Source organism: Manis javanica, chromosome 9 (assembly GCF_040802235.1).
Source record: "Manis javanica isolate MJ-LG chromosome 9, MJ_LKY, whole genome shotgun sequence".
NCBI lineage: Eukaryota > Metazoa > Chordata > Mammalia > Pholidota > Manidae > Manis > Manis javanica.
The window spans coordinates 85,289,941-85,362,029 of NC_133164.1; the positions used below are offsets into that span (position 1 = coordinate 85,289,941).

The 72,089-nt window shown below is 37.1% G+C and overlaps 1 long non-coding RNA gene across 1 annotated transcript; it reads left to right on the top strand.

Annotated features, from left to right (window-relative positions):
• The first annotated feature begins 9,967 nt into the window (after positions 1-9,967).
• Positions 9,968-53,084, top strand: LOC140843537 (uncharacterized). Its single transcript, XR_012121383.1, has 3 exons — positions 9,968-10,088; positions 21,669-21,732; positions 52,923-53,084. It is a non-coding gene; the product is annotated as an uncharacterized lncRNA (long non-coding RNA).
• The last annotated feature ends 19,005 nt before the right edge of the window (positions 53,085-72,089 follow it).

Below are 72,089 nucleotides of genomic sequence, written 5' to 3' on the forward strand. Positions count from 1 at the left end.
ATTCATTTCAGTTTTTGGTAATTCTATTCTATATAAAGCTAAAATTAAACATTCTTTTCTGGAAATAGGTAAAAAGATCATTACAACTGGAAAGGCATTAGAGTTGGGAATTAAACAAACTAAATCTCAAGCCAAAAATATTGTATAAATTAGTAGCCTGTTGAAATACAGCTTGTGAGCAGTATTCTCTGAGTTTTGGGGGTGAATGTATCTATGCCTGAAAACCGTGGTTGTCATTTTTAAGTTGAATGTCAATCCAGGGGGCTGCTCCTCTTGGTGACATGCAGAAGCTTGATATGACCTCAAGGCTGCGGCAGCCATTGATAGGTGGGATGGAGGTGGGGGATGAGCTAACAGGTCTAATTTAACTAAAGCAAAGAATTGAAAGAATGAAGTAGTCTTTGTTCTGTATAGTTCCTACTCTATGGTGAGGATTTTTTCATATTTACAACTTCAGGGTATGCTTTAATTAGAGGACTGATGGAGATAGTCTGACAGCATCCCAAAGAGAAAGGGTAAATTGTAACTGGGTGTCATTACTATGAATTACTGAAGGTGTAAAAGATGGAGAGAGGTCATTTTATAAGGAAGAAGCACAGTCCTGACTGTGACCACGGCGGCTGCCTGCTCATAAATCCTGTCTGTCCATCCTCCGCAGATGGGGGTACACGTGTTGGTGTGTGGTGAGGATCTCCAGTTCTGTTCAGATGTGTGGAACAATCAGGCAATGATATCACATGAGCAGAGGGCTGAGAAAACAGTGGGGTTAATATCTGATCACTAGTTAATATTGTCTTTAAAAAAAACAAACTTCGTCAAAAACCCTTGTGACTCATGTTTGTAGCTTGGAGTTTTGAACCTTTTAAAAATGCACTGCTTTTTAAAATTAACCAATTAGTCAATTTAGGGCAGGGAAGGAGGAGAACAAACCCCTTCCCTGATTTTTGGCCAAGAATTTCCCTTAAATGATGTTCAATAATAAAACTGTAGTCATTTCTATAATGTTGCTCATTCTTTCATTTTCCCTATCCAATTTGCTGAGAACTTACTTAGGGAAAACATTTCATGTGGATTATTTTATGCATGTTGAAAATCCATTTGAAATAATGTACATGAAATACGGTGTGCTATACATCAGGAAAACTGAATGATAAGATTTCTAGAAATCTTGTTTTTGGGAAAAGCAATCTGCAGATATTTTGAAAATAATGGAAAGCAAAAATATGAAGCAAGGCAGAACGTATTTTAAAATATTGTATCATGCAAATGATGTGACGAATTTGCTTGCACCCAGCTCAAGGCACAGTAAAAACCATGAGACAGAATGGATTACAAATAAAGAAACCATGAAAAAATAAAAACTACATTCTAAAATAGTACCTTGTTCTTAAAAATAAAGATTGGTGTGCTAGTCAAGGTTCTTCAGAGAAACGGAACCAGCAGAACATATATACATAGTATGTATATATGAGAGGAGATTTATTATAGGAATTGGCTCACATGGCTATTATGGAGGCCAAGAAGTCCCATGATCTGCTGTCTGCACACTGGAGAACGAGTAAAGTGGTTGGTGTAATTCATCCTGAGCTTGAAGGTCTGAGAATGAGGGTGTGCAGTGGGGAGCTGACAGCGTAAGTCCTGGTCTGCGTCCTAAAGCCTGAGAACCAGCAGTGCCCTTGTCTGAGGGCAGGAGAAGGTGGATGTCCCCACTCAAGCAAGAGAGAATTCTTCCTTCCTGTACCTTTCTGTTCTATTCAGACCCTCAGTGGGTTGCATGATGCCCTCCCACTTTGGTGAGGACAATCTTCTTTACTCAGTCTGTTCATTTAAATGCTAATCTCTTTTGGAAACACCCATAGAGACAGACCACAAAATAATGTTTTCCCAGCTATCCAGGCATCCTTTAACCCAGTCAAGTGGACCCATAACATTAACCATCACATGTGGGAGAGTATTCTGAGATTAGCATTGTAAAATACTGGACATAGACAGATAGTAAAAGTTACTTTGGGAATCTTATATTCATGCCCTGTACTGAAAACAGAAATAGCAACTCAAAAGCATACACAAGAACTTGCCTATTGTTATGACATTATTGGATGGAAGTGTGAGGAAGCAGGTCATACAGTGGCACACATGAGGTGGAGGTGGAGGCTTTAGGAGGACAAATTGTCATTAGAGGATGAAGGGAGTCAGCCCCGGGTCGGACAGGTTTGTTTCTCCAGGAGCCATTACTCTAATTTAAGATGTGATTCATTAGAATAATTTAGAGGCTACTCTGTCACTAGAGCAAGAGCTCACACAGAATTCCCAACACTCCTCAGTACGTGGTTTCACAGGAACTCACAGGTTCCTTATCTTTCACCTGGACGTGGGGACATGCCACCATTGTAGTGACTGGAGTGGGGCTTAGCCATGCAGATATTTGATTCTCCCCCCAGGGAGAGGAGACAATTCTGTCCATAGACTCCCCCCAGGATAATGTTTCTTACTTTGACTTTTGATCTCGTGGGCTCTCGTCTTCTTGGAGCCACTTCTAAACTGAATTTGGGTCTCCAGGTCCCTGGCATCTTTTATTGCCCCTGGAAACCTGCATGAGGGTTCTACACTTGATATGGACAACTCACAGGCTATAGGCTCCTTGTCTTGCCAATAGGTTTCAGTCCCGGGCAAGTTCACTATGGATTCAATGTGACCAAAGGAATGACAGTAGAATGGTCTTGGGGTGAAAGGGTTATACCCAACTTTATTTCCATGGTGGCAGGTCAATCACTAAGATCTTGTTTACTCAGAGCGGATCTCCACACAGCAAGCCGGTCTCTGCCTCTGGACCTCTGTCTTCAGCGCTACCACCACTCCAGCCTCTGCTCTGCTCTCCTGCAGCCTTGCAGCCATGCCACCATGTCGCCCAGAACACTGGGCAGAGCTCTTTATATAGAGTCAATAGTAACGTATTGCCTGCATGTGTGCAGTGAGCTAGCCAACCAGGGCCAGGTGAGAATCCTGGCCACAGGAACTCTCATTTTATCCACACTCCTCAAGGGTAGTGGAATGTCCACCCCAAAATACGCTTCCTCTACACCTGAAACAGGTATGCTGGCATGGTTAGGATACTTGGAGACTGCAGGAAAGTAAGAATTCTCTAAAACCTCCAATCATTTCAAGATTACTTAGTATTTTTTGTTTGCCAGTAATAGAAATCCAAGTCAGCTGAGCTAAAAAACAACAAAAGAAGGAGGCTTTTTTTTGCTTTTTTTTTTTGTAGTGATGATTGTCTTCTGTAATCCAGGTTCCAGGAGGGCCCTGGAGCAGTGTGCAGACCCAGGAACAGCTATTGCTTTCTACAGCTTTTGCCTTAACATCTCCTTGTATATCAATTCGGTATAACAACTTCAACCAATACATATACTTAATAAGCATTTCAAATGCAAAGGAGTTAGAGGAAATTCTATGTAAGACAACTATATACTCATCTGCATAATTTAGCTTATATTAATATTTTGTGGTATTTTTCTAAAGCCCTTCTGCATCTTTATGTTGAATAATCACTATTGCAATTTCTTTCCCTTTTTTTTTGAGAACTGTCCCAGGCTATTTATTCAGAGCTTACTCGAGAGTCAAACTCTACCACCTGTGTTTTGGCACAGGCTTAAAGGCAGGCAGAGGAATAGGAAAGGTTTAAAGTTGGAAAAAGGGGAAAACAATCAGGTTTGACCTGATTGGAGGCTGTTGGCATAGGGAAGCTACATGTGGGCAGGCTATCCAGAAGTGTGGGTTTCTGTGTGAGTAGTGAGGAGTGTAGGATCAGCAATCTCTGGGTGGTTCTGAGTTGCAATTGGGGGCTGAACTTTTTTTGAATATCATTCTAACATACATATTTGTATTTTTCTACATAGACTGATACTAAACATTTGGGGGACTTAAATAATCCATTAATTTATAGGATAAACATCCCTTTTAATCATCTTTTTTCTCTCCACTTTTCATTACTTAATTTCATTTCATTATTGAATTCTGTTTATGTAGACATGTATAGCTATAGTTTATTCATTTGAAATAATTTGTAGTATCTGTTGCATGAACCAGCTGTAGCCCATATTCAATTATGTGCTATTTTTTTGTGTTTACAAAGATTGCTGTGGGAAACCTCTTTGTGAATTTGTGTGTGTTCCCTAGGGAACATTCCAGAATTGGAACTGCAGACTCATAGGTTTTGTGTCTCTTATATTTGGCTTTACTAGGTAATTCTAAATTGTTATCTGAAATAGTTGTATCAGTTTACCTTTCTACCAACAATGTATGAATTTCTCCATCTCCACATCCCCATCCAACCTATTTTCTATCCATTAGAAGGAAATTAGATGATATCTCTCATTTTTATTTCTTGCTGTGGGGATGTTGGGGTTCCTATGGCCAGGATCCTCATTGAACTTAAACCACCTGATGATGTAACTGGCTTGTTGCTAGGCTACCACTTCCACACCTTTAGGCAATAAGCTATTACTGTGTTATACAGAGAGCTTGGCCCTGTGCTCTGGGTGGAGGCAGAGATGCTAGGGCTCTACCTACCGCTGGAGAACAAGCTGGGTAATAAACCCTTTCATCCCAAAGAGTGTTCTACTGTCAATTTCTTTGGTCACATTGAATCCATAGCAAACTTGCCCGGGCTGAAACCCATTAGCAAGACATTGCTTTATGGCTTTGAGTGACGTTGAACATCTTCATATGTTTATGAAGTCATTCATGAGTGAAAGAATATTGGAAACTGGATGATGTTAGAACTGATCAAGAATGAAAATACTACATATTAAACATGTGAACGTCAAAGTACCAAAGAAAGGTGCCTGCTTTGCTCTTGCTTGCTTTGCTCTTGAACGGAGAGATTCTCTCCTGAGAATTCAGTTTGCAGGCCTGTGACTTGCATAGGTTCCAGGTCCAGGAAGTCTGGTGCCAAATGTGGGGGTGGTGGTGGGAGAGTTTCCAGGAGAGTTTGGGATGTTTTTTCTCTCCTTCTTGTCTTTTTTGTTGTTGTTGTGTTCCAGCTTTATTGGGATATCATTGATGAATTATATTGTGTAAGTTTAAGGTGTACAAGGTATTACTTGGCACACTTGTATATTGCAAAATGATTATACCTTAGCCTTGGCAAACATCTATAAGTCACATAATGACAATTGCATTTTCCTAGTAGGAAATCTCGAATATTATAAATCCCATTGCCCTTATTTTGGCCAAGAGTCAAACATAACACCTCCAGGTGCCCCATCTAGCTCCTTCTTCGTCTGCCCCATGATGGTGAGTGGGAGGCCTGGGAGTGTGTGGGGAACTTGACAGGTGTTTCCCAGAAGAGAAAGAGCTTCCAGGCACATACAATAGGTGACTGGCCTCCCATACTTAAGTTTATTCTTTGGGCACCTACACCCAGTCTTTTAAGAAGAGTGGAATGTAAGGGCCAGAAAAGAATTCCATATATATGTAATCAGAAGACATTCTTACCACCCTCTTTTTCTGTACCAGAAAGACTAGGTACTTCAAAAGGTACCTTATCTTCCTCTCCCTCTGTGCGTATATCCTATGTGAAAGACTGATGGAATCTGAGTCTGTGTGAAGGAGCCCTAAGGCTTACAAAAAATTATAAAAGGAGGACCATATTCCTGTGATGTCATGAAATCCCCTAGGCTCCGAGTCCAGGACCTAATTCTATACCTCTAGTTTGCTCTCTAGCTCCTGGAAATAGCTTGTTTACCTTACCCTGACCTCACAGACTATTTCTGCTGAGGCTTTTTTTACCATCTCAGGCTCATTTTTGAATCAGAACAAAACTCTTGGAACACTGGTTATATCCTGCTGTGTCCTTTGAGCTCGTCAAAGCTTTTAAACATAGCTAAAAAGGCAAGAAAACAAACTGCGTGAAACAAGAAGGAAGAGGTGTAGAATTTTGAATAGTTCCCAAAAAGGCAAAGATTAGGATCAATACATGGGTTTTAACTTGAGTACCAGTGTAGATCAATTGATAGAGGCACATGTAGCAGTGGAAAGAGCACAATTATTGATTAGCAGAGTGCAATAATTAATTGTTGGAGATGACACTAGCAACAATTGCTGTCATCCATTATTGATTTAGTAAGGATTAGGCATGACATTAAGTGTTTTGATAATTCATTTTATACGATCTTATGATGTAGATACTATTACAGGATGAGAAAACAGACTTAGTTGAAGTTAAATAATATGTTCAACATCATACAGAAATGTTCATAAATATGGAAGGGAGGGATGGTAGTACAAATGCCAGGCATTTGAGTTGATCTTTGGGTTTTAAATTCATTGCAAAATGAGATATACCTACCACAGGGGTTGGCAAACCATAGTCTGTGGGCCATATCGGCATATCTTTTGTTTTTGTAAATAAAATTTTGCTGGAACACAATTTTGTTGGCAATTTTGTGGTGGACATGAGTAGTTGCAGTAGAGCCCATAGGACTTGCAAAGCCTAAGTCTTTACTGCTGAGGCCTTACAGAAAACGTTTGCCTGCCCCTGCCCCGTGGTCCACTTCCCTTAGAGCCTTACAGAGATACTCTGTTTTCATTTCTTCCTTTTCATTCTGTCATGTTGGATTCTGATATCCATCCTATTGTTGGTGGTTGAGAATTCTTTCTAGATGATTCTTTAGCCAATTTTGGGATCTCTACTCTGCTCAAAATAGTTCAAGTGTTGCAGTTGCCCTCTTTCAGTCGGCTTGGTCAAGTCCTTTGTATAGTCCAGTGCTTTTTCCTAAGGCTTCAGTCAGGAGTTAATTATTCTCTGCAGCCTTCCAGTTTGGGGTTCTTGTGTGATTTCAGGGTCTCTGAAGGAGAATGCTTTTTAAAAATATTAGTGTCCATATTATTTTTCTCTTTACTCACATCATTTTTAAAATTCTTCTTCCTTTTCTTGTGGCCAGGATTATAGAAATCAGTACTCAGGTCATAAAATTCTGCTTTTATCTCTGTAGTTAATCTGCCTTGCTTAAGTGCATATTTGGTGTCTATAGGCACCTCTGTTTTGCTGTTTTAGCATGTGTAGACAATTCCCAATAAGAAAAATGTGTGGAGAATGTTCCTCCTGGAGAAGGGTGTCACACTAGCTCTATGGAGCTTACTCCCAGCTCCTTGAGGTCATGAACCTTAGCCATCTTATTCTTAGCTCTGACCCAGCATTTAGCAGCCTGGCTCACTACATGTTTTTTGAATGAATGAATAAGTGATGGTAAAGGAACACCTCAACTAGTAAAAGTTGATTCTTTGTCTATAGTTCTATTCATTTCAAAAGTCTGGATCGGCATCTCTCTGGGTTCTGGGACCAATCAAAACTCTTGGCAGAGAATCACATGGAGCCCTGGTTCTAGAGTTCTGTGGCTTAGCACCATCTCAGTTTTGCTATTGGTCCACTTTAAAATTTCTAGAATTTTACATTGCAACCAGCCATCACCTTGAACCCTGACATATGACATGATGCCTACCTGCCTCTTTGCCTGGAGTTTTCCATGTTGCTGCTGCTGAGCCTGACATCAAGTCTGCAGTGGACCACTTATGGTAAACTCCTGGCTCTCCCCACTTTTGACCCCAAATAAGAGTCCTGACAGTAGAGACAGTCAGGGAACAATGTTCCTGGGACAAAACTCTACAAAAGTGCTTGGGTCAATCAGATTAGTTAGGAATAGAGATCACAGAAAACAGTAGAAATTCTATCTGATGTAGCGCATGCCTCCACCTCCTTCCTGGTTTTCTCCTCGGTGATGTCTGGATAGCCTCATCGCTTCCAGCTTGGCTTTATCTCTGGATGTTGGATTTCTGGCTTTCCTTCCACCCACAGTGCAGTCTCTAGGGTCCCAGGTAAAGCATGGCTCTGAATGTACACATCATTACCAAGTTGGCTTGGCCGCAACTCCACTTACCTCTATCCAGCCTGTCTCTTCTCCTTCCATTCAAACATAGGTGTGGAAAGGAGCTGGGGAAATTCATGTAAGGATTCCTGGGATCTCAAGCGGCTATAGTTATTGCAATTCTCTTGTCTGAAAATGTTAAAAAGATGGAAAACAAAAAAAACAGACAATACTGAAACTTAACTGAAAATCTTTGCTACATTTCATTTTGAAGAAAATTCTCAGGAAGGTCTTTAACAAGAAGAGGTAACAAGTGAGATTAGTTCATCACTAAGAGATAAATGGAGTTTTTCACAGCTGAGAAACAAAGACTTGAAGACAGGAACTTATGTGCTCTGCTGATTCCTTCACCAGTTGGTTCAAGGTTTGACCCATTGCTAATTATTTTCTTGCTATCCTTTTTTTTTTTACTTTATGTCACTATCAAAAAATATTTCAAAATTCTCAGAACTAATTAAAACTTAGATGGTTTTATTGAGAAAACTGACACTAATCACCCAAAGGCACACATCAAGCTTTCTGAAAGAGTTTATTAGGAGAAACTCATGGGAAAGAATTATATTCTCCCCACACTGCATTCTAGACAGGACAGCATAACATATTCTCAGAAGTGCACAGCAATCTGGCAGTGTCAGAAAGACTTTGGGAGAGGGCTCTGGTGAGGGGCTGGATGATTGGAGAAGGACCAGCTCCTCCCTGCTCTGATCAGGAGCTGGGGGCCAGGTCTCGTGGTCATAACCTCAGCAAGCTGCCTAGACTGCTTGCCTTTAGCACTTGGCTGGAACAGATTTGTCTGGAGCTCTGTAGGAGGCCAGCTCCTTCTCTGGGATGTCCATGTTCAGGAAATTAAAGAATCAGTTGGAACAAGTTAACCTTTACCTGTCAGTGCATGGTCCAGGCTGGGAAATGTCAGGTCTGGGCATGGGGTGTGCCAGGCAGTGGCTAAGAAAAGAGTGGTGTGGACAAGGCTGGTATCTGCAGCTGCAGCATGAGGTCAGGAAAAAATGAAACAGGGCAGAAATGTATAGGACAGAGGGGAAGTATTTTCAGCTCTGGTCTTTTTGTACCACCAAGTTCTGGCCAGAGAGAGAAGTGCCTGCAGATTGGAGTCCACCTACAGTGTGACAGAGGATGTGTTAAGATTTCCAAACTGCTGAAAACATCATAGTAGAGGAAATAAAAAGAAGCATGGAAGGGATGTCTAGAGTGAAGGACATTTCATTGGTTGACTGGCTGATAAGTGGATATCCCAATAGTGAGTTTCATCATCCCTCTAATGCTTGAGTTGTGGAGGGGGCAGGTGGAGGACTAGAAGAAGAGGGAGGATGTTGATTTTGAATCCAAATGTCTTCCTTAGCTTCCAACCTGGTGGGAAGTCACCCGGCACTGACTACTTTGTGGCCCTGGTATCATAAGAAGGGTGGACAGTTGTGAAGTCTGGGTCCTCATCTCATTGTTTGGGTATCTTTTGTCTTACACACTATGAAGTTAGATTTTTCTGTCCCCTCAGTGGTCATGGGGAGTATCTCCCATATCCCCTCCTTTTTATATTCTTTAATAAAACTAGGTTGAGAACATCATCAATCACATTACATCTGGCTTTTCACTTTGAAACCAGTGATTGCAGAGCTCACAAGAGACGATTCACTGCATCCTTCCCATCCTGGGATACTCTGTGAAGGCAGTGGCGCCAGCCATGGACTTTACGTGATCATCACCCAGCGGCAGGTGCATCCAGCAGTCAGCAATGACCAAGGAAGGAAGAGAGGAAGGTTAAGTAAAAGCTATTTTATTTAAGAACAGAAAAAGGAAACAACAAATGAACTTGCTTTCCAATTGCCTAGAATTCTCCTCCAAAGAACCAGTCACATATCATACCTTCTTCACTGAAAATGGTTTTGAAATGAAAGGACAGGGAAGAATGACTGCTCCAATGAGCCTCACACCTCACTTCCAGGACTTGCCAGATGGAAGCGCACATCCACGGCTGAGCGGGCACGTGCATCCGCCAGCCAACAACGAACTTCGCCGCTTGTTGGTGATGATCACGTAAAGTCCATGGCTGGCGCCACTGCCTTCACAGAGTATCCCAGGATGGGAAGGACGCAATGAATCGTCTCTTGTGAGCTCTGCAGTCACTGGTTTCAAAGTGAAAAGCCAGATGTAATGCTATTGATGATGTTCTCAACCTAGTTTATTAACCTAGTTCCTCCTTCCTCCCTCCCTCCCTTCCTCCCTCCCTTCCTTCCTTCCTCCCTCCCTCGCTTCCCTAAAACTGAACCTGGTGTCTAGGGAGATCAAATGACATTCCTAAGAACACATACCTCCTTAGAAATGTAACTGAAACTAAGATCCAGATCTCTGACCTGCGATCTACTCTGACCTGACAGCGCCCCAGGTGGTGATCGCAGAGCTCCAGCCCTGGCCCCGCAAAGAGTTGGGTGGAAAGAGGCCTGTGTGGAAATCAGAGCTCCTTTCTCATGCTAGCTGTGCAAGTTAGGACTGGGCAAGCCACTTAGCTTTTCTAGATTTCAACTTTTCACCAGTAAAACCTATATAATAATACCTCCTTTATATATAAAATATGAAAATATTTGTGGAATGTTCTACATTGATGGGCACTGTAAGTTTAAGTTGTTATTCAGTGGGATAACCAGAACCCACAAGATACTTCTGTTGTCATAATTGGAGTTCCAGGCTAAATTCATTTGAAAATATAAATTTAAGAAGATCTTAGAAACTTCATCCAAGGGCCTTATGGAGTCATTGTTGTCGCTTCTGAGATGTTTGTTTTGTGTAACTTTCCTGATAATGGCTTTCAAAAATGCAAATAATACTCTAATGATTTGCCTCAGGCTAATGTGCCTCAGGGAAGGTGGCAGGTCATTACCAAGCTGGAACTAATTTCCTCATGCTAATAAAGCCCTAACACATGGGTTTACACATTTGTATGCAGGAGAGAAAACAGTCAATGGGACCCCAGGGTTCCTATGGCCTTCAGTGGGATACCCCCAAGTACCGCAGCAGCTCTATTTGTGAAGATTTAAAACACAGGTGAGGTGTCTAACATAAGCCCTAACAAATGATGTAGATGAAATTCCTGGAATTAGATGAAACATACAAAGTTGACCTCTAAACAGAAAGAATAAGTTCTGTCACATGCCTGGTTATCTACACCCAAATCCTCAGAGTCTTTCCCCAAAGCCTGAGGATTTTGCCCAAAAGTTTCATTCAGGGACTGAGAATCAGTTTTACTCAGTTCCTCTATGCCCTGCCTGCTCTTAAGCTACCGTCACAGAAAGAGAGCTGCTTCCTCTCTGGAGGGCAATTTTGTTTACACTATCATGGTATGTTTTCTTGAGTCAAACACTTCATTTTTGGCAAAAACAAAACCACAGCATGGGAATAAAAAAGTAAAAACACAAAAGAAGACAGAGTGACAACAGTCATGCCGATTAAAGTGCAAATACAAGGGGGGCAAGTTGCGTGTCTGGAAGAATTACAAGAATCAGAAGCAGAATGAACCTGTGTTGTCTGTGTCCCAGGTCAGAGGCACCATTTTGTTTTCTATTTCTCGGCTGTAAAGTGCTGCAGGGTGAAGCCACAATACATCTCGGGCTGTATCCTCTGAAATCCTGGCTACCTTCACCTCCTTTTATTCACCACACATCCCTTCTGTTTCTTTGTATTTGCCGTTCACCTCAAGCCAGCAATCCCACCCCACCTCTTAATAATCTTAGCAGAAGATGTAAAATCCACTTTCATTTAGAAGAATAAGGTGGCCTGAACTTCTTGTCTCTCAGATTCAAAAATTTTATTCCCATCCATCTTCCCCACTAAGAACATTTTGGGTGGTAGTTTTCTGCCTATTACATGCTTCTTCCTTTTCAAGTTTTATCCTGCTCTCTGTGTTAGATCACATCCATTGTTTTTTGTTTGTTTGTTTTTACCTCATCTAAATATTGTTTCATAAATTAATTTCCTCTCTTGTGTGCTGCTATGATAGTTTCCTTTCAACTGGAGTTTCTTTTACACAGTAAAATCATACTAAGAATACTGCTTTAAAAATTTCCTGGCCTTTGGAAATCATTTGTTCTTTCCCTTCCTTCACTCTAAAACTTCACAACTGTAATCTTACGTGCTCCTTATGCTCCCTCACCCCCCACCCTAGTCTCAGAGCAAACACATCTTCCAGAAGGAAGGAGCCCAGCCACATGCAAGGGAATACTTGCAGTAGAAATCAGAATTTTGCAAAATTGATTTCTATCAACATCTTCCTTGGTGTCTGCGAGTCATGCCTCTAGTCTCAGTGGCCAATTTCCATGTTGGGGCCTGTGCTCAGCTACGTTTTAGGCTCTGAAATCCCACTTCTCTTCAGCATATGACCTTGTCAGGCTACCTATTTCATGATCGCTTTCCAGTTTCAGAATCCACTACCGAAGTTCTGGACTTTACCCTTCTCCCCAAGCACCACTCAGACAACCTTCTTTATTCAACAGTTGGCAGTAATCTAATGGCTAACAAGGAAAGCCAATGTTTATTTTCTTTATTCATCCCTGTCTTCTGTGCATTATTGATATCACTGCCTTCCTCCTTCTTTACTCTGTCTTCTCCCAAACTCCATGCCCACAAACTTCTCCTTCACTGATTTGGCCTCTGCCTTCCTAACTTCCCCCAAAGGTTTCCCTCAAGTTCCTTTCTCTGTCTTTCCACGTTTTCTCTCAGGGTTGTCATTTCTCTGACATGACACAGTCAGCATATGATCTATGCCTACCCAAGTCTAGTTCACACTCTCCTTGACTCCTCTTTGCAATGTTGCAATAGCTTCCTATGAGGTCACATTATTCTGATTGCTCTGCCCTTTGATTCATCGTGATTCTGCTGCTAAATTTAATTTCCTAGAGCACCATTTTGATTCCAGACTCTTTTCCTTAAAAATAAAAATGACTCACTGTTTTACACCAAACGCTTTAAACTTCCATTCAAAATTCTTCATACTGTAGTAAATATCTTCCTGTCATTTGTTACTGCATAAATCCTTTATCAGTGGCTCTGGTCACTCTCACTGTGTACCTTCCTGCAATATTGCCTAAATTAGTTTCTCCTCATTTCTTGCTGGTGAAGTGCTATGTACTGTTTAAGACCTAGGCCCAGAGCCACCTCTTTCCGAATATCATTCTTAAATGCTTTGACTAAAAGTAGTGACTTCCCTCTTTGAATTCCTATACTTGTCTAAATTATAAAAGGATCATTTATAATAATCTTGAATTACAACTTTTATGCACATAGGAAGTCTTTTTTATTCCTCCAAATCTCCCACAACATCTATCAAACTAACGTGGAAATTGTAGGGAATAATAAATGTTTCTTAAATGAACCTTTACTCCTTATTTTGGAACATTTGGGTCATGTCTTCCCCAGAGGTCAGATGCAGAAGGGAGAAAAAATAAGTTTTATTATTAAATTTTAAATCTCCATTGCTGCGAGTTAGCATTGCTTTGTGCTGATTACTACACTTGCTTTGCATCTGGTTGCAATTCAGGATGACAATTAAAACCTGAAATGCCCACATGTCTCTGTTACTGTTTACTTTCTGCCTGGCAGTTCTACTTACACACTTGTTTCCCTTGGTCCTGACTTAGGACGCTTTATTCCTTCCTTCTTTTCATCTGGCACACTTGGAGTTGGTGAGGCGCTTTCCTCCTTGAAGTATGTTTAACTATAATTCATTTACATTCTGAGAAACATCCTGGATGTGCTTTGGCTTTATGTTGGTTATGAACTCAGAGTCTTGCTGTCTGCTCACACACTATGTCCTTCAGTTCTGGTTCTGAACGGTGTTGCAATGCACCTGAAAAAAGCATCCACGAAGCATTTTCTAATCAACTCAGGGTTTGTCTGGAAAGTTTATTATTGCCATATTCTTTCAATATAAACATAAGAAGCAAAATAAACCTAAACTCTCCTGTTCAAAAATTCAAGTGTTAGAAGTTTAATAATGGTGACCACATTGGGAATATGTTGATCTGTGTAAGAGTTTCCATTTATTTCCTTTTTGAATTCTACTTTATTCATTTGTACTGTTCTATAATTTGCTGCCCAGTATAAATTCAGAACTGGTCTTGAGGGATTATCATTTAAAAAGAGAGAAATTATTTTGGGGTAATAATGTCTATAATCCTCATGTAGACTCCTGCACAGGCAGAACTCTAAGTGTAACTTAGTTACTAACAGTCCCTTCCTGTTTTGTGTTCTAATTACATTTTTAAATATACACAAGAGCAGTGGACTCAAAGTCGGTCGTTAGTAAGCTACTGCATACCCATCACTGCAAGTAGGTATATGGGAAGGAGTAAGACAATGCATTTGGGTGTGGGCAATGACATCTCAGTGGTTTTTTTTTTGTATCATTGGTCTACAGTTACATGAGGAACATTATGTTTACTAGACTCCCCCCATCACCAAGTCCTCCCCACATTCCCCATTACAGTCACTGTCTATCAGTGTAGTAAGATGCTGTAGAATCACTACTTGTCTTCTCTGTGTTGCACAGCACTCCCCATGAGCCCCACTACATTATGTATGCTACTCGTAATGCCCCTTTTATTTTTCCCCTTATCCCTCCCTTACCACCCATCCCCTGTCCCTTTCCTTTTGGTAACTGTTAGTCCGTTCTTGGGTTTTGTGTTTCTGCTGCTGTTTTATTCCTTTAGTTTTTGCTTTGTCCTTATACTCCACAAATGAGTGAAATCATTTGATACTTGTCTTTTTCCGCCTGGCTTATTTCCCTGAGCATAATACCCTCCAGCTACATCCATGTTGCTGCAAACAGTAGGATTTGTTTTCTTCTTATGGCTGAATAATATTCCATTGTGTATATGTACCACATCTTCTTTATCCGTTCATCTACTAATGGACACTTAGGTTGCTTCCATTTCTTGGCAATTGTAAATAGTGCTGCGATAAATATAGAGGAGCATATGTCTTTTTGGAATTGGGCTCCTGCATTCTTAGGGTAAATTCCTAGGAGTGGAATTCCTGGGTCAAATGGTATTTCTATTTTTACTTTTTTGAGGAACCTCCATACTGCTTACCACAATGATTGAAGTAATTTGCATTCCTACCAGCAGTGTAGGAGGGTTCTCCTTTCTCCACAACCTCGCCAACATTTGTTGTTGTTTTTCTTTTGGATGGTGGTGATCCTTACGGGTGTGAGGTGATATCTCATTGTGGTTTTAATTTGCATTTCCCTGATGATTAGCAATGTGGAGCATCTTTTCATGTGCCTGTTGGCCATCTGAATTTCTTCTTTGGAGAAGTGTCTGTTCAGATCCTGTGCCCATTTTTTAATTGGATTATTTGCTTTTTGTTTGTTGAGGTGTGTGAGCTCTTTATATATTTTAGATGTCAACCCATTCATAAATGAGATCAGATATCCATTTATCAATATATTCTCCCATACTACAGGATGCCTTTTTGTTCTATTGATGGTGTCCTTTGCTGTACAGGAGTTTTTCAGCTTGATAGAGTCCCATTTGTTCATTTTTGCTTTTGTTTCCCTTGCCCAGGGGGATATGTTCATGAAGAAGTTGCTCATGTTTATGTCCAAGAGGTTTTTGCCTATGTTTTTTTCAAAGAGTTTTATGGTTTCATGATATTCAGGTCTTTGATCCATTTTGAATTTACTTCTCTGTGTTTGGTTAGACAATGATCCAGTTTCATTCTCTTACATGTAGCTGTCCAGTTTTGCCAACACCAGCTGTTCAAGAGGCTGTCATTTCCCCATTGTATGTCTATGGTTCCTTTATCATTTATTAATTGACCATATATATTTGGGTTTATATCTGGACTCTCTATCCTGTTCCACTGGTCTGTGGGTCTGTTCTTGTACCAGTACCAAATTGTCTTGATTATTGTGGCTTTGTAGTGCAGCTTGAAGTTGGGGAAGCGAGATCCCCCCACTTTATTCTTCCTTTTCAGGATTGCTTTGGCTATTCAGGGTCTTTTGTGGTTCCATATGAATTTTAAAACTATTTGTTCCAGTTCGTTGAAGAATACTGTTGTTATTTTGATAGGGATTGCATTGAATCTGTAGATTGCTTTAGGCAAGATGGTCATTTTGACAATATTAATTCTTCCTAGCCAAAAGCATGGGATGAGTTTCTATTTGTTAGTGTCCTCTCTAATTGCTCTTAAGAGTGTCTTTTAGTTTTCAGGGTATAGGTATTTCATTGCCCTGGTTAGGTTTATTCCTAGGTATTTTATTCTTTTTGATGCAATTGTGAAAGGAATTATTTTCCTAATTTCTTTTTCTGCTAGTTCATCATTAGTGTATAGGAAAGCAACAGATTTCTGTGTATTAATTTTGTATCTAGCAACTTGGGTGAATTCAGACATTAGTTCTAGTAGTTTTGGAGTGAAGTCTTTAGGGTTTTTAATGTACAATATCATGTCATCTGCAAATAGTGACAGTTTGACGTCTTCTTTACCAATCTGGATGCCTTGTATTTCTTTGTTTTGTCTAATTGCTATGGCAAGGACGTCCAGTACTATGTTGAATAACAGTGGGGAGAGTGGGCATCCCTGTCTTGTTCCTGACCTTAGAGTAAAAGCTTTCAGCCTCTCGCTGTTAAGTATGATGTTGGCTGTAGGTTTGTCATATATGGCCTTTATTATGTTGAGGTACTTGTCCTCTATACCCATTTTGTTGAGAGTTTTTATCATGAATGGATGTTGAATTTTGTCAAATGCTTTTTCAGCATCTATGGAGATGATCATGTGGTTTTTGTCCTTCTTTTTGTTGATGTGGTAGATGATGTTGATGGATTTTTGAATGTACTACCATCCTTGGATCCCTGAGATGAGTCCCACTTGACCATGGTTTATGATCCTTTTGATGTATTTTTCAATTCATTTGCTAATCTTTTGTTGAGTATTTTTGCATCTATGTTCATCAGGGACATTGGTCTGTAATTTCCTTTTTTGATGGGGTCTTTACCTGGTTTTGGTATTACAGTGATGCTGGCTACATAAAATGAGTTTGGAAGTATTCCCTCCTCTTCTATTTTTTGGAAAACTTTAAGGAGAATGAGCATTATGTCTTCTCTGTATGTCTGATAAAATTCAGTGGTGAATCCATCTGGCCTGGGCATTTTCTTCTTGGATAGTTTTTTGATTACCAGTTCAATTTCATTGCTGGAATTGATCTGTTTAGATTTTATGTTTCTTCCTTGGTCAGTCTTGGAAGGTTGTATTTTTCTAGGAAGTTGTCCATTTCTCCTAGGTTTTCCAGCTTGTTAGCATATAGATTTTCATAGTATTCTCTAATAATTCTTTGAATTTATGTAGGATGCATCATAATTTTTCCTTTTGCATTTCTGATTCTGTTTATGTGTGTAAATTCTCTTTTTCTTTTAATATGTGTGGCTAGGGGTTTATCTATTTTGTTTATTTTCTCAAAGAACCAGCTTTTGGTTTCATTGATTTTTTTCTATCTTTTTATTCTTCTCAATTTTATTTATTTCTTCTCTGATTTTTATTATGTCCTTCCTTCTGCTGACTTTTGGCCTCATTTGTTCTACTTTTTCCAGTTTCGATAATTGTGACTTTAGACTATTCATTTGGGATTGTTCTTCCTTCTTTAAATATGCCTGGTTTGCTATATACTTTCCTCTTAGAACTGCCTTCACTCAGTCCCACAGAAGTTGGGGCTTTGTGCTCTTGTTGTCATTTGTCTCCATATAAATGCTTGATCTCAGTTTTAATTTGATCATTGATCCATTGATTCTTTAGGAGCATGTTGTTAAGCCTCCAGGTGTTTATGAGTCTTTTTGTTTTCTTTGTACAATTTATTTCTAGTTTTATATCTTTGTGTTCTGAGAAGTTGGTTGGTAGAATTTCAATCTTTTTGAATTTACTGAGGCTATTTTTGTGGCCTAGTATATGATCTATTCTTAAAAATATTCCATGTGCACTTGAGAAGAATGTGTATCTGCCTGCTTTTTGGTCTAGAGTTCTGTATATATCTGTTAGGTTCATCTGTTCTAGTGTGTTGTTCAGTGCCTCTGTGTCCTTACCTATTTTCTGTCTGGTTGATCTGTCCTTTGGAGTGAGTGGTGTGTTGAAGTCTCCTAGAATGAATGCATTGCATTCTATTTCCTCCTTTAATTCTGTTAGTATTTGTTTTACATATGTGAGTGCTCCTGTATTGTGTGCGTATATATTTATAATGGTTATATCCTCTTGTTGGACTGCTGCCTTTATCATTATGTAATGTCCTTCTTTATCTCTTGTTACTTTCTTTGTTTTGAAGTATATTTTGTCTGATACAAGTACTGCAACACCTGCTTTTTCTCTCCCTGTTGTTTGAATGAACTACCTTTTTCCATCCCTTGACTTTTAGTCTGTGTATGTCTTTGGGTTTGAGGTGAGTCTCTTGTAAGCAGCATATAGATGGGTCTTGCTTTTTTATCCATTCTATTACTCTGTGTCTTTTGATTGGTGCATTCAATCCATTTACATTTAGGGTGATTATTGAAAGATATATACTTATTGCCATTGCAGGCTTTGGATTTGTGGTTACCAAAGATTCAAGGGTAGCCTCTTTACTATCTAACTGTCTAACCTAACTCTCTTATTAAGCTATTATAAACACAGTCTGATGATTCCTTATTTCTCTCTCTTCTTCTTCTTCCTCCTTCATTCTTTTATATGTTAGGTGTTTTATTCTGTATTCTTTTGTGTTTCCTTTGACTGCTTTTGTGCATAGTTGGTTTTATTTTTTGCTTTTAGTTAGTATTTGGTTGGTCTGCTTTCTTTGCTGTGATTTTATTTTCTCTGGTGACATCTGTTTAGCCTTAGGAGTGCTTCCATCTAGAGCAGTCCCTTTAAAATATCCTGTAGAGATAGTTTGTGGGAGGCAAATTCCCTCAACTTTTGCTTGTCTGGGAATTGTTTAGTCCCTCCTTCATTTTGAAATGATAGTTGTTGTGCTGGATACAGTATTCTTGGCTCAAGGCCCTTCTGTTTCATTGTATTAAGTATATCATGCCATTCTCTTCTGGCCTGTAAGGTTTCTGTTGAGAAGTCTGATGATAGCCTGTTGCATTTTCCTTTATAGATGATCTTTTTTCTGTCTTTGGCTGCCTTTAATACTCTGTCATTGTTTTTGATCTTTGCCATTTTAATTATTATGTGTTTTGGTGTTGTCCTCCTTGGGTCGCTTGTGTTGGGAAATCTGTGGGCTTCCATGGTCTGCAAGTCTATTTCCTCCCTCAGTTTGGGGAATTTTTCAACAATTATTTCTTCAATGGCACTTTCTATTCCTTTTCTCTCTCTTCTTCTTCTGGTATCCCTTTAATGCCAATAGTATTCTGTTTGGATTGGTCACACAGTTCTCTTAATATTCTTTCATTCCTGGAGATACTTTTATCTCTCTCTGCCTCAGCTTCTTTGTATTCCTGTTCTCTGATTTCTATTCCATTAACAGTCTCTTGCACCTCATCCAGTCTGCTCTTTAGTCCTTCCAGAGATTGTTTCATTTCTGTAATCTCCTTCCTGACTTCATCCCTTAGCTCTTGCATATTTCTCTGCAGGTCCATCAGCATGGTTATGATGTTTATTTTGAATTATTTTTCAGGAAGATTGGTTATATCTATTTCTCCAGGCCCTCTCTCTGGGGTTGTCTGGGTGATTCTTGACTGGACCAGATTCTTCTGCCTTTTCATGGTGATAGAGTTGGTTGTAGGCAGGTGGCATATGTGTCAGCTGGGGCAACAAAGTCCCTTCCTGCTTACAGTTCACCTTGCCCTTCTCCGCTGCCTGTGTCAGCAGGGAGCAGCCTTTGGGTTAATCCCCTGAGCTGCTGTGGGCGTGGCAGCCCTCTGGGTAGCCCAGAGACCTGCGGGGAGTGGCAGGCATGCCAGGTGTGTTCTCTTGCATGCTAGGTGTGTTCACACAGGGCACCCCTTTCTGCCTTTCTCCGGCTTTCTCTGTCTGTGCCGGGCACCTGTGTGCTGGTGGCAGCCTCTGAGTCTGTCCAGGTTAGCTGTGCACTGGGAGGAGACTGTGTGTGGTTGCTGTGAGTGGGGCCGCTCTCCAGCTGCTCTGCCGCTGTGCTGGGTCAGCCAGTCTGCTTGCAGGTCAGCCAGGGGGAATGAATGGCAGGCTGCTTATCACCATGAAGGGCTTCAGAGCTGTGTTGCCACCCAGGGGGTTAGGGCTCCTGAAGTTCCTTGGAATTCCCAGCCTGCTGAGCTGAGTGTCCTGAAATGATTCCATGCAGCTGTGAAGCCCCTGTTCCTTTAAGACCTTTCTAAAAGCACCAAGTTTTCTTTTGTTCCAGAGGAGCTGGCTGTGGGGACCCACTCACAGATTTTACTTTTCCATTTCTCTAATATCCAGTACACCATGCAATGTGTGTCTATGCTCCTGGTGCAGATTACTAGGGCTGGTTATTTAGCAGTCCTGTGCTTCCACTACCTCCCCACTCTGAGTCCTTTCCTCTCGCCAGTGAGGTGGGGTGGGGGGAGTGCTCTGGTCCCGCCAGGTCGTGGCTTTGTATCTTACCCTTTTCATGAGATGCTGAGTTCTTGCAGATGTAGATGTAGCCTGGCTGTTGTACTGCATCTTCTGGTCTCTCTGTTAGGCATAGTTGCATTTGTTGTATTTCAGAAATATGTATGGTTTTGGGAGGAGATTTCCTCTGCCCTACTCATGCTGCCTTCTTGGCCCCTCCCCCCTCAGTGTTTTTATTAGTTGCTGCTTGTTACTGTTATTGTTGATATTGTTCTAAAATAATACACTTATTTCCCACTTCGTTTCAAAAGGTTGTTCTTTTGTATGGAAGGGAGTTTTCAAGATTAAACCATTCTGTCTATTGGATAGGCAGATGGATAATGAAGCATGAAATAATGAAGCATGTGGAAATTACACCATATTTTTGTGAATCATATATTTACTTTTATGATCATTTTCAATGATTAAAAAATCTTCCTCATTATAGGAAATTAAAAAATAGCATAGAGAATCGATACATGAAATAATACAACTCTTTATTCACAATCGCAATGCCTATAAATATCCTTAGTCATAATCATTGTTAGAATTTTGGTTAATTACATATATATATATATCCCTAAACTTGGTTATATTACATATGTATATATCCCCAAACTTTCCCAAACCTTCCCAAACCAAGATGTACACATAAGTCCTATTATTAGTTAAGCTCAGTGTTTATATAGCTGCAAGGACTGGGCCCTCCGTCTAGCAGGTCTGCCCTTTCTAGTTTTTTGGGAAGTTTCTAGAGCAGATTTCATGTGCTCTGAGAGCAAGAGTGAGTCAGTGCTCTCACTGCTTCAGATTAAAGCTGGCGACCCCAAGTTATTATGCTCAATAGCTTCAACAGTTGAAGGTCTGCCATTCTGGAGGGGTCTGACAGTGGAGTTCATTGGGGTTTAATATAGTACGCAGGTGGTTCAACATGCTTTATTTGGGAAGGAGGGCAGATTTGATAAATGACCTCCTCCTCCCCATGACAGTGAGGCCAGTTGCTCCATTGAAAAGGGAATCAGTTAATATCCATCACTCGAAACTCAAATTCTCTTCAGTCTGGTCTTTAATCTTCTTGGCTAATTCTGATTTTTATTGATTTCACCAATTAACTATTTGATATACTATCTTAGTGGTCATAACCTTTATTTCCTTATATTTAGTTGCTTAGATGTGCCTCTGTTTTCACAGGCCAGATGCTAATTTCTTTGGTCAAACATTATGAATTCCTATGGGAAGATGCTGCTATCATGAAGTAAGTATGAGAAAATGGTTACAAAAAAGGCATGAGACAGTGATGGTTGAATACAAAATTAACAAAATTGTATATGCAGAGAAACTGGATAGAGCATTCCACACTTTTCTTAATTGCCACAATCCTTTATGGACAAGATATGTATGTGTGGATTGGATAATAGTACTTGAATAGGATTCAGTATTGGTTGAATGATTATGATGCTGTTGTGAGACCATTATCAACTTAGTGTGTTGTGCTGAAGGACTCTGTCACCAGTTGGGTCCTGACTTTGTTCTCACTGAGAAGAAAGGCACTAGGGAACACAGGCCACATCATGTATACTGTGAAGCTTTGAGTAGTGCTTGATTCATATCCAAAAGGAGGCTGTCAATAATTAAACAAAGAAGTGTAAAGAATTGATAACACTGAAGAGGGATAAAGTTCTTACCATAGGCTCCAAGGACAATTTTGTGGGCATGGGTTAGAAGAGGCAGAGCTTACTAACACAGCTTGTGAAGAAAGCTTGGGGTTTTGGTTGGCTCAAATATTTGTAGGGAATAAAATGTTGTATCAACTGTATAAAAATCTCAGGTGTCATCATCAAAGCATTTTCACATCCAAGGAGATTACAGCCAACTTCATGTTGGACAGATCATACATAGAATATTGTGTTCTGCTCTGGGCACTGCACTTCAAGTGGGATGATGAAAGGCTAAAGAAACTAGGATCATGAACAAGTTCAAAACCAAGAAATATTAGAAAAACAATAAATGGATGGCTTTGAGCTTGAAATAGAAAAAAAATTAGTGAAGAAATTATAGCTGTCTTCAAGTATCAATGCATGCTATGTTTATTCTATATCACTCTTGAAAGAACAGGGAAAAAGAGAATGAACATGTATTTAGTACCTACCATGTGTCCAGCCTGAGGTAGCTTATTTCATGTGTATGTGTATGATTTCACTAAAATTTCACAGCAACTTTATGAGGTAGGGCACTTTTAATTGAGAACCCCAAGACATAAAGCCCTGCAGAAACTTCTTCAAAGTAACATGCATAGCTAAGAATATAGACAGAGTTGTAGAATGTGTTCAATGCCTGCAATTCTCTGGGGGGAAAAAGTGTTCCTCTTCCTCAGTCCATGTGGTTTGGGAGATTGGATATCTTTCCTGAACCCAGGGGTGGGCATGTAGTCCTGTCCTGCTTCATAAGGACATAGGATCTCTGGATCTTAATGGCCTATTCCATGCATGTGGGATCAATTCTACACTGAGACACTGGGGAAGAGTTATTCTTACTTTTCAGTGGGATACTTAAAGGCTAAGATGTAAAATGTAACCTGCTGGCAAACATTTTGCCACCATGAGGCAAAAAATGGTGCCTGACATTGGTGCCAACACAAAGGAAAGAAGAACTTAAGAGTGTCAGGCTAAACACCTGAAATATATTTTTAAATTTAACCAGCTTTGTCACATTTCTTAGATATCTCTGAATACCACCTGTTTTCATTTGAATTTTACAAATCAAAATAAAACTCAGTACACGATTCTATTGCAGCTCTCTATGTCATCAAACCTGACCTTGATTATTGAATTTAATATTTCAGGGGATAGATTAATATACTAACAAATTTAGGGGATGCAAATTCAAGTAATTCTTCAAAGGTTTATATTAGAGTTCAAAGAGACCATTTAAACCAACATTTTATTTTTTAATTTTACATTCCCTTCTTGTCTCTGCTGCTGAGAAAGCCAAAAAAAAATGTATTATCTGTCTTCACTGCCTCTTGCAACGTGATGCATAATGGTTGCCTTTTTATTATGTTTCAGTAGCTATTGTATGAACACCTAAGGACTAACAACAGGTGTTGAGCCATTGCAGTTTGCTTGGGAGTAGTGAGAAAGGGTGCTAATCATTCATAGAGCATAGTAACCTGAGCTTCTTTTCTAAGCCATAGATCTCCAGCTAAGAGATTCCATATTGGAAAGATTTCCAGGTAAACAGAACTTAGGAGTTTGTGCTGTTGTACAAAACCATGTCTCTTTAGATCAAGTTTCAATTCCTGCTTAATGATTATGAACTTCCAACTCCTAGCAAAAGGTAAAACGTACCTGAGGTCATTATGTAATAAACTAGAAATATTATTGGCTTTTTTCCACATGGCACTATAATCTAAATATCACTACTTTAGTAGCTTGTAATTTGTCACATTTTACCAAGTCTGGACTCTTTTTCTTTAAAAAAATCAATGTATTTTAATATTATGTAATAGTGAATTTCTGCATTGACAGCCCATTCATATGCAAGACAATAACTTTGCTGGCTAACTCAGTTGAGCAGTTGAAGTTGAATTCATTTAAAATACCCATCATGATAGCATGTGAACCTTAGAGATAGATGGTATTTAAATATATGACTTTATTATTCATAGAGCTCTAGAAAAAATATATCATACAGAGATAATTGATTTAGAACTGAAATTTGCTATAGATAACCTAGTTTTCATAATCGTTCCATTTCCATTTCCTTTCCTCCTGCCCCAGCCAAGACCAAGGCATCAGGGACTGCTGTCAGGTGTCCAGTTATATTTGAAGTATGACTACTTTTTCTAAACCCCTATTGCCTTATTTCCAGCACCCAGTAGCTCTTGCCTAGGCTGCTCTCATAGTCTTCACAATAGTCTCCCACTTTCTCCGATGGACCTCTTGTACTTCATTCTTCATGTAGTAACCAGAGTGATGTTTTAAATATATAAATAAGGTTATATCAAATCTCTGTTTAAAATCCTTTTGGTCCTACGGCCCTTGTGATAAAATCCTGTCTCCAAGATCCTATGTGGTCTTGGCTCTTCCTGACTCTCCAACCACTGACACACTTGTCTTCTCCTTGCTCAGCGTGTTTTCCAGTCACAATAGCCTTTTTTCTGTTCCTGAAACAGACTAAACTCATTAACGCCTCGGGGCATTTCCATCTGCTGTCTCCTCTTCCTGGGATGCTCTTTTCTTAGATCTTTTCAGGGTTGGCTCCTTGTCATTCAGATCACAACTTCTATAGCACCGCATGAGCGACAGCTTTCCTGACTGCCCAGCCAAAGCAGCTTATCCCAGACGCAGCACTCTGTTTAGTTTTATAGCAGTCATCACTTTCTGTGTTTTCTCATGTGTTTATTGTCTTCCATCACTAGACTCTAAGTTCCCCCACAACCTAGAAGAGTGTCTGATAGATGAGGCTCCAAAACATGTTTCATAACTGAAAGAGTTTAATTACTATTCAGTTAGGATAAAAATACTTGGAAATACTACAAATAGAAGCACAATATAAATACTGAATATTTTTTCAATGATGTGTAACAGTATAAGAGTAGTAAAAAATGATTAGGAAGGATTATAATAAAATGTTATCCTTGGTCAGTTCTAAGGCAGGATTTTTCTCTTTTAAATTTCTTTAGCTTCAGAATTTCACCATTTATCTCTATGATAATAAGAAAAAGAATTTTGAAAAAGAAATTAAAACACTGACAAGAATTTTACAAACTTTTAAGTGGCTTCCTCTGTATGGATTATGGTTGGATTTTTTTTCTTCTTCTTCAATTTTGCTATTCTTTTCAAATATCCAATAGTATGCATGCTTCAGTTTTACAGTCAACCAACAATAACCTTTTATTTAAAAAATAGTGATGTCCAGATAGGTTATAAGGAAAAGTTATCTTAATTTAATGATTATGAACATGTTACATAATTAGGAGTTCTCTAGGAATACTGTCGTATCTATTGGCATACATAGTGGTGTATCTGTTGACATACAGAGTGATGCATTGAAAGAGCTGAAAATTCTTCAGAATTTCTTCCCTAGAGTAATGGAGTCTGTTTCCCTTCTCCTTGATCTTGTAACTTTTTAATGATGAAGTATGGTAGAAGTTTCGAGCCAGCCTTTAATAGGACTGAAGTCTTTTTCTTGCTCTCTTGGACTGCTAAGGCCATCGTATGGCAAGGAAGTCTAAACTGGTTATTCGTAGAGATCATGTGGAGAAACAGGAAGATATTCAGCTAGCCCCCAGCTACTGCAGGAACCAATTATTCAAGTCATCCCAGATGAAGTCTCAGAAATCATGGGACAGAGAGAAGCACTGAATGAATTCCTGACTTACAAAATCAAGATAAAATGATAATCGTTATTTTAAGTGCAAGTTTTAGAGTGGTCTGTTATGTAACATTAGATAATGATCCAGCCATATAAACCCAGGATGTCTGTCTGTCTGTCTATCTGTATCTATTTATCTATTTATCTATCATCTATCTATCTATCTATCTATCTATCTATCTATCTATCTATCTATCATCTATCATATCTATCTATCTATCTATCTATCTATCTATCTATCTATCTATCTATCTATCTATCTATCTATCTATCTATCTAATACAACAGAAGTCCATAGAAAGATAAAAAGGGTAAAGGATGGGAAACATTAACAAGATTCATTCAAAGTCATGAGACAATCAACTTAAAGAAGTTCAAGAACCATCTAAGAAATAGTGTTAGAAAAATGATCAAGAAGATCACCTTACTTTATTGAATCTCAGTTTAGACAAAGCAGAACTTTTGAAGTTTTTTTTTTTTTTGAGAATTCTGGGGATTGGACCATGTTTGTTACCTACTTATACCCTTCCCTCCTCCACATCAAGAAAACTCCGAGAAAATACTCAAAACTGAAAAAAAAAAAGGGGGGCTATTTCTGGTTTAACTAGAAAGGGCAAATGTTGCATTCTTTTCTAAAGTAAGTTTTTATGTTTAAGATATTTAATAAAGTAGGTGTATTCAAGTAAAACAAAGAGAAATGTATATGTCTAACCCATAGAACTTCAGGAAAACAAACAAAAAAGAATGTATCAAGGACCTCAGTTTCTATCTGAAAAACCCATAGAACTTCAGGAAAAACAAACAAAAAAGAATACATCCGGAAGTTCTGCTTCTATCTGAAAAAGGGAGAAAGATAAGAGTTAACTAATTAAATCCAAAACAAGCAAAAAGAAATAACAAAAATCAGAGAAGAAATCAAGGAATATAAAATAGAAAAAAAAACCCAAATAAAGAAAATCAAGGAAACCAAAAGCTGGTTCTTTGAGAAGTTTGGTGATAAACCTCTACAAAGACATACCAGACAAAAAAGAGATATATGAGAGAGAGAGACAGAGACATAGAAAAGAGGAGGAGAAAGAGGAGGGGGATGGGAAGAGGAGAGGTAGAATAAGAGAGAGAGAGAGGAAGAGGGAAGAGACAGATTATTGATATCAGAAATGAGAGGTCACAACACAGATTCTATAGATATTAAAGGATAATAAGGAAATATTATGAACAAGTGTTTGTCAGTAAATTCAATTAAGCAACCTGGATGAAATATACAAACTACTAAAATTCAAGAAAAAAAATGCATAATCTAAATTGTTCTATGCCAATACATTGCTTGTAATTAAATCCTTCCCATAAAAACAAACAAGGCTCTAGACTCAGAGTTCATTGGTAACCAAACATTTAAGTGGAAGTAATATTAATTCTACTCAAGTCCTTCAGAAAATTTAAAAAGATGAAATACTTCATAATTTATTCCATCAGGCTAGACTTACCCCAATAAACAGACAGGGAAGAGATACATAGGAAAAGAAAACTTCAGAACAATTTTCCTCATGAACAAATATGTGAAATTTCCTAATAAAATTTAGTAAATCAGTCCAACATTATATAAATAATATATCATAACCAAATGAATCTTATCCAGGGTTCCAAGGTTAGCTTAACATTTGAAAGTAATTCAATATAACTCAGTGTACTGAGAAACTACAAAAGAAAATCAATATAGCCATTTCATTTAGTGTAACAACTTAACAAAATCCAGCATCTAATGTGACTGAAAACCTACAAGAAACCAGACATTGAAGGGAACTTTCTCAACTTGATAAAGAAAATCTAGAAAAAACCCCACAACTAACATCATACTTAATGGTGAAAGACTGAATGTTTTTCCCCTAAAATTAGGGAGAAGGTAAAGAACTCTTCTTTCACCATTTTAATTCAACATTTTACTGGAGGTTCTATCCAACTCAAAAAATCAGGAAAAAGAAATAAAATAAATTCAGATTAGAAAGAAAGAGGTAAAACTCTTTTTACTCACAACTGATAATATATGTAGAAAGTCCAATGAAATCTACCAAAAAAAAGAACCCTAACTCTTTGACTAATAATTAGTTTCAGTAGTGTTTCAGGATAAAGGATAAGTATACAAAAACTAGTTTTATTTTTATACATGAACAACAATCAAAAATTAAAATAAATATGATTTTACCATTAAAAGATGGTAATATCTATATACTCGAAGTGCAAAGCATTGCTGAAAGAATCTGGAGAAGACCTAGGTAAAAGGAAAGATATCATCATGGGTAGGAAGACTTAATATTTTTTTAAAAGTTAAGTATTCCTGTATTGATCTAAAGAATCAATGCAATCTCACTCAAAACCTTAGAACTTTTTTAATTTTTTAAATAGAAATGTATTGTTCTAAAACTCCTATGAAAATAAAAAGGACCTAGAATAAACCAAATCATTTTGAAAAAACAGTAGAAGGTTAACACTACCTGACTTCAAGACTTATTAAAAAGCTATAGTATTCAAGACAGTGTAGTAGTGGTACAAAAAGAGATAAATAAATTAATGAAATAATAGAAAATCCAGTAATAAAATCACACACATGGGCAGATGATTTTTGAAAAGTTACAAAGGCAATTATAGAGAGAGGATTTTTCTTCCACCAAATGGTGCTGGAACAATTATATATCCATATACAAATGGAGGCCCTTTGACCAATGTCTTATACCATATTGCAAAATGAATTCAAAATACGTCATAGAACAAAAAACAACCAAAACACATCAACTTTACAACTAATAATGAACAGGCATTTGAGAAAATTGAATACCTTTTCATGGTAAAAATACTCAAACCAGGGGAGAAAAATACTCAAAAACAAAAACTTGCTCTACATAATAAGGACCATGAGAGTGATGTCAGCATCATGGTGGCATAAGACACATTTCCTTAAATGGTAAAGGTCATACACAAAAAGCCCACAACTAACAAACTTAATGGTGAAATTGAAAGCTTTTTCCCTAGGATTAGGAACAAGACAAGCATGCCCACTTTTACCACTTCCATTCCACTTAGTACTGGAAGTTCTAGCCAATGCAATTAGGCAAGAAAAAGAAACAAAAACATCCCAATTGGAAATAAAGAAGTAAAACTTTCCCTGTTCAGAGATGACATAATCCTATTTTTAGAAAACCCTAAAGACTCCACAAAAGAACTTGTAAAATTAATAAATGAATTAAGCAACATAGTGGGATACAAAATAAACACTCAAAAATCAATTTTCAATGCAATAACAGTGAATGATTGAAAACAAGAAAATTTTTAAAGTAAAAAATAATTATATGAATGTTCTTTATAGCCTTATTTTACAGCCAGATAATAGAAATAACCCAACTGTTTACTCCTGTGTAAGAAATCATCTTTCTAAAGATAGAAGCTCAATCTAAAATTAGATTTTTATCATGATTAAAATCATGATATTTACTGTTTTGCAGATGCTTTTATTAGTAATTTTGGGTACTTGGGAAAGAAGCTGATTTAAGAATCTTTTTTAGTTCACTTTGGATAAAATGTCTTACTTTGCTTTAGAACCCAAGGCAAATATCATAGCTTCTAGGTTTTTCTTCCCAGTTGCATTGCTAAATATCTGTTTTTTGTCTTTACTCCCTACAATGGTATAATAAATGTATTCTCTTTCATAACACATTAGCTATAAATCAATTGTTCTATGTCATTTCACTTGAATCACAACTTTTTATATAATTCAGTGTTAAATGCTTATCTTGAATATAATTTAATAGTTTTCTATCCTAAAACAATATACTAATATACAAACAGCCATACATTTGAGAGTAGTACTACATCATGGCTAGCACGCATGGGGTAGGGGCATCTCTCTTGCTCACTGTGTTCTCTTACTCTACCATGGTTAGTGTTTCCTGATAAGACTATTAGATATATGGTAAACAATGAGATTTTGATTGAGTCATTCATTTTTAATCAGTTTCTTCTGGTTTTTGTTAAGTGCATTATAGGTCTAGTAAAACAGACCATTGTCATATATTTTTTCTCTCCTTTCTTCCCTTTCTTTTCTAGATAGAATGAGCAATGTAGAAATTATAGAATATTATGACATATTCTGTATTTTAAAAATGACTTTAATATTACAAAAAGGTGGATGAGTAAACTTTATCACCCAGTGTGTAGGCTTTGAAGCTCATTAAAATCTGGGGGCTTCTGAATTAACTTGTGGGTCCCCACAGTGATGGAAATTGCTTCTTTCCAGTATTATTGGCTGGCAGAGCAGGTGATAACTTGTTTGCATCTTTGAACAGTTCATTAGTTTCCCATAATGGCTGTTTCAGATAAACACTCCAGTATTTAATTAGCAGACTCTCTTTGGTGAGCTTATAAACAATCATAGGACCTTTTCTCTTCTATTTGTGTTCAGGACCAAAATGTTCTTTATGGCCAGTTTGACTCCTCTCATCAATAGGTTTATGCCTGACAGCTGCCATGAATAACTAACTATTAAAGCAACTGCCTTTATTTTTTCATAAACTAAAAATGATTCCATCAATTTTCAAGATTAACTGCCTGGGCAGCAAAAGTTTAAAGCCTTTTCAATCCAAATCATCAAGTTGACACCACCTTTTCTAAATCTTCTATGTCATTGCCTAAAAAACCTGAAGCAACATGTAAGTGTTGAAAATTTCTGTGCTGAGCACAATATGTTTCACTGACAATAACCTGGTACAAGTGGACATCAATTTCAACATGTGTGAAGTACCTATCATTAGCTTGTCCCTATGGATACAAGAGTATTAAAAAGAAAGTCCCTGCCTTAAATTAATTTCCCATATAGCAGAGGAAATAGATAAGTATTCAAGCATAGTGTGATTTTTAAAATTTAAAATCAGTGTGATGAGACTCAGAGGAGTGAGACTCAGAGAAATGTTGTATATTGGACAGTAGACTTTGAAGGAGTTGCTGTCTTCTCCAACCTGTGAAAGGGAGGATGTAAACAAGACATCCTTGCAGCATTGACAAGAAGGCCTGAAGAAAGAAGATAGCAGTATTTAAAAGCAGTGCTGTATTTGAACCTCTAGGAAGATGGAGAGATCTCTAAAGGGGATTTTAAGAAAGTTTTTCTTCATGATGCTTCCTCTTAAAAGGAAATAACCCTGCAATAAATACCTAAGTTATTTCTTTAAGGCATCTTGCATTGGACTTGTATTTCTTTTGGATGTTTCACTATGCTGCTCAGATCGACCACTTTAGACTTAGCCTTATTGGGTGTACATTTTAGGGTACACCATATTGGATTTAGACATATGGCAAAAACTGACATTTCTAATGAAATCATTATCTTAGAAACTGAGCTAAAAGCACAGCTTTGAAATGACCACTCAAATATTGGAATTAAAGTGCAAGGGATTGGGTATTAACAAGATAAGAAGTACAGTAATTTTTTTAAATTTTCTTAATTTTTAATTTTGGTATTATTAATCTACAATTACATGAGGAACATTATGTTTACTAGACTCCCCCTTCACCAAGTCCCCCCACACATACTCCATTAATCACTGTCCCTCAGCGTAGTGAGATGCTGTAAAACCACTACTTGTCTTCTCTGTGTTGCACAACCCTCCCCATGCCCCCCACACATTATACATGCTAATCGTAAGGCCCCCTTTCTACTTCCCCCCCTTTCTCACCCATCCTTCCCAGTCCCGTTCCCTTTGGTAACTGTTAGTCCTTTCTTGGGTTCTGTGATTCTGCTGTTGTTTTGTACCTTCAGTTTTTCCTTTTTTCTTATACTCCACAGATGAGTGAAATCATTTGGTACTTGTCTTTCTCCACCTGGCTTATTTCACTGAGCATAACACCCTCCAGCTCCATCCATGTTGTTGCAAATGGTAGGATTTGTTTTCTTTTTATGGCTGAATAATATTCCATTGTGTATATGTACCACATCTTCTTTATCCGTTCATCTACTGATGGACACTTGGGTTGCTTCCATTTCTTGGCTATTGTAAATAGTGCTGCAATAAACACAGGGGTGCATATGTCTCTTTTAAACTGGGCTGCTGCATTCTTAGGGTAAATTCCTAGAAGTGGAATTCCTGGGTCAAATGGTATTTCTATTTTGAGCTTTTTGAGGAACCTCCATACTGCTTTCCACTATGGTTGAACTAATTTACATTCCCACCAGCAGTGTAGGAGGGTTCTCCTTCTCCACAACCTCGCCAACATTTGTTGTTGTTTGTCTTTTGGATGGTGGCGATACTTACTGGTGTGGGGTGATATCTCATTGTGGTTTTAATTTGCATTTCTCTGATGACAAGAGATGTGGAGCATCTTTTCATGTGTCTGTTGGCCATCTGAATTTCTTCTTTGGAGAAGTGTCTGTTCAGCTCCTCTGACCATTTTTTAATTGGATTGTTCACTTTTTGTTTGTTGAGGTGCGTGAGCTCTTTATATATTTTGGATGTTAAGCCATTATCGGATCTGTCATTCATGAATATATTCTCCCATACTGTAGGATACCTTTTTGTTCTGTTTGTGGTCTCCTTTGCTGTACAGAGGCTTTTCCGCTTAATATAGTCCCACTTGTTCATTTTTGCTTTTGTTTCCCTTGCCCAGGGAGATATTTTCATGAAGAAGTCGCTCATGTTTATGTCCAAGAGATTTTTGCCTATGTTTTTTTCCAAGAGTTTTATGGTTTCATGGCTTACATTCAGGTCTTCGATCCATTTTTGAATTTACTTTTGTGTATGGGATTAGACAATGATCCAGTTTCATTCTCTTACATGTAGCTGTCCAGTTTTGCCAACACCAGCTGTTGAAGAGGCTTTCATTTCCCCATTGTATGTCCATGGCTCCTTTATTGTATATTAATTGACCATATATGTTTGGGTTAATGTCTGGAGTCTCTGTTCTGTTCCACTGGTCTGTGGCTCTGTTCTTGTACCAGTACCAAGTTGTCTTGATTACTATGGCTTTGTAGTAGAGCTTGAAGTTGGGAAGGAAGATCCCCCTGCTTTATTCTTCCTTCTGAGGATTGCTTTGGCTATTCAGGGTCTTTGGTGGTTCCATATGAATTTTAGAACTGTTTGTTCCAGTTCATTGAAGATTGCTGCTGGTAATTTGATAGGGATTGCATTAAATCTATAGATTGCTTTGGGCAGGATGGCCATTTTGACAATGTTAATTCTTCCTAGCTAATTTTTTAAATAATTCAAATAAGTGAAAATGGCATCAGACTCCCTGGGATTAAAATTATAATATTGGAAGAATTTTCTCTTCAAGACTTGGTTGTACTAGAGACGTTACTAAATTTATTCAGAATTATGTCAACTCATTAAATGAAGGGGGTCTAAGAAACTTCTTTATGTGTTTAGAAATTGAAAAGTATTTTATATCTTAGACATACAATTTCCTAGTAAATTAAGTCTTCCTTGGACAAAGAGTAAAGTGCAGTAGTTCAGCTGAGAAGTTTTACTTGCTTAACTGTCAGTACATGAATCCCCAGGAACTAGCAGCCCTTGGGAGAGTCTATGGCAAGCAGGGCTTGGGATTAATTATACCGTTATCTGACATCAAAGAAAAACAAGACAGTCCTCAAGACTTTTAAAGCAGGTGTCTCAAATTCAGTGCCATCATTGGTCAATATAAATTAATGCAGTAGGCAGCTGTTTCAGGAGGGTCTGGACGGCACAGGCCCTGTCCCTCCAAGAGGTTCAGACACTATTTGTGTCTAGTGGATTATTACTGCCATACTGAGCTAGGGTATAATTGTTGCCACATCCTCCAAATTTTAAAGATCAGCTAAAATCCAGTATTTAATAGGATTAAATCCCCCAATTTAAAAATACTGTATTTGAAGAATGCAATCTATTTTTAGCATGCTGTGCATAATCATTGTTAGGACCAACAAAGGAAATTGTCAGGCCAGATCCACAGACAATTAGCATGTACAGCCATCATTTTTGTTGAAATATTCCATGAATTCCATATTTAAGAATTCATCTACTCATTAGTATTTATTTGTAACTCACAATCAGTACTGTAGCACTATTGCAGTTGTTTGAGGACATGCCCAGAATGGTAAAACATTTGAATTGCCAGATGCATGCATACAGCAGGACAGTTCTTGTTCCAGTTCTCATGCTGTAAATAAGAATCCCTTTTGTGATCTATTTAATGCTGCAGTTTCCACACTGTGGTGCTTTTAGTTAGTGATTTTACTGTTAAACTGACTCCCCAGTGTAGTGCTAAAGGGCTGTCTAGGCTGTCTAGTGCTCCTAAGTACAAGAAGGCTGTGATGTGCTTTATGGAGAAAAAGACTTGCATTTGAGACACTTCATTCAGGAATGAATTATAGTGCTATTGTCCATGAGTTCAATGTTAATCAACAATATTTATTAAATAATGTGTCTCTAAGAAGAAACACATAAAGTCCAATGTATATTGATTGGTTTATGAAAGTGTTATGATCAGAAGCTTGCAGGAAACTAGCCCTGTATTTTTTGTAGGAGCAATGGTTCAGTATTTGATAATTTAGTACTTGTGGTGATTGGACATAACTCTAGTGAGTAACAATAATTTGCTATAGTTTCTTGTTATAGCCATGAGTTACCAACAAAGCCTTACTTTATCAAAAACCCAGTTGGTAAAGCCAGTCAGCACTGAGAAATAATGGATCAACAAGTGGAGCGCTGACTCAGGAGGGAGCTCTGAGTGATACCAGTGTCCCTCACCACCTTAAAGTCGATTCCTCTTATGCACATGGTCTACTGAGAGTAGGAGAGAGAAGGTTTGGGCATATCATTCACTAATCAGGTAATCCTCAGAGCTAGCCTGGGGCTCAAGTTACAGTTAAGCTCTTCTAATTTTCTTTCAAAGTGACCAGATTGGTAAGAGGTGCAGTCACTATGCCCATCTGGGTGTTAAACCCCTAACATTCCTCAGTTCTCATCAGTGCATTGAGAAGTAAGGTGGTCTCACATCACTGCAGGTGTGTGGCGACAAAGGGGTTTGTGGACCAAGTACACTACTGACAAGGTCAAAGGCAGGGTGAATCCTCCACTTCGTCACCAGAACAGTGACATAGACAGGAACTGGACTGAAATTCAAGTCTGATAACAATGAGTTTCCTCCCATGGAAATTACATATACCTCAATTGCAAGGTCTATTAGAGGAAATATTTATGATTGTAGCAAGGTTAAGACAGGTATTATCGGCCACAAGGGTAAGAGAGAGGATTGAACGAGTGTGCAAAGAAAAAGGTTTGGTGGTCAATCAAAAAATGTCAATCAGATGTCTCAGATCAATATGGAGTTTCCTTTTCTTCTTATCTATTCGTCTGAAAGAGAGTTGTACGATAGCTTCATCAGGAGTCAACATATTTTTAGAGGGAAGTGACACTGAAATGATGATTTTTACCTCCAAAATTCCAAACTTCTCCTCTTGAGAAGCAGCTAGATCATGAGATAAATTACATTTTTGGTGAGACTTCCCATGGAAGAGAGGATCACATGTTGGAAAATCGGGGTTTTGAGTGATGAATGACTGGAGTTGAGGTGGCAAGTAGGGAAGGAGCCTGTGACTCAGGAAGCAATGTAACAGGAACTGGCGTGTGGCCAGGGTGAGAGAGACTTCTGGGAGATGACATAGGCATAAACATTTACAGAGGGGGAAATTTACTTTAGGTAAATTTTTAGAAAGTTTTACTGTGGGATAAGTTGTGTAAACTGTGGACTACCACCTTCAAATTCAGCAAAGATTTATAATTTTAAATGTTTTTCAAAGTATATCTGTGTTTTTTGAATATGGATTCCTGAATTGAAATTGAATATGAGGGAATTTAGAAGGGACAAAGTTTTTATATGATATATATATTTTATAATACTTTTATGATATAGAATCTGAGTTTATTATGTGAAACAAGAGCAGTTAGGAAAATTGTAAGTTTGAGAAGAATAAAACAAGTTAAAAATAATTATCAGGGACTGTCTTTGTTTGGGCTACTGTAACAAAATACCACTGACTGGTAGCTTATACAAGAGAAACTTATTTCTCACAAGTCTGGAGATTGGGAAGTCCGAGATCAAGGTGACAACATGGATGCATTCTCATGCAGAGCCTCCTCCTGGCTCACAGCCCACGTCTACTTGCTGTGTCCTCACACTGTAGAAGGCGCAAGGCATTTCTCTGGAGCTCCTTTGATAAGGGCACTAATTGCACTCATGAGGGCTCTGCTTTTATGTCCTTATCACTTCTTAAAGGCCCCACCTCCTAATACTAAATTGGTGATTAGGATTTCAACACACAAGTTTTGGGAGACACAGATATTTAGTCCATATTGTGAACAGTTGGAGCGTAAGCCGACTATAGAACCATTGGCTTGCCAAGTTGTGTTTAGGATCTAACTGAAGCTGTTGACAAATTATATATATGTCTCCTATCTGGTTGCTTAATTTCATCAAGACCTATCAGGAAACAAGTAAGTATGGAGAAGACAAAGATAAACAGTTGTGTTCCAACTCCGGTTTGGTAATTTTATTTATTCCATGTTGTTTTCTGTTAATCCAATGACTACAGAATGCATGAGAATAAACATGAAATTTTTATTTGAATTAAATCTTGAGAATACACAGGACAGTCACATCTTTGCTTGCATTTTCATTTTCTTATTGATGTACTTTTAAAGAACATACTTTTAAAAATCTAGATTCAGGTCAGGTCACCAGTTATTTTGAAGGTGTTTGCTTCTTGTTATTTACCTAAGAAATCTTTGTTTACTCAGAGATTGAAAGGTTTCCTCCTAGGTGTTCTGCTAAAAGTTTTGGAGTTTTAGCTTTTATGTTTAGGTCTATTATCAATTGTGATTTAATTTTTGTGTGTGGTGTAAGATTAAGGGTCAAAATTATTTTTTTCTATGTGGATCCCAGTTATCCTGGGACTATGTGTTTAAGACTATCATTTCCCAATATCTGAAGGTATTGAGGACTTTGTTAAAAATCAGTTAACCCTACCTGATTGGATATATTTCTGGTTACACTGTTATATATTCTATATATATATATATATTTCTCAATATAGTGTTCCATTCATTTATATATTTATCCTTATAGCAATACTGTAGTTTTGAATTAAATCTTGAAATCAGGATCAAGCTTTGTTCCTCTTTTCAAAACTGATTTAACTATTTTATGCTCTTCACATTTCTATTTCAATTTTAAAATTAGTTTGATAATCTCTACAAAAACTTCTTGATATTTTGATTGGAATTGTGTTAAATCTATAGATAAGGGAAAACTGTATGAGAATGGAATTATTACACTTTACTTACTATGTCTATTCCTTTAAATTATTAAGCATATTCAGTATACTGCTTTGAATTTTTTGTGTTTGCTATTGGGCCTTGTGCTGTATTTGCTACCAGGCTTAGTAAAAGATACTGTATTTGCTATTGGACATTGCTAGAATGTGTTTAATCATGAACACCAGTTGACCATATAGCCTAAGTTTCCTTAGAACTGATGTCATCTTATTCGGTAAACCATACATGTGGCTTACGTACAAACCCAGTAGCAATTTATCACCAACTGGAGATGCTGTAAAAGGTAGTGGGCTTAGGCAGGTATAGAAGGCACAACTAAGCTGCATGAATGGGTGGCTCAGACACCCTTAGCACCAACTCATGTTGCTTGGCCTCCTCTCTCTCAGTTCATCGTGGGAATATCTTATGACCAGCTGACAGAAGATGAAAAAATTCAGGTGCAGTTTACAGATAAGTAGGTCTGCAAGATACGCTGGTACCGGGTGAAAGTGGATGACTGCAGCTCTATAGCTCCACTCAGAGATCACTCTAAAGGGTAACGGAGAAGGAAGATTTTCCCAGTGGGCAAAAGTTGTTTCATTTGTCTGGAGTGAGTTGCCAGAAGAACATGTTGACAAAGTTTCGAGGGTGGTTGCTAACAGTCTGAATAGTCAGGGACTTGGAAGAAGCAGGATTTTGAAATGGGTAGGAAGTCTAGGGGAGAGAAGTGGACAGAGATCACTTGGCGTCAGTGCTCTGTGAAGATATTTGTGTCTCGTGTAAATACCAAAAAAGGTCCTCTTACTAAGGAAGTTGTTAATAATTAGAAAGACAAAAACAAGCACTCTGAGGATGTCAGTCAGTGTTTTCCATCAGCGGCCCCAGGGTTTGCACACCAGGCTCATGAATGAAGCCGTGGTAGCAGTGATGAAGGCTAGGCATGAGATCTACTCCCACTACTAGGAGCGTTTAATCTGCCAACAGTAAATACCTTCCAGCCCAGAATATGGCACGAGTCCTCAGGGAACCGGCCAACCACCTGGTGGGTGTTTGATTACACTGGCCTCTTCCATTGTGGAGGAGGCAAAGTGTCACCCTCAGTGGGACAGACACATGTTCTGTAAGTGGACGCACCTTCACCACGATGCTTCTGCCAGCACCACCATCCACATACTCATAGGGTGCCCTAGCCGCCACCATGGTGTTTCACGCAGCATTGCTACCTATCAAGGAATTATATCACAGCAAAGAAAGTGTCTCTGTCAGAGGTTAGTGTAATGGCAACAGTTTTTCTCTATCAGTGGTTCATAAAGCACAGTTTGAAAATCATGGAATATTCTATAGATATGGTGAGACTCATACAACAAAGGAATGTGTTACTACCTCAGATTTCCTGGGAAGACATCAGGTTTTAGGGTTAGAAAGAATTTCTTTTTGTCACTTGTTTTGTTTCCTTTAGAAATTCATTTAACATTAATGGGGGTTAATGTCAATTTCTTCACACTCAAAATTAGGCAAATAATGCCTATATTCACAATAAATGATATATGTCTAGCACTTAGATAGGTACACAGCAGTTGCTGGCTAAATAAAGAAGGTAAGCTTTTTAAACCTCCAGTTTATGATAGTGTTATTGGCTGCAACAGAGAGCACTCCCTGTGGAATTGGCACGTTCCCGACATCAGATGCCATTAGCTGACTGGCCAACCCCAGGAATTGCTCTCATCTGAACCATCATGCCTTTGTATTGTTTTAAGCATGTTGTTCAGTTCAGGGGACAGAGAAAACAACATTAGTTCCAGATTCTTAATCCTCCAATGGGCATATATATTTTTTAATTCTGGAAAGAATTTTCTCTGTAATTAGTGCTAGACTGTACTTTGCAACCAAAGAATAATTTAACTACTCCTTAAGAAGCTAAAGTTAAATTCAGGTAGTCTCTGTTAGATTTCTCTTTGGGGCTAGATATAAACATTTCAAATAGATACTATATATACATATATAATATGTGTATGTGTGCATATAGACATATATGTATATATGCACACATACACACAATCGATGCATATTTGATCAATTATATGTCAATATATATTTCATCAAGAATATCATTAATCATATTTCAATTATTGATATTATACATCTGTATATAAATATACTATATAATATATAATTGCTAATTGCTCTTTCTCTATAACCTTAATATATACATATATATATATAGAATCTCAAAATAAAGTATTTGTTTGCTAAATATCCACTAAATTAAAAGTACGCAATCAGTTGGATTACTCATATATAAACCTTTAGAGTACTGAATGATTTAGGCTGGGAGCCACTTTCATACCAATTAAGTATATTTCGGCTGCTGACATTTACCTGGGTACTGTGGAGGTATATTCTCTGCCTCTTAAGAATTATCAATGAAAACAAAAAACACAAAAGTCCTCAATATACACAAGTTCTATTCATAAGGATCATAGAAACAAAAGAACTATTTAGTAGTAGTAGCATTTATTATATAGAGCAAATAAAAGGTGTATATAACATGAAATGACCCTTTTTTAAAGCTCTGAGGTCTTTAGGCAGGTAACATATCCTTAACTTATATGTATTATGTTAAATATTTTTATGATTGTTTCAAATGTAAGCACATTTCAGTTTCACTATTTTTTTTATCCCTTATCTAAATACCTGAAGTTATTTCCAAATATGTATCCTCTCATAACATTTTTAGGGTTATAAAACAATAAATACAAATAAGTATAAATTAATTATACTACAGAAGTATAAATTAAGTATATATATGTATAATTAAGTTTAAACCTATAGAGCATAAACTATTAGAATTATTTTAAACTAGTTTAGCTAATTGGTAAATATAGCAGATGATAATTTAAAAATAAAATTTTATTAACAAATCAAAATTGTTTAGTACTATCAATTTTGTTCATCTTTATTCATAATCATGTGTTATATAAAGTGGTAAAATGATTTTAATGAGGCATCTTTGCTCTTTACCAAAGATATTTCAAGGTTTGATGACTTACCCTATATAGTGACGGTCTGATTTTATTTATTTACTTACTTACTTATTTATTTGTTTATTTACTTACTTACTATTAAGGTATGATTGATATACACTCTTATGAAGGTTTCACAATGTTTCACATGAAAAAACAATGTGGTTACTACATTAACCAATATTATCAAGTCCCCCCATACCCCAATGCAGTCACTGTCCATCAGTGCAGCAAGATGCCACAGATCCACTATGTGCCTTCTCTGTGCTACACTCTTCTCCCCGTGACCACCCACACCATGTGTACTAAACATGATACCCCTCAATCCCCTTCTCCCTTCCTCCCCACCTGCCCTTCCACACCCCTTCCCTTTGGTAACCACTAGTTCATTCTTGGAGTCTCTGAGTCTGCTGCTATTTTGTTCCTTCAGTTTTGCTTCATTGTTATACTCCACAAATGAGGGAAATCATTTGGCACTTGTATTTCTCCACCTGGCTTATTTCACTGGGCATAATGTCCTCCAGCTCCATCCATGTTGTTGCAAATGGTAGGATTTGTTCCTTTCTTATGGCCGAATCGTATTCCAGACTGTCTGATTTTTTTATCAACAGAAAAAGCTTTAGACTTGAATTTGGAGATCTAGTTCTAGTTCTATATTTATTCCTAGGGTTATTAGGACATTTGACAAATAATAATCTGTGTGGACATCTTTATCCTTTTTAAAAGCTGGAGGAGTTATAACTAAATGAGTTTTAAAGACCCATTTAGTTCTAAAAACTAAAGTCATCTGATTAAAAAAATGATTTCAAAGCTATATAGATTAATCTAGGGAAAGTTGTTCTTAGGCAAATATTGTTTGTTTGCATATTATCCCTCACTAGATTGTAAATTTCATCAGTTCAGGATTGTGACTTATTTATCTTAGTATGGAAGTGAAAAACATGATGTCTCATATATCTGGTGCTCAGTAAGTGTGCAGCAAATAATTAATGTCATTGAGGGTAATTTAAAAGCAGAAAATAGTGTCCTGTGCGCCTTCCTAAAAACTGAATCTTTTTATTTGAAAGGAAATCTAGGAAACACACAATCCTGAACCTTTTTATGACTTATAGGATAATGTGAGAAGTTTCAGATGGCAATTGTTAAATTAAATCTTAAAGACTGTGACATTATAAGTGGTGTAAACATTCAATTAAAACTATAAAACTTCAAATTATAGGATCTTGTGTAATTTATTTAAAGTACCAGTGTCACCTAGCTTGATGCAGATTCTTTTTATATTATTAATGAGCAAGACCTTTAAAACCACTCAGCGAGACAGTTGTAGTGCTTGCTAATTAGGCTCCATACTTTAAAAGCATGCTATTTATATAAAAATAGAAAAACTGGACAACTTTTTAGGTATTTGAAAAACAAAGTCCAGTATTTGTCTATTCAGTTGATTCTCTTTTTATTCTATTTCAAGTTAGTTTTCTTTCATTTAAGATATGTAGATAACACTGAAAATAAACAACCGTAAGTTAATATTTTCTTATAAAAAACTTTAATTTGGGCCTTTCATCACAAATTTATATAGTCATTTTTCTTAATGCTTCAATGCTGCTGAAAATATACAATAGACTTCCTGCTCTGTTGAAAAGTTGAAACAACAAACATTAATCGCTGTCTTTTCAGGCCCCAATTCCTGTTATCATGATTTGAAAGCTTTCTTCTTTCAGAGATGAGCACAGCATCTATGAGACATAGGACTTCTCCATTAACTTTGACTGAGCTGAATCGTAAGCTAGTATCTACATTGTTCTGTTTTGCTGAGGTCACTGACTCTGTGATGGACTTGACAAGAGAACCTGGAATTATTTGGAAATAATGCCATCATAAATACCAAATAAACTGCTCTTCTCTCACACTTTATACATGCAGACGATTTTAAAAAATAGCCTGAAAACTGAATGTGTTCCAAAATTTTGGTAGCCTTATTTTGATTGCATTTTGTCACAAGGCAAAAGAATTTTTTTGTATTTTATGTAGAATTTATTTGATTAAAATTTTCAATTAATAACAGCAAAAAAGCATGGAAGGATTTCATAACTGTTAGTTTTACAGCGTATAAAAGACAGAGGCCAAGTGCAATACAGAGTACTGGTAACACAGATCGTTCATAGAAATAGAAAGCCACTGCCTGAGGCACATTCACCAAAGTCCAGGCTTTGTATATCTCTACCTGCTAATGAATTTTGACTTTCTTTAAATAAAGGTTCAATTATTGAGAGAGAAAGACTAAAAAGCTATTTTCCAATTGTACATGAAATATATTTCAATGTTCATTGCACCTGAATGGTTTTGATGATAAATATGTGCTATTGGTGCAAATAAAAAGTTTATTAAAAAATTAACCAGGAACAAAAAAACTGATCTAAATTCACACAATGGCTACAAAAGAAAATAATCTATAATAGAGGTTATTTTTTAAAGCAAAAAGTAACCAAGAATTTTCTTGGTTTCTGTTTCCAATTGTAGATATTAGTCTAGTTCAGCTTTTTTTATTTTTTTTATTTTTTTATTGAAGGGTAGTTGACACACAGTATTACATTAGTTTCAGGTGAACAACACAGTGATTCAACATTTATATACATGATAATTCTAGCTACCAGCTATCACCATACAAAGTTGTTACAATATTTTGACTATGTTCCTTATGCTATACATTACATCTTGGTTACTTATTTATTTCACAATTGGAATTCTGTACTTTTTTTTTTTTTGTTTTTTGAGAGGACATCTCTCATATTTATTGATCAAATGGTTGTTAAGAACAATAAAATTCTGTATAGGGGAGTCAATGCTCAATGCACAATCATTAATCCACCCCAAACCTAATTTTCGTCAGTCTCCAAACTTCTGAAGCATAACGAACAAGTTCTTACATGGAGAACAAATTCTTACATAGTGAATAAGTTACATGGTGAACAGTACAAAAGCAGTCATCACAGAAACTTTCGGTTTTGATCATGCATTATGAACTATAAACAATCAGTTCAAATATGAATATTCATTTGATTTTTATACTTGATTTATATGTGATACCACTTTTCCCTCTTTATTTTTATTATTTTTAATAAAATGCTGAAGTGGTAGGTAGATGCAAGATGAAGGTAGAAAACATAGTTAAGTGCTATAAGAGGGCAAATGTAGATGATCAGGTGTGTGCCTGTAGACTATGTGTTAATCCAAGCTAGACAAGGGCAATAAAACATCCACGGATGCAGCAGATTTCTCTCAGAACAGGGGGGAGAGGTTCTAAGCCTCACCTCTGTTGATCCCCAATTTCTCACCTGATGGCCCCCCTGCAACTGTGCCTTTCTTAGGTTGTTCCTCCCTTGAGGAATCTTACCTGTCTCTGGCTAACCAGTCATCTTCCAGGGCCATACAGGGAAATGTAAAGTTGGTAAGTGAGAGAGAAGCCATATTGTTTGAAAAGGTTATCTTTTTACTTCTTTGCATATTTATGCCCTGTGGCTTCTATGCCCAGCATTTGTCTTGAGGTATCTTTACCACTTGGAAGAATTATGATACTCGGTAAATTTGATATGAGGCACGAATTCTATTTAAGGGTTGTAATTAGGAAGGAAGAAGAAAAGCTATAGAAGTAGCAGGCGGAAGAAAACATGGGAAGATTGATTATTTCTTTGACATATCTTCTTGTAGAGTAACTTCAGCATGTATAGGTTTTAAACTACTAATTAAATTGCACACACACATTAACATAATAGGAGTACAGTTACATAACCAAAGCAGACCTATAATTACCATCCATCTCCAGTGAAACCAAGAAAACCAGTTAAGCACCTTAGGCATTTGTGAAAACTTATCTATGATATGGTGGATATTGTCCAACTGAACTTGAACAGTCTGAGAGAAATCAGGCAAATTAAAACAACCCATTTCTGGGGACTGTTCACATCCCATATGTTCTTTTAACAGTAGATAGTCTGTAGTTGTAAGATTTTGGAGCGCTCAACTTGCACTTCTCCTAATTCTTGGTTGAGTTCCAAGAGTATAGATCCAGTCAAATTTGTTGTTCTGCTGTATGCACAGGCCAGCTTAGACAGCTCCTTCTTCATTCCCATGGCAAGTCCAGGAACCAGTGGGATGAGTGCATCTACAGCTGTAGCAGCGTGTGGATCTTTGTTGGGGTTTTTTAATGATCCTCTTCTGGTATGAGTCTTCCAGAGAGTGCTGATGTTGGAAGTTCTTTTTCATATCATATCTTAGTTCATTTTCTGGGTAGCCAAATTAGGCTTTGATCCTCTGTATAAACACAAACAGACCCTTTGCTTACACTTTTATATGCCCTTTATACCATTGTGTAGAACTCATTGGAGGTCACCACACAGGAACTGCTTTTTTTTTTTTCTTTTTAAGAGAAACGAATATTATCAGAAAAATGTACCTCCATAGCCGATCATCTGACACCCTTTAAGTGGTCAAAATTAAGGATATTTAAAGCATGCATTAATCATTGATTTACAGTTAGTTTTATCCTATCAGGGAGTAATCCCCCTTTTCTTTCTTTTTTTTATCATTAATCTACACTTACATGATGAATATTATGCTTATGAGGCTCTCCCCTATACCAGGTCCCCCCTATAAACCCCTTTACAGTCACTGTCCATCAGCATAGCAAAATGTTGTAGAGTCACTAGTTGTCCTCTCTGTGTTGCACAGCCCTCCCATTTCTCCCACCCCACCATGCATGCTAATCTTAATACCCCCCTTCTTCTGCCCCCACCCTTATCCCTCCCTACCCACCCATCCTCCCCAGTCCCTATCTCTTTGGTACCTGTTAGTCCATTCTTGGGTTCTGTAATTCCGCTGCTGTTTTGTTCCTTCAGTTTTTCCTTTGTTCCTATACTCCACAGATGAGTGAAATCATTTGGTATTTCTCTTTCTCTGCTTGGCTTATTTCACTGAGCATAATACCCTCCAGCTCCATCCATGTTGCTCCAAATGGTAGGATTTGCCCTCTTCTTATGGCTGAGTAGTATTCCATTGTGTATATGTACCACAACTTCTTTATCCATTCATCTATCGATGGACATTCAGGTTGCTTCCAATTCTTGGCTATTGTAAATAGTGCTGCAATAAACATAGGGGTGCATCTGTCTTTCTCAAACTTGATTGCTGCATTCTTAGGGTAAATTCCTAGGAGTGGAATTCCTGGGTCAAATGGTAAGTCTGTTTTGAGCATTTTGATGAACATCCATACTGCTTTCCACAGTGGTTGAACTAATTTACATTCCCACCAGCAGTGTAGGAGGGTTCCCCTTTCTCCACAGCCTTGCCAACATTTGTTGTTGTTTGTCTTTTGGTTGGCAGCCATCCTTACTGGTGTGAGGTGATACCTCATTGTACTTTAAATTTGCATTTCTCTGATAATTAGCGATGTGGAGCATCTTTTCATGTGTCTGTTGGCCATCTGTATTTCTTTTTTGGAGAACTGTCCATTCAGTTCCTCTGCCCATTTTTTAATTGGGTTATTTGTTTTTTGTTTGTTGAGGCATGTGAGCTCTTTATATATTCTGGACATCAAGCCTTTATCGGATCTGTCATTTTCAAATATATTCTCCCATAGTGTAGGGTTCCTTTTTGTTCTATTGACAGTGTCTTTTGCTGTACAGAAGCTTTTCAGCTTCATATAGTCCCATTTGTTCATTTTTGCTGTTGTTTTCCTTGCGCGGGGAGATATGTTCAAGAAGAGGTCACTCATGTTTATGTGTAAGTGGTTTTTGCCTATGTTTTTTTCCAAGAGTTTAATGGTTTCATGACTTACATTCATGTCTTTAATCCATTTTGAGTTTACTTTTGGTCCAGTTTTGGTTGAGTTTACTTTGGGTTAGACAATGGTCCAGTTTTATTCTCCTACATGTAGCTGTCCAGTTTTGCCAGCACCATCTGTTGAAGAGACTGTCATTTTGTCATTGTATGTCCATGGCTCCTTTATCAAATATTAATTGACCATATATGTCTGGGTTAATGTCTGGATTCTCTAGTCTGTTCCATTGGTCTGTGGCTCTGTTCTTGTGCTAGTACCAAATTGTCTTGATTACTATGGCTTTATAGTAAAGCTTGAAGTTGGGGAGTGAGATCCCCTCTACTTTATTCTTCTTTCTCAGGATTGCTTTGGCTATTCGGGGTCTTTGGTGTTTCCATATGAATTTTTGAATTATTTGTTCCAGTTCATTGAAGAATGTTGCTGGTAGTTTCATAGGGATTGCATCAAATCTGTATATTGCTTTGGGCAGGATGGCCATTTGATGATATTAATTCTTCCTAGCCATGAGCATGGGATCAGTTTCCATCTGTTAGTGCCCCCTTTAATTTCTCTTAAGAGTGATTTGTAGTTTTCAGAGTATAAGTCTTTCACTTCTTTGGTTAGGTTTATTCCTAGGTATTTTATTTTTTTTGATGCAATTGTGAATGGAATTGTTTTCCTGATTTCTCTTTCTATTGGTTCATTGTTAGTGTATATGAAAGCCACAGATTTCTGTGTGTGAATTTTGTATCCTGCAACTTTGCTGTATTCCGATATCAGTTCTAGTAGTTTTGGAGTGAAGTCTTTAGGGTTTTTTATGTACAGTATCATGTCATCTGCAAATAGTGACAGTTTAACTTCTTCTTTACCAATCTGGATTCCTTGCATTTCTTTGTTTTGTCTGATTGCTGTGGCTAGGACCTCCAGTACTATGTTAAATAACAGTGGGGAGAGTGGGCATCCCTGTCTAGTTCCCGATCTCAGAGGAAAAGCTTTCAGCTTTTCGCTGTTCAATATAATGGTGGCTGTGGGTTTATCATAAATGGCCTTTATTATGTTGAGGTACTTGCCCTCTATTCCCATTTTGCTGAGAGTTTTTATCATATGGCTGTTGAACTTTGTCAAATGCTTTTTCAGCATCTATGGAGATGATCATGTGGTTTTTGTCTTTCTTTTTGTTGATGTGGTGGATGATGTTGATGGACTTTCAAATGTTGTACCATCCTTGCATCCCTGGGATGAATCCCACTTGGTCATGGTGTACAATCCTTTTGATGTATTTTTGAATTTGGTTTGCTAATATTTTGTTGAGTGTTTTTGCATCTATGTTCATCAGGGATATTGGTCTGTAGTTTTCTTTTTTGGTGGGGTCTTTGCCTGGTTTTGGTATTAGGGTGATGTTAGCTTCATAGAATGAGTTTGGGAGTATCCTCTCCTCTTCTATTTTTTGGAAAACTTTAAGGAGAATGGGAATTATGTCTTCCCTGTAGGTCTGATAAAATTCTGAGGTGAATCCATCTGGCCCAGAGGTTTTGTTCTTTGGAAGTTTTTTGATTACCGCTTCAATTTCATTGCTGGTAATTGGTCTGTTTAGATTTTCTGTTTCTTTCTGGGTCAGTCTTGGAAGGTTATATTTTTCTAGGAAGTTTTCCATTTCTCCTAGGTTTCCCAGCTTGTTAGCATATAGGTTTTCATAGTAATCTCTAATAATTCTTTGTATTTCTGTGGGGTCCATCATGATTTTTCCTTTCTCATTTCTGATACTGTTGATTTGTGTTGACTCTCTTTTCCTCTTAATAAGTCTGGCTAGAGGCGTATGTATTTTGTTTATTTTCTTGAAGAACCAGCTCTTGGTTTCATTGATTTTTGCTATTGTTTTATTCTTCTCAATTTTATTTATTTCTTCTCTGATCTTTATTATGTCCCTCCTTCTGCTGACCTTAGGCCTCATTTGTTCTTCTTTTTCCAATTTTGATAATTGTGACATTAGACCATTCATTTTGGATTGTTATTCCTTTTTTAAATATGCCTGGATTGCTATATACTTTCCTTTTAAGACTGCTTTTGCTGTGTCCCACAGAAGTTAGGGCTTTGTGTTGTTGTTGTCGTTTGTTTCCATATATTGCTGGATCTCCATTTTGATTTGGTCATTGATCCATTGATTATTTAGGAGCGTGTTGTTAAGCCTCCATGTGTTTGTGAGCCTTTTTGCTTTCTTTGTACAATTTATTTCTAGTTTTATGCCTTAGAGGTCTGAAAAGTTGGTTGGTAGGATTTCAATCTTTTGGAATTTACTGAGGCTCTTTTTGTGGCCTAGTATGTGGTCTATTCTGGAGAATCTTCCATGTGCACTTGAGAAGAATGTGTATCCTGTTCCTTTTGGATGTAGAGTTCTGTAGATGTCTATTAGGTCCATCTGTTCTAGTGTGTTGTTCATTGCCTCTGTGTCCTTACTTATTTTCTGTCTGATGGATCTGTCCTTTGGAGTGAGTGGTGTGTTGAAGTCTCCCAAAATGAATGCATTGCATTCTATTTCCTCCTTTAATTCTGTTAGCATTTGTTTCACATATGTTGGTGCTCCTGTATTGGGTGCATATAGATTTATAATGGTTATATCCTCTTGTTGAACTGAGCCCTTTATCATTATGTAATGTCCTTCTTTATCTTTTGTTACTTTCTTTATTTTGAAGTCTGTTTTGTCTGATAACAGAATTGCAACACCTGCTTTCTTCTCTCTGTTGTTTGCATGAAATATCTTTTTCCATCCCTTGTCTTGAAGTCTGTGCATGTCTTTGGGTTTGAGGTGAGTCTCTTGTAAGCAGCATATGGATGGATCTTGCTTTTTTATCCATTCCATTACTCTGTGTCTTTTGATTGGTGCATTCATTCCATTTACATTTAGGGTGATTATTGAAAGGTATGTACTTATTGCCATTGCAGGCTTTAAGTTTGTGGTTACCAAAGGTTCAGGGTTAGCTTCTTTACTATCTTACTGTCTAACTTAACTCACTTATTGAGCTATTATAAACACCATCTGATGATTTTTTATTTCTCTCCCTTCTTATTCTTCCTCCTCCCTTCTTCATATTTTGGGTGTTTTGTTCTGTGCTCTTTTTAGGAGTGCTCCCATCTAGAGCAGTCCCTGTAGGATGCCCTGTAGAGGTGGTTTGTGGGAGGCAAATTCCCTCAACTTTTGCTTGTCTGGGAATTGTTTAATCCCTCCTTCATATTTAAATGATATTTGTGCTGGATACAGTAGTCTTGGTTTGAGGCCCTTCTGGTTCATCGCATTAAGTATATCATGCCATTCTCTTCTCGCCTGTAGGGTTAATTTCCAGCCACTGGGCTGTGACCTGTGTTGTTTCCGCCCAGCTGTTAGGTCGCTGCCCCTTTAAGATTTTCAAAAAGCACTTTCTTTTCTTTGTCACCGGGGCATCAGCTTCGGAACCCGCTGAGGTCTTGCTGCCCTGTTTCCCCAGTTTCCAGCCCTCCACGCATGCAGTGTGTCTGCGCTCTGGTGCGTGTGGCTGGGGCTGGGTGTTTAGTAGTCCTGGGCTCCCTCTCCCTCCTGCCCGCAGCTGGGGGGAGGTGTGCTTGGGTCCCGCTTGGCTGGGGGTTGTATCTTACCCCTTTCACCAGGCACTGGGCTCTCGCACGTGTGGATGTAGTCTGGCTACTGTCCTGTGTCTTCTGGTCTCTCTTTTAGGATTAGTTGTATTTGTTGTATTTTCAAAAATATATATGTTTTTTGGGAGGAGATTCCCACTGTCCTACTCATGCCACCATGTTGGCTCTACCTCTAGTCCAAAGAATTTTTATAAAATAAAACTGCTAAGTATCTGTTGGAAGATAAATCTCCATGGGTCCCTTAGGTTTTACACATTTTGTGAGGAAGGTTCTAGCTGCCTTTTATAGTGCATTATTTTTTCAAGAATATTTGGTTATCAAAAGCCTCAAAAGATAAAAGAGACAGTGTCTCCCTCTGCAGCAAAGAGGAAGCATGTTTACTGTTTAATGTAATACATTTAATGATGTCTTCCTCTTACCGACCAATGTAAAAATTTGTGCTCCCTAGGCTCAGGATTCCTTTCTTCTAGGAAACCACTGTGTGTATGCCATCTATTCTTTCATTTGTGTGGAAATTGGAGCTTGCAAAACTGGTGAAAAAATGGTACTCTTGCTATTGTTATTGCAATGATAAAATGGAAGTAATAGAATTTCCTTCATCTCTGATCCAAGAATCTTGTGTCTTTCTAGTGCCCACAAAACTGTGGCAGGATAACTTCTTAGCTTTTACTTAGGATAAAAGCTCTGACCCTTCATAGTTCTTGACAACATTCAGAAAATATCTGTATATTGTTGAGATGGAAGAAAAATTTGTGTGATTATATTGGCCTATATTGAATATTAAGTATAGTCTTGTATGAACGTAAGTATAGTTTAGAATTAAGCTAAATTTTACCTGGAAGTCATATCGTTTTGCCTACTTCTCAATATCCTCTACAATCTTACTCCACTTTGATTCATGTAACAGTGTTGCCTATTACATCTCCTGTACCAAACAGAAGCCCTCATTGTACACTAACCATATCTATTATTTTTCTCACACTTTATTTATACTTTGCTAGTTTTCCCCAAATGTCCGTTTTCCTGTTTAGTACCCTATCCAGGATGCCATATTACATTTAGCCATCTCATTTTCTTAGCTTCCTCTGGTTTATGATAGTTTCTTAGATGTTCCTTATTTTTGATGATTTTGATGCTTTTGAAGAATACCAGTCAAGTGTCTTATAAGATGTGCTCCTGGTGGGATTTATCTGATGTTTTTCTTCTGGCTACATAGGGCTTATGGGTTTTTGGGTGAAAGATCACAGAGGTGAGATACAATTCTTATTACATCATGCCAAGTCACATGCTATGAACATGACATCACTGGTGATGTTAGAGTCTCTGGGAAGATGTGACTTGTATTGTTTTATTGATAAAACAGAAGTAGAAGAATTTTTATTATCAAAATTCTGTCCCCAGTAAACAAAATCATTTGAAATTGATATTATTTATTTCATCAAATCATAAAATTATAGAATAAAAGTGAAATGGGCTTTTTGGTTTTACTGGCAGAGTATGTTCTTTCTGCACTCGGAAATCATTTTAAAACAACAAGAACGAGAAACAGAAACCTATGTTCTGTCATATATCCAGGAATCATTCATATCTATGAAATATTTTGATATGAAAGAAATTGCCAAGTATAGATCCATAAACATGCATGGGCTGACTTGCCTAATTTTTTTCAGTTTTACTGAGATATAATTGACATATAAATTGCATAAGTTTAAGGTATACAAAATAATGATTTGATATATATATATATTGCAAAATGAATAACACAGAAGGTTTAGTTAACATCCTTCATCTCACATAGTTGCAGTTTTTTTCCTTGTGATAACTTTTAAGATTTACTCTCTTAGTAACTTTCAAATACACAATACAGTACTGTTAACTATGGTCATAATGTTGTACAGTATAACCCCAGGACTTATTTATCTTACAACTAGGTGGACTTCCCTATTAAAGAAAGTGATTTTGAAATGGAATAATAAAAAAAACCCAACTCTGTGCTCTGTATAATAGTGAAATTCAAAACACAAAGATTAAAAAAGGCTAGAAATAAAGGGATGGACCAAATTATATCTGGTACATGGCAACAGTAAGAGAGCAGGGGTTGAAATCACAGTAAGATCAGTATCAAGGCAAGAAAGCCCACTGTTTCTATTATCATTTAACTTTGTGGAGTTATCCAATACAAGTAGATAAGAGAAAATAATTTAAGGTAAAAGACTTGGAAAAATTAAATAAAACTTTGTTTACAGATAGCATACCAATAAAATCCATGATAAATTCAAACAGTAAAAGAATTCAGCAAGGATACAAAATTAACACATAAAAAATTAATAGCATTAACATACAGATGATAAGTTAAAAAACATAATAAATAAGAAAGTTATATTTACAATGGCAAAAATATAAAATGCTAGGGATAAACTTGGGAAGGAATGTTCAAAACATGAACAAAACAATAAAACACTACTTAAAGATACAAAAGGAAGGACATTATTCTTTGGGTGATTCAACATCAAGAGGTCGATTCATGCTGAGTTGCTTCAAATTGAATACTATCCCAATAAAAACTCCAATGAGCTGTTTTATGAAGATAGAAAAATTGAACCTTAAATTGAAATGAAAAAAAAAGACAAGATTAGCTAGGAAAACACTGAAGAGGAAGAACTCTGGAGAGACTGTGCTAGCTATTACAGCATACCACAAAACCTGCATAGTTAAAACAGTGTAGTACTGGCACATGAATAGATTAATAAAATAGAATAGAGTGTGCAGAAGTAGACCCAACTCATATGAAAATATAGCATATTACAAAGGTGTCCTTTCAAATCAATGTGCAATCATAACCTTTTAAATTAATACTGTTTATAATGACAGGATAGCCATTTGGAAGGAGGTAAAATTATATCAATTCCTCATGCCATATGCAAGCATAAACTCCATATGAAGTAGAGAGGTAAAGGTAAAAAAATTAAAGTGTGTGCTTATGCAATTAAACATAGGTGGATCCTTCTATAGCGTGGGTATAAGGAAGGGTTTTCTGATCAAAATTTGAGATTCAGGGTTAAAGAAAAGATAAATAAATTTGACCAAGTAATAACAATAATATAATAGTAATTAAAAAATAATAAACATCTGCAGAGTAAAGACACTATATGCAAAGTCAAGAGACAGATGACAAACTGGGAGAAAATATCTACCACATATATAAAGAGTTAAAATTCGAAATTTATTTTTAAAACTTTTAAAATAGAGGAAACTGACATGAAACTGTCCTTGTTTACAGGCAGATGTGGCCAGCAATTTGATTGGGGTCAGCTCATCAACTGTTTTTTGGTTCAGAAGTCCTGGAATAGAGGCAGAAGAAATGTCAGACCACAGGTACAATTAGAAAATAAAAGCAACATTCTTTAAGGGTAGAAAAGTAAAATAAATTGAAAAATGTTACCCCTGCAACTGGCAGAGCCTGTAAAAATAAAGTAATTGAAAAAGATACATAGTTTGACATATATCATTTTTTATTATATTTGTCTCTCAAACTTCTTATATTTTCTCAACTCAATCTCTTCTGACAGATATAAAGTAATATTTCCTTTTTTACATAATATATTTGTGAATTTCTCTTGCATTTTCTTAGTTTTCTGTTTAAATATTCTTATGGATACATCATGTGTTACATACCTTTATGACAGATATCAAATATATTCCCATTTTCAATATAACATTTGTTATAGGATGCCCTCTATTTTATCATGTACATATTTACCTTTAATTCAATAATTTCATATATCAAAATTGTTATTTAAGCTATCTTTTGTTGCATTTTCTTTGTATGGCTTTCCCATATTTTAGAGTTAGTTTTGCATGTTCTTCATACATGGCACAGTTTGAACTTTTTTCCTTACTCGAAGTAAGAATTATATTCTTTTATTTATTTATTTATTAAATATTTTATTAAGGTATTATTGATACACACTCTTATGAAGGTTTCACATGAAAAAACAATGTGGTTACTACATTTAACCATATTATCAAGTCCCCCCCATACCCCATTGCAGTCACTGTTCATCAGTGTAGTAAGATGCCAGAGTCACTGACTTCTCTATGCTGCACTGTTTTCCCCGTGACCCCTCACACCATGTGTACTAAACATAATACCCCTCAATCCCCGAGTGCCTCCCTCGTGACCTGCCCTCCCACTCACCTCCCCTTTGGTAACCGCCAGTCTCATCTTGGAGTCTGTGAGTCTGCTGCTATTTTGTTCCTTCAGTTTTGCTTCATTGTTATACTCCACAAATGAGGAAAATCATTTGGCACTTGTCTTTCTCCACCTGGCTTAGTTCACTGAGCATAATATCCCCCAGCTCCATCCATGTTGTTGCAAATGATAGGATCTGTTTCTTTCTTATGGCTGAACAATATTCCATTGTGTATATGTACCAACTCTTCTTAATCCATTCATCTACTGATGGACACTTAGGTTGCTTCCGTATTTTGGCTATAGTAAATAGTACTACAATAAACATAGGGGTGCATGTGTCTTTTTGAATCTGAGAACTTGTATTCTTTTGATAAATTCCTAGGAGTGGAATTCCTGGGTCAAATGGTATTTCTATTTTGAGCTTTTTGAGGAACCTCCATATAGCTTTCCACAATGGTTGAACTAGTTTACATTCCCACCAGCAGTTCAGGAGGGTTCCTCTTTCTCTAGATCCTCACCAGCATTTGTTCTCAGTCTTTTCGATGCTGGCCATCCTTACTGGTGTGAGGTAATATCTCATTGTGGTTTTACTTTGCATTTCCCTGATGATTAGTCATGTGGAGGATCTTTTCATGTGTCTGTTGGCCATCTGAATTTCTTCTTTGAAGAATGCCTCTTTATATCCTCCGCCCATTTTTTAATTGGGTTGTTTGTTTTTTGGGTGTTGAGGTGTGTGAACTCTTTATATATGTTGGATGTTAACCCCTTGTCAGATATATCATTTACAAATATATTCTTCCATGTAGGATGTCTTTTTGTTCTGTTGATGGTGTCCTTTGCCATACAGAAGATTTTTAGTTTGATGTAGTCCCATATGTTCATTTTTGCTTTTGTTTCCCTTGCTCAAGGAGATGCATTCAGGAAGAAGTTGCTCATATTTATATTCAGGAGATTTTTGCCTAAGTCTTCTTCTAAGAGTTTTATGGTTTCATGCCTTACATTCAGGTCTTTGATTCATTTTGAGTTTACTTTTGTGTATGGGGTTTAACAATAATCCAGTTTCATTCTCCTGCATGTAGCTGTCCAATTTTGCCAGCATCAATTGTTGAAGAGGCTCTCCTTTCACCATTGTATGCCCATGGCTCCTTTATTGTATATTAATTGACCATGTATGGTTGGGTTTATATCTGGGCTCTCTACCCTGTTCCATTGGTCTATGGGTCTGTTCTTGTGCCAGTACCAAATTGTCTTGATTACTGGGGCTTTGTAGTAGAGCTTGAAGTTGGGGAGCATAATCCCCCCTGCTTTGGCTACTCAGGGTCTTTTGTGGTTTTATATGAAGTTTAGAATGATATTCTCTAGTTCACTGAAGAATGCTGTTGGTATTTTGATGGAATTGAATTAAATCTGTAGATTGCTTTAGGCAGAATGACCATTTTCACAATATTATTTTTGTCTCTTGTGACTTTGTTTTGAAGCCTATTTTGTCTGATACAAGTACTGCAACTCCTGTTTTCTTCTCCCTATTAGTTGCATAAAGTATCTTTTCCATCCCTTTACTTTAAGTCTATGTATGTCTTTGGGTTTAAAGTGAGTCTCTTGTAGGCAGCATATAGATGGGTCTTGTTTTTTTAATCTATTCAGTGACTCTATATCTTTTTATTGGTGCATTCAGACCATTTACATTTAGGGTAATTATCAATAGGTATGTACGTATTGCCATTGCAGGCTTTCGATTCATGGCTATCAAAGTTTCAAGATTAACTTCCTTACTATATAAGTGTCTAACTTAACTCACTTAGTATGCTATTACAAACACAATCTAAAGGTTATTTTTCTCCTTTTTCTTCCTCCTCCATTCTTTATATATTAGGTATCATATTCTGTACTCTTTGTCTATCCCTTGATTGACTTTTGGGGTAGTGGATTTAATTTTGCATTTGCCTAGTAATTAACTGCTCTACTTTCTTTACTGTGGTTTTATTGCCTCTGGTGACAGCTATTAAACCTTAGGAACACTTCCATCTACAGCAGTCCCTCTGAAATACACTGTAGAGACAGTTTGTGGGATGTACATTCTCTCAGCTTTTGCTTATATGGAAATTGTTTAATCCCTCCTTCAAATTTAAATTATAATCTTGCTGGATAAAGTATTTTTGGTTTGAGGCCCTTCTGCTTCATTGCATTGAATACATCATGCCACTCCCTTCTGGCCTGTAAGATTTCTGCTGAGAAGTCTGATGATAGCTTTATGGGTTTTGCTTTGTATGTGATCTTTTTTCTCTCTGACTGCTTTTAAAAGTCTGTTCTTATCCTTGATCTTTGCCATTTAGTTATTATATGTCTTGGTGTTGTCTTCCTTGGATCCCCTGTGTTGGGAGATCTGTGCACCTCCATGGCCTGAGAGACTATCTCCTTCCCCAGATTGGGGAAGTTTTCAGCAATTATCTCCTCAGAGACACTTTCTATCCATTTTCTCTCTTTTCTTCTTCTGGTACCCCTATAATGCAAATATTGTTCCATTTGGATTGGTCACACAGTTCTCTAAATATTCTTTCATTCTTAGAGATCCTTTTTTTCTGTCTGTGCCTCACCTTCTTTGTATTCCTCTTCTCTATTTCTATTTCATTTATCGTCTCCTCCACTGTATCTAATCTGCTTTTAAACACTTCCATTGTATATTTCATTTCTGATACTATCTTCTGCAATGATTGGATCTCCCATTGGAATTTATTCGTGAGTTCTTGAATATTTTTCTGTACCTCTATGAGCATGTTAATGATTTTTATTTTGAAATCTCTTTCTGAAAGATTCATGAGGTCAATTTCATTTGAATCTTTGTCTGGTGTATGCATAATTTTACTTTGAACCAGGTTCCTTTGACATTTCATATTTGTATGTGGCACCCTCTAGTGCCCAGAAGCTCTGCATTCTGTAGCTGCTCAGCCTTGGAGCAATGTTGGGGGTCACAGGGGAGTAGTGTTGGTGCCTATAGGGAAGAAAGAGCTCTTTCCTGCTTCACAGCTTCTATGCCTGTCTCCACTGCCAGAATCAGTGGGCCAAGCACTCTATGCTTTGCCTTTGTAGCTGCTGTAGGCATGACTTCCCTCTGGTTGGCCTAATGCCAGTGTAGGGTTTGCTGGTTTGTGAGCCAGATGGGGCTGGCTGGGAGGAAGGCACAGCAGGCTGTGTATCATGGAGGGGGGCCTTGGAGCTGCGTTAGCCAGCTTGGGGGCTGGAATGCCTGAAGATCCTCAAAGTTCCCAACCTGCTGAGCAAAGTGCACCTGAAGAATTTGGTCTACCTGTCCTACTCCTGAGCAGTAAGTTCTGCCCACGCTCTCGCTGTTAGGAGGACTCTCAGACTGCCCACCTTTCTTTTTTCCCAGAGCAGCCAGATATGGATCCCTGGTTTCTGCAAGCATCTGGAATCTCAGTCTCTCCAGGTATTCTACCTTAGCTTTCCAACCCCCCTAATCATGGGAGCACTATGAAAGCACCATGAAATGTAGGTTTGTGTTCCCAGAACAGATCTCCAGAGCTAGGTGTTCAGCATTTCCTGGCCTCCACTCCCTCCCTGCTCCATTTCTCCTTCTCCCACTGGTGAGCTGGGGTGGAGGCAGGGCTTGGGTCCTGCCAGGCCATGGCTTTGGTACATTACTCTGTTCCATGATGTTTATCCTTTTCTCCAGGTGTATGCAGTCTGGCGCAACCCTCTGTCCAGTTGCTCTTTCAGGATTAGTTGTATTAATTATATTTTCATATTATGTGCAGTTTTAGGAGGAAGCCTCTGTCTCACCTCTCATGCCACCATCTTTAATCTATATTCACTTCAATAACATAAATGTTTATTTTTGAATGTATTTTTATTTTTATTGATTTTTTATTGTATTCCTTTTTTCTGAGTTGACCCTGTATTAGTTTTTCTTCTAACAGGGATTTGAAACACTTATGTTCCCTTTTAATTTAACAGAGACTTCTAGTTGTCAATTCCACAACTTTATTCCCTGATTTTATTCATGTAGGGCAGTGCACAGTTAAGAGACTGTTTTACCAGCTTACTGTGTAAATAAATGATTGTGTAGCTATCTTTTGGCTGAGAAAATGTGAACAGAAGTATAAGGGGGGACTGTATTTTTGTCATTTCTTCTTTCTGTCACCTGAAATGTGAATAAAATGGCTGGATCTTGAGAAGCCCTTTCTGACCAGAAGTAATATCACTAAGGACAGAAGACTCTTTGTCTTGTCATCAAGCAATTCTAATTTAACTCCTGGACAGTCAAATCTGGTCTTTGTTTAAAGAAAAAATATTTTAAGTCTCTGCTCTGTTAGATTTACCTACTTTATGTATTAAAACAAGATCATAACCAATACATAGCTATTTTAGTCTTTTATAAAATTTTCCCTTAACCTTCTATACTTTATCAGACTTTGAAATGAAATAGTAGATACTGACTTGGTAAAATGAAAGATTGAAAGATGAGTAAAATTATCTCCCTTGCTAGTTAGTTCTTTTTCATGACCTAGGATTAATTAGCACTGGATATCTTTGTCTTATTTCACTGTATTGATAAAAATTATCTTTCACATTGAGGATCTTTTGCTTCAAGAGTTATCACATTTTTATTGTATTCTGTAACTTTAATTAGGAGATGGCCGTCTCTAGAAGACCCTGCTAGTAGCCTATCTAACATCTATTCTCTGTCTATATTATTAATAGAGCCTTTATTGTGTAGGGAATGAAGGTTATATCAATGTACCCAACTAAATATATTTGCCTGCCTCTTTGTAGTTGGGGATAGCCATGTGATTCAGTTATGTCCAATGAGATGAAATTGTAAACCTCCTGGGGATGTCTAGGGAGATTTTGCCTGTCTTATACATAAGCCCTGCCTTTCTTCTTCCCTGGATTGGGGAAAGATGACTGGAGCTGCAGCACAGTGTCTCACAGAAATCTGAGGGAAGGCCAAAGGATTCTGAGCAATCTTGGACTTGGCATCTTTGTGTAGCTGAACCAAAGTCAACAATCACTGACTGGTTTTGTTTCATGAGGAAAAATAAACCTATGTATTGCCTTCCATTAAATTCAATCATAGTACTGATACAGTCTCACAATAATATATATATATATATATATATTGATTACACAGATTAATTTTTTAAGGTTTAGTGGAACAAATATTATCCATGCTATTTAAGCTTGTCTAAGGCACAGATTTAAAAATCACTCTGATTCAAAAACATAGCACTACAAATCAGCAGTGGGAGTGAAGTATTTCACAAGCAGCTTTCTGTGTGTTTTCCACACTAAAGAGTTTAGGGTTTAGTGAAGGAGGCAAAAACAGGCAAGTAAGTAAGTAAACACATAGTTACAAATTATAATGAATGCTGGGAAGAAAAGGAAAAATCAACTCATCACACCTTTGTCCCAGGTAACTATAATGCACTAGACAGACTCTGGGCACCCCAGAATCCTCCCTCATTTTCAACAAGTGCAAATCTGATCTTGCCATTTCTTTGCTCAGAAGTCCTCATTCGCTTTGGTAACTATTAGTCCATTCTTGGGTTCTGTGATTCTGCTGCTGTTTTGTTCCTTCAGTTTTCCTTTGTTCTTATACTCCACATGAGTGAAATCATTTGGTACTTGTCCTTCTCTGCCTGGCTTATTTCACTGAGCATAATACCCTCTAGCTCCATCCATGTTGCGAATGGTAGGATCTGTTTTTTTCTTATGAATGCGTAATATTCCATTGTGCATATGTACTACATCTTCTTTATCCATTCATCTACTGATGGATATTTAGGTTGCTTCCAGGGAAAGGGACTGCGGAAGATGGGTGGGAAGGGAGGGATAAGGGTGGGGAAAAAGAAAGAGGGCATTACGATTAGCATGTGTAGTGCATGGGGGACACAGGGAGGGCTGTGCAACACAGAAAAGACAAGTAGTGATTTTACAGCATCTTACTATGCAAATGGACAGTGACTGTGAAGGGGTATGTGGGCGGGGGGACTTGGTGAAGGGGGGAACCTAGTAAACATAATGTACTTTCTGTAATTGTAGATTAATAATACCAAGAAAAATTTAAAAAAAGTCCTCAGTCATTCCCCTCTATTGTTAGGATAAAGACCTAAAGCTATTCCTATGGGATGTGAAATGAGCATATAGATAACAGATTGGCTAAAATTTACTGTTTCCAACATGGAGGAGAAATTGACCCAACTCCATCCCCAAGTCCGTTAACGTAGTAAAAATCACACTTTCTCTGCCATTAGCATAATAAAAGTCACACCTCCCCATGCCATGACAGTTCCTACAGGGACCAAATATAGTAAAATGTCCTGAACTCTAGAAAAACTCTGTCTGTCCCCTTTCAAACCTAATCTACCTTAGTGAATATTCATCTTCCTTTATATAAAAAAAGGCTCCCTCTTGTTCCCTTGGCAGGATCATCCCTCTGGGTCTGCCTGTGTCCCAGTTCTCACTTGTGCAATCTCTTTTCATTAAATTGTAAATCTCCAAAGAAAGTCTCATGCTCAATGGTTTTTCTGTGTCCATTCTTAAATTCTTTCTCTCAAGGAGACTAAGGACCCCTTCTCTGATAACATGAGTGAATGAAGAAAATGAATTCACCTCTTATGACTAGAGAAGCCCCATTATTTTCCCAGAATAAGGGTTTGTTTATATGTGACAATTTCCTTAAGAGAATTTTGGTGACCATCTGCACAGACCCTCTGTAAGAGTTCTCAGGATATACCTCATTTTAATTATAATAGCTGTCATTTGTAATTCAGGCTTTAATATGTGCTAAATGCCTTATAAGCGCATGTAATGTATCTTTTTTTCATTTAACTCCTCGCCCTAACTGCTAGTGCCAATTCCATTTTCATTAAAAAGGATGCTCAACTTGAGATTCTGACTCAGTTTCATGACTGGCTCTGCTGCTAAACAGTATCACCCGTCAGGTAAGCTGGACCTCTACCTGGGGTCTGTGATGATTCTGCCCTCAGGGACCCCATGATTTGGAGCACCCCCCTTCTCCCCGCCACCTACCAAAATTAGACACAAAATTCTTCATCTTCTTGTTTGATGGGATAGTCTTAAATTCATCTTCATCAAATTGGAATTTCAAAGAGAGAGTGAAAGCAATTACAGGAAAAACATTGTTGAAAACATAGCTTCATTTCAGAATAGAAACTGCAAAAATCATCAACATGCATTTGCCAGCCATATCTGTCACAATTTTCCTTAATATGCCTATTGTAGAAGAATATTTAAATGACAGTTATCATTTTGCACTTGAGTTTCTACTTTATACTATCATGTCAAATGCCATAACCCCACAGTATAAGGTAAAGAACTCTAAAAATGAGTGTTACATGCCAAACGTTTAATAGTCTTCCAGTCCCTGTGGAGTCATCAACAGCTGACCCTCTGTACACAGGAAAGGGAGGTTCTGCACTCACTGCTTTCTCCCTTCATCTTGAGGCTGCTGATGTTGTCTGATCGCCACTTTTGCACTAGGTATTGACCACATGGCCCTGGCCCAGTGGGGATCCAGTGATGGATACAAGGAATATTCTTTTCTTCATTAACCTCTTTGTCTTCCCTCAGGGGGACATTCAGAGGTCAAGGTCTTTATTTTTCCTTTATTTTCATCCCTCATAGTTTAGTCATTTCTCTCTCAGGCAATCATCCTCTCACACAAAAACACCCTTTCTCACATCCATCTCTCTTAAACTTCACTCAGGAGAGTAATTACTGAGCTTCTGATCCACTCTGTCTATCCAGAATCTGCAGAGCCTGCTCTGGAGGCACAGAGCCCTCTTGGAGATGGTCTCTATCCTGCAGGCCAGTATGTCCAGGAGAACATTCTGTGAGGAAGGAAGTATCCTGAAATGTGTTATCACTGACCACTTCAAATAGGGTCATGTGGCTGAGGAAATGAATTTCTAATTTTATTCCATTTTGCTTTACATTTAATTTTATATACAACTAAATGAAAATGTAATTGAAATGTAATTTATTAGTAAACTTTAATTTACAGTAAAGTTAAATAAAATAGCCACATGTGGGTTACTTGCTATATTGGACAATGCAGCTTAGACGGTGGGTTTAGGTCCTGAGGGGCAGGAGCTTGTCATCAAGGCCCCAGCCTCTCATCTTCTCAGTCTCGTATTCTCCCTTGTAATTTGCTGCAGCCCAGTAGGTCCCATTCTTCACACTGATGATTCTAGGACAACAGGAAAGTGAAGGCATCTCCCAGGCAGTGCTTTCCTTTTCTCCTCTGAATCTCACCCACTAAGCATGGTTATCGTGACATCCACTCAACTGCAAAACCAAATCAGTTCTCTTGGGAGATTTATACTATGTGTACATTTTCATCTCTTCTAAACTACTTTAGTCAGCTATGATTAAGGACAACTTTCAGACTCTCCAATCTTTAGATTATGTTAGCAGTTTGGTTTTTCTCCTGTTGCATTGAAATATCTACTTGTCACACTTCCCTTCCCTTCTGTCAGAGGGCCACCTAGTGCTCTTGACTTTCTTTGCTGTTTTCTGAGGTAGTGGTCTGTAACTTGATATAGCGATCAGTGGCATATGGGTCACCAGGCAGCCACAGGTATGGATGTATGTTCTTGCCCCCTGGTGTATGACTCCTCTCCTGTTTCCAACTTACAACCCATCCACAACTGGAGGTGAAACTATTCCTAAAAGGGAATATGACTAATTTTTGATTGACACTAATAAGTCCCAAAATGCATGTTCTCATCTCAGAGGTAACCAGTAAGAGCATAGTAAAAGGACTTATAAATTATATTCAAATATAGGAAGCAGAAATAATTACAAATACATGTTTAATGTAACAGCAGGTAAGAAATTGAGAAAACAGAAAGTTGACACAAAAAGAAAACAAATAGTAAGATGGTAAAATTTAAATCCAAATATTTCAGTAAACATATTAAATAAAAAATAGACTAATCTCTTATTTTTTTACAAATACCATGTTTGTTTTCATAAAAAATCCCATAAGGATCTATGCATAAACTATTCAAATGAGTGAATTTAGTAAGAACACTAGATTTAAGGTCCACACAAAAAGTCAATTTTATCTTTATATACTAGCCACAAATAACTGAATTAAAAATAAGTATTATTTACCATAACCTCAGAGAACATCAAATATGTGTAAGATTTGTGGTGGTATTCATGTGTAAAAAAGAATCTTGACTCTTACCAAGCACAACAATCAATTCTGGATGGATTTTAGATCTAAAAATGAAAGGGTTCTAGAAAAGACTGTTCAATACAACTTTCTGCAGTGATGAAAATATTCTGTATTTGCACCATCTTACCTGGTAGCCATTAGCCACATGTAGCTATTGAACACTAGAAATTTTTCTAGTCCATTTGTTTAACAATACTTTTAAATGTTATTTAATTTTAGTGGATTTAAATGTAATACCCATATATGGCTAGTGGCTACTGTATTGGACAGCACAATTTTAATAGATAACATATTAGAATATCTTCATGATCTTAGAGTAAAGATTTAAGACATAAAAAAACTCTTAGTTATAAAGAAAAAGACTGATAAATTTGCTATTTGAAAATTAAGAATTTTTCGTCAAAGAACACCATTAAGTTGTTAAAATGTGAGTTGATTTGATAAAATTCTTTGCAAAACACAGATACTACCAAAGATTTATATTCAAAATATAGAAAGCACTCCAAAAAATCATTAGGGAGAAGACAGCTTAATAGCAAAATGTCCAAAAGTCTTAAATGGTTTCTTTATAAAAAATATCCATATGGTCAACAAATGTGAAAAAGTATTCTCTTTGAACATCAGGAAATTGTAAAGTAGAACCACAATGTGATAATAGTATCCACTACAATGGATAAAAGTAAACAGAATTTGAAACACTGGAAATCTCAGACACTACTTGTGTGAGTCAACTGGCATCATCCATTAAAGCTGAACATGCATGTCTGTGAGCCAGCAATTTCGTTGATAGTTTCACACTCAAGATAAATATTTGTACATGCATCAAATGGCTTCTGCATGAATATGCGTGTCAGCATTATTAATTATATCCTTAACTATAAACAGCTCCATTATCCATTAAAATAGAAAAGCAAACATATAAATCATGGTATTTTCATACAACAGAATACCATTTGGTATTGAATATGATTAAACTGCTACTATACACAGCAATGTGGATGCTTTCATATACTGTGGAGGTAGGTTGGTCATTCAGAAGTGAATACATAATGTACGATTACATTTACATAAAGTTCTAAAACAGAAAAACTCTTCTATATTGTTACGAGTCAGAAGAGAGTCATCTTTAGGGAAAAGAGATTGGGTGGGCTTCTGTGATGATAATGATATTTTATTTATTAATCTGTGCTTTGATTACACAAATATACTAACTATTCTATAAATCTTTAAGCTTAAGTACTTGTGTAGTCTTTTAAAACATTATTTTACTGTCATAAGAATACAATATGGATCTACCCTCGAGAGATTTTTAAGTGTGTAACAGTATTGTTATTTATAGGCATAATTTTGTACTGCAAATTTCTAGAACTTTTTCATCTTGCGTAACTGAAATGTTATACCCATTGATTAGGCACTTCCCATTTCCTCCTTCCTGCAGCCCCAACCAATCACTGTTCTATTCTTTGTTTTCTATAGATTTGATCATTTTCAATGCTTTATGTAAGTGGAATCATGCAGTGTTTGTCCATCTGTGACTCTTGTTTCACTGAGCCTAATGATCTCATTGTTCTCTATTGTCACATGCTACAGGATTTCCTTTATTTTTAAGGTAGAATAATATTCCACTGTATAGCTATATATGTATATATATATATATATATATATATATATATATATATATATATATATGCCACATCATCTTTATTCATCAGTCAATGGACTTTTAAGTTGTTTTCACATCTTAGCTATTGTGAACTGCAATGAACATGGACTGCTAATATCTCTTTGAGATCCTGACTTTAATTCTTTTGGATAAATATCCTAAAGTGGAATGGCTGGGTCACATGGTAGCTCTATTTTAATTTGGGGGGGATATCTGTACTCTTTCTCATAGAGGCTGCACTGTTTTACATTTCCATGAGCAATGTACAACTGACAATTGATGCCTCTTGTTTGGTTGATAATAGCCATCCTGACAGTTCTGAGGGGCTACCTCTTTGTGGTTTTGATTTGCGTTTTCCTGATGGTTAGTGTGACTGAACATTTGTTCATATAGTTGTTGGCCATTTGATGTCTTCTTTGGAGAATTATGTCTTTAAGCCTTTAGTCCACTTTTTAATCAGGCTGTTAGTTTTTTGTGAATTGTTTTGTTTTGTTTTGCTGTTGAGTTGTAGGGGTTCCTTATGTATTTTGGAAATTAACTCTTTATGAGATATATGGTTTGAAAACATTTTTTCTCATTCCGTAGGAGGCCTTCTCACTCTGTTGATGGTTTCCTTTGCTCTACAGAAACTTTTTATAATGATGTAGTCCCACTTGTCTACTTTTGCTTTTGTTGCTTGTGTTTTTGGGGTCATATCTATGAAATCATTGCCAAGACAGATGTCATAAAGCTTTTTTACTATTGTTTTCTTGGAGCTATGGGGTCAAACGTAATTATGTATGTTACACTTAAATAAAAAAGTTTATTTAAAATGGATCTGGGATAGTGAATATCCTGGGTGAGGAGGTAGAAGCAAATGCAAATATTTTTTGGATGTATTCATCTAAATCACTGTTGCACAACATTTCTGTCAATAAATCCTAATCAAACATGATTTTATTATCATTCGAGAATCATGGTGAAAAAAAGACATGTTCTGACCCATAAAATGTAAGAATTCCTAAACAACAGGTTCACTCCAGAAGGATTTCACAGGATGTTCAGAAGTAACAAATATTGAGTCCATAAAGAAAGGAGCCTAGACAAGGAAATCTGTAAATGTGGGAAAAACTCAACAAACATTGACTACATAACAATATGCAATAATAACTAGTATGAGTAGGAAAAGTTAAGGTAAAACCAAAATTCCAAAATTTAAGACAGGATGGCACTTAAAGGATAACAAATAGAATTGTTTAAACTTAATTTTTTATTTAAAGACACCTTTATTGAGGTATAATTGCTATACAAGAAACTGTACCTATTTATAGTATACTATTTGATTAGTTTGATATATGGATTACACCTATGATACCATCATACAGTCTAAATAAACTCTCAAACAGTATAAAAAATACAAAGAAATTCAAATATATTGACTACTGAAATTGTACAGAAGAACTGAATTTAACAATTATAAGAATAAATAGGGTAAATAAAGCCATAATATCAGCTGTGTGCTGTGTTCACAGGTCATATATAAAAAAACAAACATCCAGAAGATCAAAAATAGGTAGATTAAAAAAAATTATGCCAGAAAACTACTAATTGAAACAAAATCATCCAAAATACAGACTTTGAGGCAAAAAGCATTATTTAAGGAATACATGGATATTACAAATGATAAATAGGAAAATTCAGTAGGATTTATGCAAAATTGAAGCTTATACATATCAATAAATCAGATTGAAGTATGTAAAATTTAAATTGGCACATTTTGAGAACAAATTAACACCTCCAAAATCATAGTGGGTGACTTGAGGACATCTTTTTTCTGTAACTGATAATGAACCAGACAGAAAATTAGTAAGGGTAACCATGACTTGGACAACATAATTAAGTTTGATATATTGGCAAGATGTAGTGTTCAACAAACTCTAATTAGAGAATCCTCATTCTTCTCAAACACACATTAATGAGTTGCCAAAACTGATAGCATATTAATCCATAGGAAGTTTCAACATATTTTAATAAGTCAAATATCACACAGTCCATATTATTTCAACACAATATAATTAAGTTAGAGATCAACAGTGCAAAGATAGCATAAAAGTCCGTATGTTTGGAAATTTATTAACAAGCACTTAAATAACTGATTTAAGAAGAACTTACATTGGGAATTAGTATTTTATTTTTTATACTAACCCCAAATCTATTTTGATTTCTGTCACATTTATTTGGTCTGAGGGCTTGCTTTTAAGCTTTGTGAAGGCATTTCTACAGTGGCCTTTGTAATACAAGCACAGAATATATGTAAGTATCTCAAAGATTTCTAGAACTTTCTTCCTGTGCAGCTGACTCATCCATTGTATGTTTTATGCAAACCCAGCTGCTTCTGCCACCGTGAACAGTGACTGACCTCTGTTTCCATAGCTCTGAGCAACAGCTTGGTTTGCTTGGGCTCCTTGTCCTGTGCTCCCTGCTGGAAGATGCCTCAAGGCAGAAAGCTATTGTTGGCTCAGCTATTTCCTGTTCCTTCTGTTAGGGAATCCAATCCTGTATTATTTGTGGTAGAATGTCTGAAAATAGTTGGTTTTTATATTTACATTTATTATATTATATATTCACTTGTATACAAAAATTGTATATTTAATCCTGTTTTCTAGCAGTTTGTGGTGAGGACTAGTCCATGTCCAGCTGCATCCTTGCTTAGGACTTTTCACCTCTTCTTGTCTGCTGCCTCCAGCTGCTGGCAATCTTTCCTCTTGCTCTGTCTGGCCCTCGATTGCCTTGTCCTTCTCCTCAAATCATGGGCAAGCTAACAGTGTCTTCGGTGGGCTTAGTCTTTTACCTGAGAGAGAAAGAGCCAAATTTTGTTTCAGAGTATTTGTACTGTCTGTCCAAAAAATTGCTGAGTCAAGATCTTTCAAAATGCCTCCGTGTGTGTGTGTGTGTGTGTGTGTGTGTGTGTGTGTGTGTGTGTGTGTGTATGTGCTGGCAGAGAGCCTTATAAAGGGTGAAAATATACATTGAGATTTTAATAAAATGTTCTGGCTAAAATCCTTTGTAATTGCTCCTTAGTCATTAATATAACTCCCGTTCTTTCTTTGCACAGAACATTGTTGAATATGGTCTGCCTGTGATAACTTTATGTGTCAACTTGTTTGGGACACCAGGTTTTGGTTAAACATTATTCTGGGTGTGTCTGTGAGAGTGTTTCTAGATGAGATTAACATTTGAATCTGTAGACTGAATAAAGCAAATTGCCCTCCTCATGTGGTATGCCTCATACAATTCACTGAAGGCCAGAGTAGAAAAGACTGAAGAAGGGAGAATTTATTCTCCCTCTGCTTGACTGTCTTTGTGCTGGGCTGTGAGCAGTCTCCTGCTTTTGTACTCAGAGTAAGATTGGAACTACACCATTGGTTCTCCTAGGTCTCCAGCTTGGTAACCGCAAGTCTTGGGATTCTCAGCCTCCATAATCATGTGAGCCAGTTCCTTGTAAGAAATGTCTGTAAATATCAGTATCATCAATATCTAAAATCTCCTATTTCTATTGGTTCTGTTTTTCTGAAGAACCCAGACAAATATAGCATCTTATTGAGTGATTTCAATTCCATGACGTCTTTCTGGGAACTGACTTTGGTGTATCTTTAATCATTTACACAGTCTTTTTGGGACTGCTCTGATTCCTTCACTTCACAGTGTAAGTACTTTTGAGGATTTGGGGGAAAAGAGGACAAGGCAGTTATAAAAGGTGAAGAGCCAGGCCTACAGACTATAATGTAGATTAGGACTGAGTGCTGTCAAAGTTGGGAAAAGGACATCCCATATATCTGCCAGTATATCCAAAACTTTGGGTGAAAATGCTATTCATCAATGTCCATATGTCCATATGTCCAAGTCATAGTCAATGGGAAAAAAAGCACATGGTTGGAATTCTAACTTCATTCTGCCTACTCAAGGGAGAAAATCGTTTCCCAAACTATGGCTTTATGGATTTTTGATAGACCACATTTTCCTTACGTGTGAAATGTTAATACATTTAGTAAATGTATGACATACGTTGTGATCTTCACTTGTACATGTGTTAACTTTCAGAGATATCTCTTTAATTTCCTGAGATGTTACTTGTCTTCATGTCTATTTATTGAAATCATCTGAGGCTTATCTTAAGTTGTACTTCCTCTTTGTAGCCAACCTAACTTTAAACTTCTATTTCCATTCTTTTCTGGAGAATCAATTTTCCCCAAATGAGTTTCATATAAGTACTTCTGTTTGTATGTACAGACAATGTGAGAGTGGAAAGCAGGACAGAGAAAAGAAGGGACATTAGAAAAGGGAATATTCCTTGTTATATAGGAAAATTGAGGGAAGAACACACTGCACTGGTATGATGGCTTGAATTGTGTCCCCTAAAATTGATATGTTCAAGTCCTAATCCCTAGTACCTCAGAATGTGACCTTAGTTGGAATTGGGTAATTGAAAATATAATTAGTTACGATGAGGTCAAACTGGAGTAAGGTAGACCCTCAGTCCAATATGACTAACTGTCCTTATAAAAAGGGGACATTGAGACACAGATATGCTCACAGGGAGAATGCCATATGAACATGAAGGACGAGGGTGATGCATCTAAAGGCCAAGGAATGCCCAAGGTTGCGGCAAATCACTAGAGGCTAGGAGAGAGGCATGGAACAGATTTTTTCTTCAGCCCTCAGAAGGAACTGACACTGCTAACACTTTGATCTCTGAACACTAGCCTCCAGATTGTGACACAGTATGTTTCTGTTGTTTAAGCCACCAATTTAGGGTACTTTGCTAGGACAGCCTTAGGAAACTAATATAACTAAATTCAGAAAAGCTTGATTTTTGACCTGGCATTTCTACTAACTCTGTGACTTGGGTAATATTGATCAACATCTTTGCATCTTAGTTTCCTCAGCTAAAAAATTTAAGGAATATGCTAAATAAGCCTTTCTGTGGGCTTTTTTTTTAAAGTATAGCTATGCCTTTATACTCTTAAAAAAGTACTTAGAATCCCAAAAAGCCTATATTTATGTAGTTTGATAGCTGTCTATATTTGCTATGTTAAACATTAAACTGAGAAATTTTAAAAATAGTTGTGAACTTATTTTAAAGAAACTAAATACATGTTAAAATGAACATTATATTTACAATGTATTTTTCTTTTTTTGGTAGTATCATTAATGTACAATTACATGAGCAACATTATGGTTACTAGACTCCCCCCATCAGCAAGTCTCCACCACATACCCCATTACAGTCACTGTCCATCAGCGTAGTAAGACGCTATAGAATCACTACTTGTCTTCTCTGTGTTGTACAGCCTTCCCCGTGCCCCCTTCCCACTACATTATGTATGCTAATTGTAATGCCCCCTTTCCCTCTTTATCCCTCCCTTCCCACCCATCCTCCCCAGTCCCTTTCCGTTTTGGTAACTGCTAGTCCATTCTTGGGTTCTGTGAGTCTGCTGCTGCTTTGTTCCTTCAGTTTTTGCTTTGTTTTTATACTCCACAGATGAGTGAAATCATTTGATACTAGTTTTTTTCCACCTGGCTTATTTCACTGAGCATAATACCCTCTAGCTCCATCCATGTTGTTGCAAATGGTAGAATTTGTTTTCTTCTTATGGCTGAATATAGTCTATTGTGTATATGTACCACATCTTCTTTATCCATTCATCTACTGATGGACACTTAGGTTACTTCCATATCTTGGCTATTGTAAATAGTGCTGCGATAAACATAGGGGTGCATATGTCTTTTTGGAACTGGGCTCCTGCATTCTTAGGGTAAATTCCTAGAAGTGGAATTCCTGGGTCAAATGGTATTTCTATTTTTAGTTTTTTGAGGAACCTCCATACTGCTTCCCACAATGGTTAAACTAGTTTACATTCCCACCAGCAGTGTAGGAGGGTTCTCCTCCTGTGAGTTCTGTAGTTCAAATAGTTGTGAACTTATTTTCACCACAACCTCACTAACATTTGTTGTTGTTTGTCTTTTGGATGTTTGCCATCCTAACTGGTGTGAGGTGATATCTCATTGTGGTTTTAATTTGCATTTCTCTGATGACTAGCGATGTGGAGCATCTCTTCATGTGCCTGTTGGCCATCTGAATTTCTTCTTTGGAGAAGTTTCTCTTCAGATCCTCTGCCCATTTTTTAATTGGCTTGTTTTTTGTTTGTTGAGGTGCATGAGCTCTTTATATATTTTGGATGTCAATCCTTTATCGGATATGTCATTTATGAATATATTCTCCCATACTGTAGGATGTCTTTTTGTTCTACTGATGGTGTCCTTTGCTGAACAGAAGCATTTCAGCTTGATATAGTCCCACTTGTTCATTTTTGCTTTTGTTTCCCTTGCCAGGGGGAGATATTCATGAGGAACTTGCCCATGTTTATGTACAATTTGCAATGCATTTTTATGCATCTTTATTTTACTAAACAAATAAAAACCTTGAAGAGTGATACATCAGATTTTTGCAAATCTCTTCAATGTCTAAATTATAATATAGCTGGGTTCTTGAAGAGAGCTAGATTATTATATCAGCTTCTGCATTCAGGCATTAGAAATACCATCTAAGTATATAGAGAAAATCTGGGTTCACAGATACTTATAGGGTGTGGATATTCTTTGATTTTACACCAAACTCGCTTTTCTTTTCTTAAACATAAGGTGCACTCTGGAATATGAAATCTTATCAGTGAAATTTTTGTTATCTGTTGTGCTAAAATGCCCTGGCCTATCTTATATGTTGAATGACTCTCTTACCCACATAAGATATTGTGTCATAATGCTTTGATCATTTAGAAAATATTGGCTCAGTGAGTTATACAGATGTTCCAAATGCTGACACATTTCATTATTTAGTATCAAAAACCTCATATTTGTAAATAGGCTGTTAAGTTCATGGTTGCAGATGCAAGTTTTCCAAAATTCTAATTTTTGCTTTAAAGCTGAAATTTTGTTGATATTAAAAATAACACCAATTGTTTTTCTTAAAGAGATTAGTTTACTTTGTTCATTTTTGAGAAAATGACTGCAGAATTCATTCTTTGGCTACCAGTTGTTTCAAACTGATTTCCAACAGAAAAATGCTGTCTCATGAGGAAAAAAAACTAAGTCAGTTCTAAATTTAAGCAATGGCACAGGTCTTTTCCTTCAGATACTGTACTTTGATAAGATTCAAAAGTGCTTTATATCTACTTCAGATTTTGTTACACAGAATATTAAAAATACAGGTTCTGGAGTAGATGTTTCATAAAATTAATAGTTTTTACTCTTTCATCAAGGACATTCCACTGATTTTTTTCTCTGTGAATGGGTGACTTCAAAGGAAAACAAAGGACTGTTCTTA